Here is a 69,899-nt window from a genome sequence, read left to right on the forward strand (position 1 = left end):
TCCTGGTTGATGAAGTATTTGCCTTTTAAAAATGATTAATAGACTTTATACACCAGATTCAGTCCTATCCAAATTTCATCCAGTTCAACAAAAGTGTGATTTAAAGACTGTGATCTGAAAGATCGTTTTGACATTTTTTTTTATCCTTACTGTAAGTCTTGGCAAAATCAAAGCCAACTCTCTCTTTTTGTTGGGGATAGGGTTAAGTCTGGTTTCCATGGTTGGAAGCCTGCCCCAGGCTTGATACCGAATTAGCCTGCCACAATCAAGTCAAGCATTTTCAACCAATGACAACACTGCCAAATATTAAAGTTGCATAATTGCAGTGCCTTAAGGCAAGGGTTATAATTCCTAAGTTAAAGCCATAGCAATGTGACCTAATGAGTGAGTGAACACACAAAGTGCTTATAATAATGAATTTATCGTTGTAATTTATTTTCAACAATTCACTTTTTGTGATCACCTTTATATGTAAGCAACATACACACACACACACACACACACACACACACACACACACACACACACACAAATTCCTCTTATGTTACAAGCTTTGAAGAGGCAGACTCATCCCCATTTTCAACAGTACCCAATCAGACAGAAAGCTGAGGGGCAGATTAGGAGCAGGCTTGTGCTGCACAATGCTCCTATCAGGGACCACACTAGTTTTAAATTACCCCCTATCCCTCGCTCATTTTCAATCACTCACTGGCCCAATAAAGCTTGTTTCACCAATAAAAAAGACCAACAAAGGAACACTGAATCCCAGTTTTGTGCAACAACGGTCCTTTACAATCCTCCACACTGTGTGTTTCTGTCTGGAAAACTGTTTGCCAGTTTCATTGATGGGTTTTGCCCATCAAGAGCGGAAAAAGAAGACGATTCTATTTGGGGGGAAATTGACTTTATTAGAATGATGGAAAAATGGAAGGATTGAGATATTGAAGGCAGAATGACAGATGTGCATACAGAGGTGTGGTCATTGTCACGCATGTTGTCAGTTCCAGACAGCAGCTGGTTTCACTCAAAGAAAAGACATTCAGCAGAGAGAGGAAGATCAGACCCTCACCTCTGAATATTTATGATCCTGGTCCACACAGATTTCTCGCCTCATTTTTTGCGGTTTTCAAAAGGTGGGAAGGGGGGTAGGGGGGTAGCACTGGGTGACCCACACACACTCAGTGACTCATAAGAATGTTCACAGAGACATTCAGATATTCACACATCCACTGTCACTGAGGGGGGACTAGATGGGGGGATAAATGAAATTAAAAGGTGAATAAAGTCAGAGAGATTATTAGAATGGAAAGTTGTGAATGTGGCAAGAAATACAATAATAAAAAAAAAAAGAAGTACATTTGGAAAAAGAAGGGGTCACACACACACACACACACACACACAGACTATTACCCCATGCTGGAAAACGCTGTTGTTGAGCTTTGAAGCACAGTGGTAATGAGGCTCCATTTAAAGCCAATGAAGCCGCTTTGGCAGCTTATGAAAGCACAGTTGGTAAGCCCCCCTCGTCTGCCGCTGGGTGGTGTGTGTTTGTGTGGATGTGTGTGTGAGTGTTAGAAGGATAGGGAGGGGGAAGAATTGACAGTATTTGGCTGGTTCTGCTGTTTTTCTACACTTGAGCAGCAGATCTCTCCCAGACGAGTCACTCCCCAGAGCTCAGGTCTTCTTTGCAAACATTGAAGCTGTTTCCAAAACACACTTTGTCATTTGTCATTGTACACAGCTTTAGGAAATGAAAACCATTATCCATCAGGGCCATTATTGGCAAGGAGCTCATGATGCGATGTGTATCACGATACATGGGTAACGATACGTTTCACGGTACATGGATCATGATACGATACCTTTCCAATAGTATCACATTCACATAATGCAAGTACAGAAAAAGACACTAAACAAATAAGTCATCTGAAATACTGTTAACAGTAGGCAAGGCAGGTTGAGAAGGGAATAGACAAAATATTCCATCTAAATGATCACTAATAATCCAGTTGAAGTGTGGTTTAGTGTCTTTATCTGCACAGACGATGTTACTAGTGCATTTTCCCTAAACTGAAAAATTATTTCACAAATGTAAAGGTATTTGATGACCTTTGAATTTGAACGGTCTGACTGTGTTGTGGCTGTACAGCTGCTATACACGGGACACACATCCCAGCACAGCGTGCAGATAAAGAGCAGCATACAAACACGTTTATCAGTTATTTTTTAGTTCTTTAGAGTGTAACCGCTGTACAACTATCGTCAAATATTGTCTTCTTTCTTTCTCCACCAGATAAGTGTGCACCCGCTCCTGTACGGCATCGTGCTCCCTCATCCATCAACACTCACAGGCACAACACAGAACAACAACGCTGGACATCTGGAGCCCCAACACCAAGGAGCTCCTGAGGTAATCACACATGACAGCGCTAGATGATACAATGCATGTGGTATTAAACCGTATCAAACCCTTATAAACACAACATCAAACACACTTAAGGTCATTCGTCTTTGATTGAAAACTGAGTGTTTTTATTCTTAAAATAAACCGGATGTTTTAATGTTGTTTTGGTGTCTTTACTTTCTGTCCCTCACGATCTGCTCTGTGGTAAGATGAAACACTGTGCTCCGGCATCCAGCAGAAATAGAAGCCTTGTGTATCTGCTGCAGAGGGCTGCCAGAGCTGAGGGCGCAGCAGAGCCAGTGGAAGCACACATGTACATTGAAATTAAAACATGTCACTACCAAAAAGCATTACCAATAGATCCACAGATCCATGGAATATGTATCATCCTGGTGTGAGATCATTTGTACTGCCACTACATCCCTGTGTGGAGTCTGGGTGAACAAAATGTCAGCTGTGTTTAAGGATTACATGTATGTTCCCTGGAGATCAGCTGTACAAATAGGAAGACAATTCAGCCTCTTAAATATGTTTGTAAGAACGTTTTTTTGCAGATCTTCCCACAGAAACATTGCTGTGTTGATATTTAATTGTGTATGGTTACTTTGTTTCAAACAGTGCTTTGACTTTTCTCTGTTTCATCTCATCTCATCTGCATTTATTATGCAGGAATCCGCTTGTGGCTGTGTTGAGCATCAATCTGAAACTTAACATTCTGAATACTGCAGCCTGCTGTAGCTGTAAACTTAGTCAAACAAGATCTGTTACAGAACGTTGTTTGCTCTAAAAAATGAAGATATAGTCCTTAAACGCACAAGCCCCATTTGTTTGGTGAATCAACACAGCAGCCAGTGCACACACACACACACACACACACACACACACCTGCTAAATAAACAGTGTGTATGATGTGTTCAAGATGTCCAAAAGCTCATATGAGAAATAAAGATCCTATCTTATGAAGTAATTCCCCCCCCCACACTTACAGTCTGTGTTAGAGGCTCACATGGACTCAGCCCTTGTTTGACTGAGTCTACCTTTTGCAGAATCTCTCAGTAGACCACAAATCTGCATTTGTACTGTCCATGTGGCTGTTTGCCATTCATGCTGTTTTGGCATAATGGTCACTGAATGGGAATAGTTAGGTGATGGGAGGCTGGGAATGAGTGTGCTTGATGCAGAGACATGGCATGCCTGTGTGTGTGTGTGTGTGTGTGTGTGTGTGTGTGTGTGTGTGTGTGTGTGTGTGTGTGTGTGTGTGTGTGTGTGTGTGTGTGTGTGTGTGTGTGTGTGTGTGTGTGTGTGTGTGTGTGTGTGTGTGTGTGTGTGTGTGTGTGTGTGTGTGTGTGTGTGTGTAGACTATCTTAGCTACCTATCCTCTCAAAGGCTGAATGGCCATGCCTGGGGAGAGAAATGATAAATGGTCGCTTTCCTGTAATTTACCTTCAGGAGAATGGATGGAGCTGGCTGTTTGGTTAGAGGGTGGGGAGATAAGGAGAGGAGACTGTAGGTGAGAGAGGAGTGGGGGGGTGCCAGGGGGGAGAAGGAAGAAGAGAAAAAGAATAGTGAGTTTCCTGCTTTGGAGCTGACTCTGGAGTTGGGTTTCCTCAGAGGTGAGGTACACAGTCAAGTGTGTGTGCCTCTGCCTCACTGTTTATTTACAGAGCTTTAGGTCTTGCTCTGTTCGTAGTGGAGGGGAGCCGCTCTACCCCGTCTGCTCCTCCTCAAACCTCGATCCAGCCCCTTTGAGTGGAAACACTAGTGCACTGCCCACTGTATATGAGCATACTTTCCAATAGAGATCACACACATATCAATTAATTAAAAAGACAAATGACCAACACAACACACAGCTCATTAACTAATAATTTATTTTTTTGTCATTTAGATTAAAAAGTCAGTGGTTCATTGCCTCGGAGGAAAATGTACAAGGAAAACGTTGATATAACAGAAATGAAGGGCTGGGCTGAAATGAGGGAAGAATCCCTTTGTTCCAAAAGGAAGGCTGGATGACTATTTCTGTGAAAGTAAGTGAAAGATAATTCTCAGGACATTCAAAGAAAAATTGGTGGGTGGGATTTTTGTGTTGGTTCCTCCTGTTGGAAAGGGTCCTGTCACATTTTTCACTCGATTCTCCTCAGTCATTTGTAATTGGGCGGTAGTTTTCTGGAAACAACATAAATCCTAAAAGGACTACATTCTGTGTAATATTTGAACCACATCTTCTTGTGGTGATCACAAAAGCATATGTTTCTGGTTTCTACATCCATACAACATCATCTGGTTTGTACATCCATACACGTGACTCATCCAGGGCCAAGTCATGATTGGCAGAGGCAGTTCAGTACATATTTACAACAATAAAAAAATGGGTCAAGACTTAATGAACAGGATGCAAAGACGGCATGATGAAAGTGAAACATACAAAAAAATAAACAGGCCAGGATGGTGTGGATGGCAGTTCTTTATCTTTCGTAATACAAACCATAAAGAGTGGCAAGAAAAAAAAGGCTGCCTTCAAATAGGAGTGATCTCCCCTCTCTGCATGCTGAGTTCATGTGCATATCACTTGTTTACTTGGGTAGGGTTAATTAGACAAACACACACACACACACACACACACACACACACACACACACACACACACACCTGTGAATGCTATAAATTCTACAAAAGGAGGTGGCTGGGCAAAGCAAGGTAAAACAACAGGGCGGCTCTCCCTATGAGGCTCACTAAAGAGCTTTCACAAGACTACACCTCCACCCCCAGAACAACATCTGGCTCACTTCTTATCTTCATTCAAACATTCAGGGTGGGCACCAAAGGAAAACCAAGCCAATAGTAAGAAAAGAGGAAGTTTGTGCGTTCCATGAAAGTCCAGATTCAAGGACACTGCAGTGACACCCTAAAGAGTGTTGAGCACCGATGAGGCCTCAGACTTATCTATCATAATGTGGCACACTATACATACCATGACAAGGACACTGGTGCTACTGTCACACCACCTGTCTGACAGGCCGGATAATACAGCCAACGCACAAATGATTGACTATTTGGTTCTGCATTTTTGTGGTATTCCAACCGTGGGAATTTTGACGTATCAAAAAAGGTTGTGTTCACACCAGAAATCACAGTGGGTGATAACTCATTTTGGTTACATGGTTGTTTTTGGATTAGATTATAAAAGTGTCAATATTGGACAAAAAAACATGAATATCATCAGTCTGTCAACAACATCTAAACCTGTTCATAGTTTATAACATCAGCAGATGTCATGATGTCCACATTCTTAAGCTTGGTGACAGTATTTTACAAAAACATTCAGACCATACACCTGCATGAGTGTGTTCTTCACAGTTTGACATACATTCTGGGAAGATGGGAAAACAAGAAGTACAGTGCAGTACAGTACACCACTGAAGAGTTCTGGCAGCCTCGTTCTGAGCTGCCACTTATCTAAAACACTGAATACACAACATGCACAAAGGGTTAAAGAGAACGTTTGAGGAGGTGGCTGACAGAGAAGAGTGCAGAAGAGAGACATTTTTGGATGGATGACAAACCAAACATACCACCGCAGCCAGAGGAGCATAACCACAAACTAGCTTGACATGCCTGCCGGCACACTCACTTCTACGCTGGCTTGATACGCCCCTCAAAACTCTGTGTTTATCTTGTACTCTATTTAAATAAATTGTAATGTGCTTTACAAAATGAAATAACAGCAACAGGCAGATAAAAAGGTTGAGAGCAACCAGACGGGTCTCTCTGTGGTTTCAGTTGGTCTTGACTTCCATAGTGTCTTAATTGAATTCAAAAACTGACTATGCTTATTTGGCAAAGGATGACAAGGACTGTGTTAGGGTAGGCAAGTGGGGGGAAGATGATTTGGGAGGTTTTCCTTTGGATCTCAATGCTCATATTGGTTTTAAGGTCTTAGTCTGCTCACTGTCAGGTTTTGATGGACCAGTAAAAACCCACAAACATGCAAACATAACAAAGCACATGAGGAATGTTATATGATCCTCTCATGTCAGAATACAATCAGTGAGCACTAAAAACTTTCCAGCCTCATTCATTTTGTCAAAATATGCTCGAGAAAAACACAACTATGTTGTTTATCCGCCTTGGTTTTCTTTTTACTGCATGAAAAGGAACTCTTGTTTCAGTTTCTTATTTTGGCAAACAAAAGCCTGCCAGTCACTGGACACATCAGGAAAATGTTCAGACATTTAAATACAAAGTCACGACATTGGCCACACAGCAACATCTAGAGGGCGGAGACATTATCCATAAAGCGAAATGTCTCCTTGGAAATATTGGTATTGTTCTGAAGTTCCAGCCATTTGTCCACAACGCTTAATCTGTCTTCCATAAAATGTGACAAGCAAAGAGTCATGATGGTGATGCATGACTTTACAAACCACTGGTGAGAGGGACTGGTGGTGAAGAGGCACAACCCCGGAGGGCTGGAATGTGACTCATGATGCTAACAGGGTTTATCCTGCTTAAGATAAAACAAGATATATCTCAAATAAGGATATGGATGGATGTGATAAAACACTTGACGAATACAAACTGTAATATGAGCAGTGGCATCAAAACGTTGCAGATATAACGGCCTACATGAGCAGTTTATTCTGTGAGGGATGTTTGGTGGCAGCAGCAGTGGTGGTGAGACTGAGGTTTGCTGTGGAAAATGTCCCTGCAAAGGGAGCCCTTGGTTCCACACGGGACAACAGTTTTAAAGTAACAGTCTGTAGAAGTTACTGCAGAGACCTGGAACAAGTAGGCCCATTTGTGAACAGCACAGAACATTTTAACAGCAAATGTTGAAAGCTTGTCAGGTGATTCTGATCCAAGCTGTGTTTGTTTCAAAAGTGAAACGCGATGAGGCCTAGCTGAGGAGATGCAGCTTGTCTTTTGTTGAAACCAGCCAGTCTCCGAAGTTGCAAACACTGTCGAATAAAATCCTCAGAGATGCATGTGAAGTGTGAGCGCTTACATTATGTGTCAAACAAAGTGGCAGGAGACAGTCAGTATGACAGGAGGAAGAGGAAGCGGAGGGTCAGGGGATTGGAGATGGTGGACGAGTGGACATTTCCGCTGTCGTCGCAGAGGGAATGGCGTTTGCTTTTACACTTCATACCCTTTTTAATGGTCCCTTTTTAAGGCAAACCAATTGTCAAAAAAGACATTACAAAGTCAATACTTGAAAAATAAGAAGGAAAATAATTATACAATATACACAAAACGTGGTCCTTAAATCAGGTAGGGTACATGCAGTCTTTCTAATGTGCAGAGTTCCCATGATGGTGGAAACAGAGGATTCAAATGGGAAAAGAAGGGGTTCGGGGGGTGGTAAAGGTTTATGATGGAGGGAGAGGTAGGGATCAACTGCTTTCCCATCACGCTTTGCTGCACTTTCCCTTCTTCTCTTTGCGCTGGAACTTCCTCAAGCGTCTCGTCCAAACGTCCCTCCACTGGATCACCAGGCTGTTCTTATCAGCCACAAGGCCCACACGCTCTGCACCTGGACTGGCTGCACCAGCGCCAGGTCCAACACCTGGACCCACTCCTGGGCCTGTTCCGCCGTCACTGCCGCCCATCACCAAGAAGCGTTTGCTCATCTGGATTTTGGGACATTTGCAGGCGAGGTCTTTCATGTGCACCCACAGGATGTTGTCTCCTCGCTTTAAGGGCTCGCCACGACTCTTGTACACCGACACCACATTCACTGAGAATTTGGCCCAGTCCCCCACGGTCTCCATGTCGAGCACATTCACTTGGACAGCTGAGGAAACATTCATAAAAATACACTCAGTTCAATACTCCCAACACATTGTTTTTATTTAAAAAATCACACTTGATAATTATTTCTTCCTTTACCATAATCCTTCTTGCAATATTTCTTCATGTTGATCTTCAGATTGCCCTTCACTGGTTTACAATAGGTCTCACAGTCTGTAAAATAACAACAGCAAACGAAGAGAAAACATGAACTCATCTGTTACTTCATGGATGTTCTTGACAACCCTCAAATGACACACATAATGGGACACTTACACACTTGAAATCAGAATTGTTTCCTTTTAAGGCTCATTCTGCACCATTTCATTTTACACCGTTTTATTTTACACCGTTTCATTTTACACCATTTCATTGTGCATTATGGGTTGCTGTAGTAAGATGTAGTTAGCAAGCAGTAAAGACTGTGTGACAGATCAATGGAAATTGTCAGATACTTTGAAACCACCAACAAACACTCAACAGCTTCAAAAATAAAACACATTGTTCTTAATTTTGAAACACACAGTTCCTCTAAGGCATGTGTCCCTTGAATATGTTTTAGATTATATGTGTTCTTTTTCCATAACTTTATAGCAGTTACTTATTCAAAATTGTCCTCACATCTACTTATCCACAAATAAAACCAAAGGCTACGAGGAGCTGAAACAGATCGTGAAGTGCTCTAAGCTTGTTTGGTTTTTATGTGCTAAAATATAACTTCTGACAAATCACACAACAAACCGTTGCAACAGCCGGTTCTGGGAGGCGAGTGAAACATACCAGAGTAGTAAAAGTGTTCAGTTTGACATGTTTTCTGGGATTCTGAAGAAAGACAGAGCATGCTGGAAGCGGGTCATGGTTGGATGTATGTGAGTAGACCTTGGCTGCCAGCGTGAAGACTGGGACCACACATTGGATAGATGACCTCTGTTGACCACTCATAGGTGGAGCCACCAGTGATGAGGTGTTAGAATTCACATTGTGACAGTTTAAGTTGAGTGACCCATCTGAGAGTTCCTCTTGACTAACATGGATTGGTGAAGATGTCAATTATCTACGAGTTTTCAAAGATTTACCTTTTTAAATAAAAAATAACACAATTATTTGGGACATTAATGCTTAAAAAATACAGTGTACTGTTCTTTTTTATAAGCACCAACAAAGTGTAACATTTATTCACATAGAGCAGAAGCATGTGATAATTCCCCATGATTTGTTGCTCACGATACTGGAATATTATTTTTCTCCATTAAAAGCTTTGCCTCTCTGTGATTATGAAACATGTTTCTATGATCTTAGAGCAGAATAAACTGGGAACAAAGAAAGGCAAAATTAAGAAACTTCATAAAATAAAATAATATCTTCAGGTTTGGCATCAAATTCAATTAAATTATAAAAACTGTGCTGTTACTCTTGGAATATTCCTGATATCTAATGCTACTGGAGCCGTATCAAAAAAGAAAAAGGCGTTGATCATTAGCACGGCTCTACTGTACTTGATGCCACTGGATTTTATGGTGCGTGGAATTTTGGATATACTTAATTCAATTTCAAAACTAATAGAAGGACACAAGGTTAAGGAAAAATAAAAATGATTGACTGAAATGTAAGAGAAGGCCAAGACGGCCATTTCTTGAACATGTTTCTAGTTGGTTTTAGTGAGGGGACATGAAAAGCTGACCATGCTTGGAATGTCAGGGCATGAAACTGAAAAACCACATGCTGCTCACTGGACTGGTATCTGTGGTAAGACTTCTCTCATTGCCTTCAAAAGGAAAACGGTTCAGTTGTGTTGCTTCCTGAAGAAAACCGAATAAATATGCTGGATATGAAACGCCCCAATTAGAAGAAAAAAAATCATGTGAGCGAGAAATTTTGCTTTTGGGGTTGCATGAGAGTGGGAGTGTTGTATCATTCATTTTTTGGGGGAAGGAAATGGAAGGAGGGCAATAGGAGAGAGAAACAGGGGACCAAGAAGCCCATAAAAATGTCCAGGAGGCTTGGCTGTATATCAGAGCGCTAGAGATTTTATTAGCCTGAGAGTGGAGGGAAGAGGAACGAAAGGGAGAGCAGATGGCAGCTTCCAATAACCTGGGTGACTTTAAAAGGAAAACTATGAGCCGAGGTGTAGATGTTGACAGATGTTGAGGTGAACGTGTGGATGGATTTGTGTGTATTACCCATTACTGAAAACTATCAGAAATGATGCTAGGTCTCACAACTTGCTATCTTTTGTATTTTAAGTGAGCATGTGGTTTCATGTGCAGATTATTATCATGCAAGTGTGCAAGCAACTGTGACAGGCATGCATTAGCATGAGATGTGCATGGGTTTCATTACTGCCTCAGTGTGCTTGTGTGTGGTATACAGTGGCTGGCCTGAAGGTATCTCTGAGGAACTGCTGGTGAGGAGACTGTTTGTGTGTGTGTGTGTGTGTGTGTGTGTGTGTGTGTGTGTGTGTGTGTGTGTGTGTGTGTGTGTGTGTGTGTGTGTGTGTGTGTGTGTGTGTGTGTGTGTGTGTGTGTGTGTGTGTGTGTGTGTGTGTGTGTGTGTGTGTTTCCCATGAAAACTCACTCACTGCTGGCTGTTCACCTGGAAAAGCTCTCGGTCAATCGCCCACTGACCCAGAAGACCAGCCCAATGAAAACATTCACAATTGTCAAACCCTCTCACTGTGCTACGACAAGGACAAATTGCATCCACCACCCCTTTCACAAAACATTTTGGGGATCTGGGTTGCTAATGGCATTGCCCATTCTTTGGTAGTTTAGGAAGAAGAAGGATGGGGGAAATGCACTTGAGTCTGAGGTGAATTGGCGATCAACAACTCTTGTTTTCTAGGACCCTGCAACATTTTCCCATGGAGGTAGGAAACAAGAAAAGACTAGAATGTGATTTTACATAAATATATATATATATATATATATATCTTTTTTTTTTTTTAAAGCCTGAGTGGCCAAAGTAATCAGTGGAAACAGACTAAGAGAAATGCAAAAAGAAACAACTGAATAAAGTAGATTTTTTTTTTTAAAGTGACAGCTTTATGAAAACAGAAAAACTATGCATTGCAAAGTGCACTAAAGTGTCATTGGCAAATTTGGGAGTTACAGCATTAAGTTATGTTATAAACTCACTAATGAATCAACATTTCCAAATACTCACCAGTATCTAAATCAAAGAGACGCAGAATGAAAAATAAGGATAGGGTATTTGACTGGAGCCTAAATTGGACGATAAGAAGGAGAGAATTTTCCCTGTCACTTGCCAGCAACTCTTTTCACACCTCAAAACTCTCCCTTCCACTCTATCTCCCAGCTGAACTTATCACCTCTGCCGTCTGTCTGCTGGCCTTGTCTTTAAGTTTTACTTTGAGCACAGTGAGCCTCCACTGACTTGAGGTTTGCAGCTGGGGAAACTGCGCCAAGGACGCAGGTTTGTTAGACAATGGAAATTCTGCAGGCCCCAGTGCCCTCGTTCTCCTAGCAGAACTTCAAAAGGAGGGACCCACCCTTCATTAATATTTATTCCACACCTCAAACTCCAGTCCAAAAATATGAAAAAATTTGTTTTTGTTCCTCTCATAAAGCCGTGTTGCTAATGGGCGAGGTGCAGAAAGCGTTTACTAACCTGCTGGTTCCTCTGTGCTGCTCACCACAGCTGTAGGGTTGACCACGGGGATTTCTGGAAAAAAACACAAAAAATACCAAGTTATTTCTGTGGTCAAATGTGAATCCATACCTTCAAATATGATGTAACTAATTGACCATATTCCTGCCAAAAATGCATGTGTAGAGAGGCCGACAGTTGCATACACTCGGAAATAGCCGAAAGGACATGAAGAAAAATGTGCAGCATATTTAGAAACTACGTACAGTAAATTAGGAAGCACCGGCAAAAGTTTGACTTTGCTTGCATACGTGTCGTCAAGAATGGAAGTATGTCAAAAGCCATTGAGAGAGCGGGTATGGGAATGTTTTATGAATACATTTATACAGCCACAAAAGAGGCTCAAGCTAAGTGTGAGAAAAGTTTCTTAGCTCACCAAGGCCAGTAAGAGGGAATGCCAGGCTTGTCATACAGTGGGCCTGGACTGTGACATGTGTCAATTATGCATGTTAAACACATGGTACAACACAGACAGATATACTAGATAAACACTGACAGACTGACAGTTAAGCTTATTGGTGGTTAGAGGGAAGACAGGCTCATATAAACCATGCATTCCTTAGACTAATTTGGTGGTTTCACCGTTGTTTCTAAGAAATACATTGAGAGATCATACATTGAAGACCAGACCCTCAAAGATCAGAGGACCACATTTAAGTTTTTAGTCAAACTCAGTAAATAAACCACAAATTCACCACACAATTTGGTTAGGTCAACTGATTCAAAGAGGGCACATCTGAGTCAGAGAAAGACTCTTTGAGGCACACACATTAAAATGAAAAAAAGAGGCTGCACTAGATTAGTCTTGTCCTCCCCAAACAGATGCCGGGTTAACTCTGCTGTGTAATCTCCATACAGGGATGCATAGACAGATGGACAGATGGCAAAAGGGCAATTTTGGTTGGATCATCTTGAGACAGATGCAGCCCTCCCTCGCTGTGCCCGCTGGCTACTCTAAAAAGTGCCTTGTGGAATTCCTCCAGGACATCTCTTCTAATCGTATGCAACTCTCCAATACAAATGCTAATGCCAACGACGGCTCCTCTGCTTTACCGTAAAAAGACTTGCTGGAACTCCGGCTTAGCATCCACCCAAAGGATCTGCTTTTGATTGGATTTGGAGGTTGAAGGTTTGAAACAAGTGAGTGGGAGTGTGTGTGTGTGTGTGTGTGTGTGTGTGTGGGGGGGGGGGGGTTGGAAAGCTGTTTTTAGGCATAAGCAGCAGTTGTCTCTCTGAAATTATGGACACCCCGCCAACAAAAACAAACAAGGGCTTGGAGCTTTCTGGAGGCAGGCACAGCTGCTAGAAGCCACTTTGAGTCAGTGTGTCATCATGGCCACATCTGTGGAGATCAACAGATGATGAAAGAATCTCTCAGATGAGGGTTGCTGACGTGATGCTAATTGGCTGCTTAATGGGCTTATCTTCTGTTACGGTCCAGGAGACCCAAGAGGATATGGGAAGTCCACCATGATGCCATATTGACACACACAGTTTATATTAATACAATTTGTCATGGATCCAGATTTGCACATGTACTTGAATGCATATTCACAACCCGTCCTACTCTCACCGGATGCTTCAGTGGGACTCAAAGGAGTTGGGGTTTGCCATCCATGACCACAGATGATTTCTCCTTTTCGCCCGTCCACCATCTGGTCTGGGAGCCTCATGTGTGTGTGAAACAACATGGCAGCATGTGGCACAGTATGGCACAGCTCAGTATAGCATTGGGCCACACGGTTTGCTTTGGTGGAGGTTGTCCTGTGAGTTTGAGCAATGTGTGCCCGCATTTTGCCCGGCACACAGCGTAGTGGAAAGTAGCCCTCATTTACACATGCCTGCATATGCTTGGGCCACTGGGAAGTTTCATAATCAACATAAACTACACACATCCGCTTCCCAGGAAATTAAAAACCTGATGTAGAAGATATGCTACAACAGCAACTAATGAACACACTTATTTAACAGCATTGACGGGTTGAAGAACAATAAGCACGTTCACCCATTTCCAGCTCTAGAATGACTTGCAGTTTAAATCAATCAATGAATCCATTTCTACTTTTATATTGTCAATTAATCACAAATGTTATCTCAAGGCACTACAAAAAGAGAAGGTCTAGACAGTAAACATCACTTTACAGTTAAGCCTGACCTTACATACAAGCCCACATGTTTCCCCTCTGAAATGATCATTTCATTTTCAGTGGAGATTTAAAGAACATGTGTATATGCAGAGCAGAGATTGGTAAATGGTAATGCCTGTCTAAATCCCAAATTGACTTTAGGCAACAGCGACGTGTGCTTCCAATTTTGCTCCGTAGATTGTATGATTCTAGTGTAGATCAAAACTTTTTTCAGTTCAGTAATCCCAAATGGAAGAACGTTGACTTACTCGCACACTATTACAATGATCTGGTTGAAGACAGTTTAAGGTAACATATCAAATGAGTGGTAGTTGTGTTTGCATGTCTTTGTAAGTCACTCACTGATGCACGGAGCCACAGGTGAGCGGCTCTGCTGGTAGCCCTTAGCACAGCGGTTGCAGGTGATGCCGGTGACACCGTCCTTGCAGGGGCACTGGCCCGTGGTCTGGTTGCACGTCTTGCCAGCGGCACCCACAGGGTGGCAGTCACAGGCTGGTGTGGGGGGGTAGGAGACAGGTGTGGAAGGGGTAGGGGTTGTGATGCAAGAAAGAGGAGGAAGAAATTGTTAGATATGATTATCTCATCATTTCCTTTTTCCAAAAGTGCACTCAAGACATCGGCTCATTCTTTAGATATGACTGTTTCTGCGGGCTATTGGGTTAAACTTTGTAATCTTCTGTTTTATGATGGCAAACAGATACAAATGATGTCTGAGCGATTGTTTTCCTGCCTGCTGCTTTGCTTAGAACACTGAACGAAGAAAATCTGTATTTGATTATCTGTGTGTGGGAAAGACAAAAAGAGTGATTTAGTGGATGAGAGACAAATAATGTTGGAAAAATACAAAATGGTAAGTGAAGGGCAGAATGACATGAAGAAAAAGGAGACACAGTTCAGCATCTTGTCTCCATGTTTTCCTCTACTCTCTTTACTACTGTGCCGGCCTGGGGACACATGCTCTGCTGGTTTCTAACTGACTGAAAGTTCTATCCATGCCCAACAAATGCCAACATTAACAAGTCTACACTCCGCTCACTTGGAAAATCTTTTGACTTTTTCTTTTGATACTGCATGTCATTTATTTAAGTCCTCTGAAGCAACATGAGGATTTGTTTTGTTTTAAAAGCTGTTAAATACATGAGCTGGCGTGTTGGTGCAAAGCCTTCTAAGAGTTTTACAAGATGTTGAAGAGGATGACGGGGAGAGGGTGAAGCAACGCATCTGAGAGTGAGAAAGGGGGAGAGAGCGAGAGACAGTGCGTTGGTATAGACCAAACAGAGCCTCCAGAATAAATAACAATAAATCAAACCAAACTGCGGTTTCTCTGACTCGGCTATTAAAACAGACATTTGTACTTTTAAGTAATAAACACATACTTAACATTTTAAAGCATTCTAGCTAAACAATCACATAAGTGACATATGAAAACAAATCGAAGACGTTTGTATTGTCTTGTGCAGTGTTATTGATTGGTTCCATTTCACTTTCCACATTTTCTGTCCAGACTAAAACAAGTTAGAGTACAAAAAGGATCCTTTCGTCTCGCATGCCACCGAAATAATTAAATGCAGGGTTAACATCCAACCATTTTGTCTTGTTTTGAAAAAGGGAAAACAGGCAAAGACAACACCACATTTTCAAAAGAAAACTCAAAGTGACTTGACTGTTACATGATAGCTGTAACTGCCAAGATTATCAAGAAAAGACAAGAACGCCCAAAATTACACTTTGGGGAAAAACCCTGTAACCCAACAGTTTGTAACTTGCCAGAGAAAGGCAGCTGCTAACATGTCATGGTTCCTTCCAGCCACTTGACGGAACTGTGAATGTGTTTATTTGCACCGGGCATTTTTTAGCTCTTACAACAGAGGGGAGCCTGAGGACCCTGCCACCTGTTGACGGGGCAAAGGGAGGCTTTAAACGGCTGAAACTGACCCAACAGTGATCGTGTGTGTCTGGCGGCAGGGTGGGAAGGGGATTAACTGCAGCTCAGATCTTCAGAAATAGGTTTTGGCTTTTCCGGCAAGGCCAACCAGTCTACAGGTGTCAAAGTGGCTGCGCTCTGTTTGAAGCTGAGATGTAAATCTGATGCTTCAGCGTCCGTGCAAAATCCCCACCACTTGAGTCACGCAAGCCCAACTAGGAAACTTTAGCTTTGAGGGCACTTTTTAAGAGTTTCTGACTAACCTAAATCAAAAACACATCTGCATATGACAGGGTAAGAAGCAGGACTGAGATCTATATCCTACCTTTCATATGACCAGAGAACTACGTTTCTAATGGATCAAGGATGTCTTCAGTTCCTGGAGTTTTGTTCCTTTAGAACAGCTGATTTATGCATGAACACACTTGTATTATAATACATATAACATCTATATTAATTTTAAACTTAAAGATGATGAAATGAACAAGCTTGTTATCAAAATAAAATAAGCCTTAGCTGATGGTGAGGTTTATTTCTGCCTGTGGAAGGATGGTTCCCAAGCTAAACCCCCTATTACCTGATCTGTCTAATACCAGTCTGGAGTTGGTCTGTCATGCCTGCAGAGACATGTGGCCACTGTTTCCAGGCTGATCACTGAGTTGCACAAGTTATCAACTCAACCGTTCAATAAGAACAAGATGAAATTCCCTTCTTAACCATCACGGGAGTTTACTGCCAATGTTCATGTTGTTCAGTAAACAACCAACAACTGCCAGATCTGAAAGGCCTGTAGGCTGCGTGATGGGGACGGGGGGACGGGGGGTGGTGGTGTCAATCTCCACCCCTAGCCTTCCTCAGAGAACTGCTTTTCTGAAGTTTTATGTGCAGGGGCTCTGGCCGGTTAAGAAGTAGTAAAAACGTCCTCAGAGGTTGATGACTTTTCAAGCCTTTACGCCTGCAGACCTGACAGGCAGAGTGTTGGGATTTGTAGTCCTTAGACAGACGTTTATTCACTTAAAACTGATTTGTGTTGTTCTTTGCATGTGTGAGTGTGAAGCGGTCTAAAGTACTTAAGAGGACTGCTCTGTCTGCATTTATTTGCTAGTGACACATATTTGGATAGGTTAGTTTGTTTTGATCCCGTTGTTGGAGAAAGCTTTTTAACATTCACTTTAATCCTGCACTCTCAACGCTGAAGGAGTCATCGGTGGGAACAGCATTTAAAGCACACCTTGAGGTTTTTAACATAATCAAAGTAATCAAAGAAGAAGTCTGATCATCCTGTCAGACAGAGCAGCATACGTGTTTCTCTACAATCTGGAGTTTGAGTTTATTTTTGGACTGACCCCAAGCTTGTCTTCATGCATGCACTCTCTAATACTCACATTAACACATCTCGACCCGCTGCACATAAGTAGAAGCTAGATTTTTTTTTTTTTTTTAGATGATCGTCAAACATAACCAAGTACCACGAACCATCAAGCCCACATATATTTTACAGACTGTCCAGTATCCGTTACACACGCTGTCAGAAAATGTAGCCTTGTAGTAAGAAGATCAACTTTATTAACTTAGTTTAAATTGAGACCTAAATTTTGGTCTAAATTGTTTAAAAAGTTTATCTTACTTCAAGTGTTGCTGGAGCATTTTGACCTCTTCTAAGCCTTTCACTCTTCATGCACCTTGTCAATTGGTGAGGTTTGTGCCAGAAAATCATCTTTTTCTCCAGAAAATGTAGCCTTGTAATCAAGTAGCAAACTATAAGTAGATAAATATTTACAGCCTACCTATCTGATTTTAAACACATATTTAATATTGATATATTTAAATATATATTTAATATATTTAAAACGCACAGCCAGTTTGGTGTGATTTGGCCAGCTCTACTTCACATGGACCATGGCCTCACTTTTAATGTCAGCTGTGCAACTTTGGATAAAAAAAACCCAACCAAAACATTAATTTGAAAGCCTAATATTCTGCAGTCAGGCTGTGTGATGATCGCCATGTTTCTTTAATTCTACTGTTGTTGTTGTTAAAGCTCCCCCCCCACCCCCTGATCCTGTCTTTAGAAACACCTGTATTTTATTGTTGTAAACTTATTTCAGACCTGACACTCAAGCCCCCTCTGCAGCCATACCACACCTGTGACCTCCATCTTGACCCCGACACGTGGAGATAAAACAGCGAGCAGATCAAAACTCAAGAAGAAGACAAGAAGACGAGAGGTTTAGAGGCTCATAGCCACGGAGAAAGAAACCAGACATTGAGGAGGAAGAGGAGATGGTGGTTATAAACAATCATGGGAGATGGAGAAGTTGGAGAAGAAAAACAGTGAGCAAAGGTTGAGTCAAAGGAGGATGACGGCTCCTGGGTGGCTGTGGAATTGCTCTGATCAATCACAGAGCCAGCAGCTCAGCGGAGGCTTTTTGGATGTTAACTTTCATTTCCGTCACATCTGGGGCCTTTTGTGAAGGAGGAGATAAACTGTTTACCACTTGATCTCCAGTCTTTGATAAGGACAAATTGCAGTGTCAGAGCCATGTGTTTGTGTGAAAGCATCACACACACACAGATTAAGCAGGAAATGGAAGATGAGGGAACAAATTTGCGCATGAGAACACACATCTCAGAACGGATCTCCAGTGGAGGCTATCTTTCAGTGTTGTGCAGTAACGGGTCAAATGACTTAACTTTTAAAGTATGCGACCAAGTCACTGTAGAGTGTGTGCTGTTACATGATGAATTGATTTTTTTCTCCGTGCAACTAATATCGTGCCGGTTCTAACCTCCCGGTGTTCTGTTACAACTTGGGTCGGCTGCAGAAGGAAAACTGAGCGGAAGCCAGTGGGAGATTCTCGCCATGAAATCTCAACCAAAAGATCTTCACGGCTGTCAGCCCTGGCAGCTCTCGCTATAGTGCCCTTTTTTTTCATGTTCTGGATGTGATTCTTTACCTTCATCAGGAGCAACAGTAGACTGTTGATTTGAATACAGGATACTTGTGTTGTTTTTGCAATGAGTCCAGCAAGAGAAGATAAATGTTCTCAGCATAACATCAGGCTGAAAGATATTCACCGCAAATGTGAAAAAAAAGTCAAGAGTGGAAATATATTTTTTCAGGAGAAATGCCTTGGACAAGTGATATGATGTGGTGTGTGGTATTGGGGGGAAACATGCGACGGGATGGGCATAGTGACAGTTAATTTCTCTAATGGTAGGGCATGTTCTTTATTGGAAGTAACCATGATCATGCATGTTTCCAATCATAACTCATCACTTTTAAAAGACTCTTGGAAATGACACGGTTGCACAAGAATTACTCGGGTTAAAATATCTCACTTGGGTTTTGTTTGAAAAAAGTGTAAACATTTAGGGGAAACGAAACGTCAACCGAGCGTGAAGTCAAAATCCATGACATTTTCATACAAACAAATGTTAATACTACTAATCTATTACTGACTGATATTAAACAAAAGCATGATTTTAAACAGAGTGGTCGGTAATTAATTCCTAGAAAAATACTTTCAACACAACGTAATGAATAGAAATAGAAATGACCTCATCACCCTTGAAGTTTATTTTAAGAAAAGGTAAAAAAAAGTAGAAAACAACTATTACATAAAGTTATATAAATAGTGCACTTTACAGCATCATTTTGGATTCTTACCCTTGCAGGCTCGTCGGTGAGTGATAGGTCTGGCCAAGTCTCTGTAAAAGCCCTCCTTGCAGTAATGGCAGTGGCGGCCTGCGGTGTTATGGCGGCAGTTCATGCAGACCCCTCCACTCTTCCTCCCTGACAGCTTATACAACTCCATGTTGAATCGACAGCGGCGGGCGTGGAGGTTACAGTTGCATGCTGCAGAGGGAAGTTGAAAGTTTACAGTGTTAGTTATGTGATTGCATAAGTAATGCTAAAGTTTACAGTATCTTTCACAGTATTCATCCTTTTAGAGGTGAACATAAGTTAGCTTGGATGGAGTGTGCGTTGCAGTAAAACATATGCTTACTTCCATGTAAAGCACAGAGAGCTGGGGGAGATTTCTTTTTTCCAGTAAGGCAGTAGTGAGTGGTTTATAATCTACACTGCGGCTCTGTGCTTGGCTGCTATTCCAGAACTCATCTATCAAAAGTGATATTTGCAGAGCTAATTTTCTCCATTTCATAATTAATGAATTTGGCTTCTCTCGGCCCCATTAGTTATTAATCACTGGAAAAAGGGACATTAATTTCATGAATCACTGATGAGTAAAGCTCCCTAAGATCTATTAAAAGCAAGAGCGATTTATATAAAGGAATCGGCTCGAGCTAGCTGTCTACTAAATGAGGCGAGCCCATATATATGGGACATGTGAAGTGAGGTTATATCTCCTCACAGACTCTCTCAGTTCCACTTCAAATCCAGCTGATTCCTTAATGTCTCCTCCCCTCACTAGTCTTTCCATTGATTCCTCCATATTAGACCACATCCACTGGCTTCAACATTTTTCATCAACTCTGTCCACTGTTCGACATGTGGGGTTTGAAAAGCCTAATAAGAAACCTGCCCTTCATGTTTGTGTAAGACTGAGTTCAATCCAGATCCTCTGCTGTTTAAATCAGAGTCAGACACTGGACCTGAAGACTTGGCCCTGGCTTCAAAGACGACTTCTGCGAGGCTTAGTCCTACTTCAAAGTTATCCACGGATAAATTAGAAAATGATAAACAACAGCAGGGCTGTTTGAGCAAAAACATCAACAGTTATGGCAAAGTGGGATTATTAAGGGATCACAATAGAAGGTGATAATAATTAACTTAAACTCCGTGGGAGTGTGTTTGAAAAAATACCCTAACAATGGATGTTTACCAGAGGATAATATACAACAATGAAGGAATGTCTATATGTATGTATATATGCAACACAGTGACTGATGAGTAGGAAGCTGACTGTTGATTGAGACATTTATTTTCTAGCTTCAGTTGGAGCATTTTCTGTCTTTTCTTTCTCAGTGATGTTTTCAGTGTGTGTGAGAGCATGTGTAACAGTTTAAGTAGCCTGTATACTGTGTACAATTTGCTTGTCAGGAGGACTAATAGTTTTACCAGCGCTCAAGATATTTCTGAAGTCAGATTGTTGTTCTTTCAATCTTGAACATTTTATCTGTTTGATTTGAAACAATTCAATGCCTCTATTGGCATTTTTTAACATGAAAAAGTTCTCAAAATAACAAATTTATTTTTTGTCCTCACAGTTAAATGGGAACTTTGAAACCTCTCTAATGCTGGTTTTACAAAAATAAATCCAGAGCTGATCTGCCTGGCACAATGACTAGCTGTGCTCTTTCCAAAGGTCAATTAATGATCTAACTTCAAGCACCTCTAAAGCTCTTTAACGAACAAAACACGTTGTGTCTTAAAACCATACAAATACAAAAGTGTAAAACAAACAAGCTGTGGAAATCTGGAGTTAATATGTGGGACTATTTCTTTTCCCTTCCATTAGTTTATTTTACAGTTTGCTATGCAACCAGCATAGACTCCAGAAAGTTATTAAGTAGTCTAGGTCATGAAACCCTGACCATTTGTTTATTTGTTGATTTGTTAGGATCCCCATTAGCTGTAGCGTGGAGCTAAACTATTCTTCCTTGGGTACACATCGAAACCAGTACAGTGTCAAACTTCAGTTTTTTCATTCAGATGCTGTACTAACAGTTTTTAAGTTTTGAGATGATAGCTGATTTAGTGTTGTTAAGATGGAGCCAGGATAGTTGTTTTCCCTTTTTATTTATGCTAAGCTAAGCTAACTGATAGCCGACTGTGCCCTTACAAAAACCAGAACATTATTTTGGAGGTAATAATCTTTCTGGGGAAAGTGAATAAGCTTGTTTTGCAAAATGTCAAACTATCAGTTCAAAAGCAATACTACAATACTGCTTGAATCTTGGTGTTGTTGATTTTGTTTTATCTATTTATCTTTATTTAGGTAACAAAGACATTCTTTCATGTACTGCCAATTAATTGATCACAAAAAAAGGGATCTTTCTTTTTCTATAATCACTAGCTGACACGGGCATTTCTGCTGCAACCAAGGTCAGTTCAGCAGTTCCATTGAGCTCAATGATCGGTACAATGTTAGATGAGCTCCTTGCAGATTATCATAAATGGTTCTTAATGACGCTGGAGGAGAATCACCTGAATACAAATGTGAAGTAATGAGTGTGAGCAGTGAACAACATGTGCGTCTCCATCCACACTGAAAAGGAAGCCTGGCACCAGGTTGGGAAAGAGGCCCAGTTTTCCCTGGTTTCAGACCCTGGAAAAAAGGGGGAGCACATTCCCAGACTGTTTCCCAATTCCATCTGGTTATTATGCGGCCTGATTTGTTTGGAATTCTTTAGTTAATGAAATGCTGTTTTATACATGGATTCATATTGAGGCAGCATGTTTTTTTGTTGCCATGCTCTTATTGGCTAGTTAACTGAAGATGAGGTTTGACCATGCCTGAAGAGAGGTGCAGGCAGTGTGGAGATGGCATGGCAAAGCTGGAGGAAGCTTGCAAACTGAGCTTGTTCAAGACTCTTTTTCCTAAGTGATATTTTCCAGGTTTTAATTGGTTCCTTGTATCTGTGCATGCGTTTATGTTTTTTTGGATATCGTGTGTGTGAACAACTGACAACTTCTTCTAAAGGGTGATGTGACAGAGAACACACCAGCTCCGGTGAGAAGCTGGGGCTGCCGGGGAGAGGGGGGAGAACGAGGTGGGAGTCTGTGATTATGATCAAGCGTCTCAAACACACACACAGCTGTGAGCACTTGTGTCCATTAACACCTTGTAGCAGGACATGAAAGCCATGGATCACATTTTCTCCTTTGCTGAAGTACCAAACGGCCCTCTTATGGCATCTTCTCCGTTTACAGCTGTGCAATAAGATCGGCCGACAAAGTCTGAAGTCAGAGAGGATATGTTCAAGTGTGGAGAATGTAAGGAAAGCTCCAGAATTTAACCTTTTGAAATGCTTTAGCATGTGGAACAGTGCTTCCCAGAAATGGCTCAAACTGCAGCCAGATTTTTGTGACACTGAAAATAAGCAAGTTTCTGACTGAAAAAAAAACATGCATGAAAACTGGATCTAAAGGTATCATGAATAAGTAGGTGTTTTTATTTGTATTTGTTTTTATTTTCTACAGTTCACATGCTGTGCGCAGTTAACTTCAACTCTGAGCTGCAGCTGCCCAAGGATCCTGGAATGTTTATGGGTTTGTTTTGAAGTGCTTGCACACACACTTTACAAACCTGCAACCCCTCCACCACCACAGCAGCAGCCCCACCCTGCCCCCTTTCCCACCAACCCACCCAAATTAAGCTCAGCGGGGATAACTGAACACTGTTGAAGGCCATTTTTCAATTCATTAACACATCAAAGCCTCACTGGTGCTCTGCAGAAACACTCGCTAATTCTTGTCTGTTGGAGGGGAAAAGATGGAGTTCTGTGGATGGTGGAAAGTCAGGAAAGGAGCAGTGATCCTCAAGTGAATGCGGCTCCTTTATGGGTCAGTGTCCAATTCAAGGATGAGTAAATCTGGTTCCTGGTGTTGTCGTGGAAATCAAACAACAAACATAGACTAAAGGCTTGGCAAATGTGGAGACAATGAAGGGATGAAGGGAGAGGAGCAAGAAACCCCTTGGAAAGTATGACATAAGAGAATAATCGTGCCATGAATACATCTAAATGCCTATATTTCTGAAATAACTGCTTGATATACTCAGCCTTTACTTCGAGTATTTTAGGCAGGTTAGACTGACAGGAGACGACATTCTTTGCCTCCAGCTTTCATTACAGGTGCATCAACAACTAAATGTGCTCTGAACACACTCACACACTGGCCTGTAAAGACTGCACTCAACAAATAGAATGCGTGTGTGTTTGTGGAGTGCACCTCCTCTCTGTTCCCCTCCATATGTCAGGGAGAAATCTAACCTCATTTTTCCTTCAGCTCAACCAAAGCCAAGCCAGTAAGCACAGCCAATTGATTTTGGATGCCTGTGCAAAACCCAAATCCCATGGCTAAAATTGGTCCTCCAAATATGGAGTGCCGCTCTCCCACCAACACCACCTCTACCCTCTTAGCCCAGGTTGGCCCAAGCTCTGGATCCCCCCCCCCCAATCCCCTGGGTACCTTACCCGCTTGCCCAAGCAGGCTCTGCTATATGGGCTCCTGCCATCGTGTGTGTGTGTGTGTGTGTGTGTGTGTGTGTGTGTGTGTGTGTGTGTGTGTGTGTGTGTGTGTGTGTGTGTGTGTGTGTGTGTGTGTGTGTGTGTGTGTGTCTGTATGTTTGGGCTGAGTTCCGCCTGGCTGCTCCAGCCACCTGCTCAGGGCACCGGGGGTAACACCCGGTTAATTAGCTCCTCATTAGAGCCAAGGCTGTGAATGCAGTGTGGAGATACATATACACACAAAGAGCTTTAAGCTCTACTTGCTCTTACTCTATCTTCCAGATATATCTTTCTCTTTTAGCTGTGACACCACTTCTCAGCCCTCCCCCCCCCCCCCCCCCCCTCCTTTGCTTAAATGGTTTCTGCGGTTCGCCTCACGTCGTGGGCTTAAGAGCTGGCTCTTGGGAGCCCTTTTGAACTAAGAGTCTCCTTAATTCCTCTCCCTGCCCTCCCTGCAGCCCCCTCTCGTTCTCTTTTACTCTCTCCTCGTACTTTCATGAGAACCCATCTTAAATACTCTCACTGCTTTCCTCTCCCCTGTTTTCTGCTTGTTTCCTCTCCCAACCCTTGCATCCTTTCCTCCATCTCCCCCTCTCTCCCTGGATGGCATCAGGCAGGGAGAGATTTTAACGAGATTAGGCTGGCGGGTTGCCAGGTTGGGGGGCCTGGTGTCAGTGGAGAGTTGAGTCCTTAGTTCTGTTCCTTCTCTCTGGTCCACTTCACGTCCCCACATCTAAACATTGTTATCTCTGTCCAGCCATTGCCTTCGCTCTCTGTCTGTCTCCATCGCCCTTTTTTCTCGACAGTCAACATCCTGCAGTCCTGATCTCAAGGGCAGAAGTAGACGACTGTTACGATGTACAATGAAATCATCATGGCCAATCAGTGAAACCCAAGGTAAAAATACTTCCCCATACAGTAGGTTTTGGCATATACAACTATCCCTGTGTTGGTTTAGAAATAGGAATTGATGGATGGAACCTAAATGTTAAGGTGAGGAACAAAATAGTTAGATAAGAAAAAGTCTCAAAATCCTTGACGTCATCCATTGCAACCATTTGTTCCATCTATTTGTTGGTGCCTCGTCTTGTTTTATCACTCTTGCTGATGTCTAACAATAGTCCATCATAGCTTAAATTTGGACCTTTAAAAGCAGCGTTATATTGTCAACAATACATGTAATGGGCTGACAACATGTTTGCTTATAAAGTAAAATTGTTCTCATATGTTAAACCTCATAAAAAGCTACACCAAGGCCACTTAAGAGCAGTTTAGTTTAACCTTTGGATTGAAAAGCAGAACTGCTCCCAGCAGAGCTAGACCATATGGATCTGATACTCCAGCAAAATATTTGTTAACTTTAGTCACACCAGACCTGTCTGTTCATATACAATGACAGACAACATCCATTCCATACGCATGAATGTGTGCAGAAACACAACTATAACTTAAATCGGATTTAAAACACAGTGACAGTCGTATCAGTTAGACAGCCTGTGGCAGCCAAAAACCCAGGCTAAAGGGAGCAATGCCATTGTTATGCACTCATAACAAACTGACATGTATTTCCTCTTAACAGCCTCTGAATCTCACTGCCACCAGCAACACCGCCTTGAGGCCAAAAAACACTTCTTTTTTTTCAATTTAAAAGAGGCCTGCAACAGCATAGAAAGCTGTTAGCAAAACACTGCAGATTCTCAGAGAAGGAAAAAGGCTGATTTGAGCAGAAAGAAAAATATATAAATGAAATAAAAGAAGAGATCGCAGACAGGACAACATCCAGGCAGAGAGTTAATCTCTGACAAGAGTCAGTTACACAAGGAAAGAGAGGAAGAGAGCGCTGGCGGCGATGGGCACCTCGGGAGGTAATTGCTACCATCTGTGGGGGAGAGTAGATGTGGGCCGTGGAGAGCAGGGTGGGCACACTGTAGCTCAACCAGTTTGTTTTGGCACGAGGATGAAACGCTCATTGGACTACTAGATTACATGTAGCTCAAACACATATACATGTAGACTCACACGCACACACACACACACACACACAGCCTGAGGCAGAGAAAAGCGTTTCCTAAGGATCTAGCATTTTTACCCAGCTGACATTAACTCTGTTACTTGACACTTTGCTGTCTAACATTTGTTTTACCATGTTCCCTTCTTGCCAGGAGCCTTTATGGGTGGCTCTGTGAAATGAGAAAAGCATCAATCCTTTGTGGGTTGGCCCTGGCTCAAGGTTGCAATACTGACAATAAGAATAAAGGCAAAGGGTAAATTATGGCACAAACCAATTGTAAGATGACTAAACCCCGTTATCTCAGCAAGATGAAGGAAGTTCCTTTAATACTAGACCCCCAAACTCGTACAACAAACCAAAACAAATCTAACACCTTATGTTTGTTGGCCTCGTAGCTCCTGCATCTAACGCTAACCTCCTTAAAGGCATCGTTTCATAGGGTTGTTGATTTTAGAACAACATTCCTTACTGGTGTAATTATTGGAAAACACAGAAGGTTTTCTTTTTTCAAAATCATTTTCTTTTGCTCAGCAGCCCCCCTTCACATGAACAAACATCTCCTGCTCATTTGTGTGAGTAATTGAAGTGTTGGTTCCCCATTAGCCTCCAGCGGCAGGCAGCAGAGGTGGAAGGAGTGGGAGTGTCTTTAAGTCAATTAGTGTAAGTAGAAACATGGCACATATATGCAGTAATGTTACAGCAGCCCTGGCTTTTTTCATCCCCACCACTCTATATTTGGCATCTCGCTGAGCTTCACATCATGTTGCCCTCTAGGGACAGACAGCTTCATTTCAGCTGACCAGAGGACTAAACTTCTGTCTTCAATATGTATATTCAAAACAATATAGTGAGGTGAGCTTTGTAACCAAACAGCAAACAATATTGTTTTGCAAAAACAAAACACTCAAAATCCTGTTCCACTTGTGACAATTTAGAAACTCAATCAAAAATTACAAATGACATGCGCCATATTGTCCTCCGTGGTGTGAAGTCTTTTCTCAAAACCAGGCCTAAAAGTGCCTCCACTAATCTGCTCTAGCTCTGAAACATGGGCCTGACCTCTACTTGCTCTTGCAAGGGGATGTGGAGGGGTGGGGGGAGCTGGTGTGAAAGGATGGAGGCCTATTTTTAAATTCTAATTAGCAAAAACATACAACCATCTGCCACTTGTTGGAAAGAAAAATGATTAAAGAGAGAATGAGATATAAAAAGAGCTTGTGTTCCTGGCTGCCACACACATAAACACATTCAACTCATCTAGATCATGTTGCTCTCCCCCATTTGTCAAATACCCCAATTTTTCTGCCAATAATTTGCCCTAAATGCAGGAAAAGCACCAAATAACCACAAGCCCCAACAATACGTTTTATTTAGATTGTGACAAGGACAAATGTCTGTGACTTTCCTTCAGGTGGCTAATGAACAATGAGAGTAAAAAATGAAGGTTGATTGATATGATTTAAAAGGAAACTCCTTCTTATGCAAATTATGCATGCGATTAACACCATACCCCTCATTAGCCACTATATACAACACCACACCCAAAGAACAGGAACACCCACATCTTCCAACCACAGCTCAATGGAATTCTGGCAAATCAGTTAAAATGGCTAACGGCCTTCAAGTGACCTCTGTATTTAATGCAATGAATGCATACCACTGTGCTTGGCAAACTCGGGGAACAGACTTGGCTCGGCTGGTCCATTAGGGATGGATGGTGTCTAGCCCTGGGCTCGTAGCCTCCCAGAGCAGTACTCTGGACTTCCTGCAGGCCCCGTCCAAATGAGGGGCTGAAGAATCAAATAGCTTGGTGACACAACCAAACAAGGCCAAGATGGCTGCAGACCAGAGAGCTCAAATACTACCATAAGTTATCATCTACTAAGCATTTCACATTGTAGTTGATTCTACAAGAAGCCTCTTTGTCTAATAAAGTGACTTTGGCAGACACAATTATGGCATGATATACTGTCTCACATTTTTAAGTGAGAATGAAGTATATACATTATTGCATGGACCATGCCAGCAGAAAGGCCAATACTCCATCACAACCAGTAACTAAATACTTTTTATCCATATGTTTCCTCATTCTGTCCTGTGGCTTAAACTGAAGGCAGATAAATCACAGCTTTTTCCATCATGTCTCTCTCAATACAAACAGACATGCTAGGCTGCCCTCTCTGACTGTCAGAGCACAGATTTGTAAACTGATGTCTTGAGGCAGAATTCATGGAGAGGGAGGCGGCAGATGGACGTGGTTGGTCAAAGCTGTGTTTAGAGACAGTTCATGAGCTTGCCAAGAGTGCAGAGAGTAATCTTGGTGCGACGCATGGCAAACATTTAGAAAAGACAATCGAAAAATCAAACTTTTCAAGACAATAATATTCCTATGCTGATTTAAAGCCCCTTGAAATTTGTCTTGATCTAGTAAAAATGCATAAATATAATTTCATCATCAATCACCTTCAAAATACATTTTAACTTTTAGAAACCCCTGTTCACAGAACAATTCGCTGTTTAAACCATTAGCCCTATCCTTATCATTGTTAGCAGTTAGCATTCACATAAAATGTTAGCTGAGATGTTCTTTCTGTTCCAAAAGCTATGAGTGAAGGCGATTAATAATGGCAATCATTATGATATTTAATACAGAGCTTAACTACTGCTGCTGACAGTTGACATCAACTGCTTTCAACTTCAGACATTGCTGTTAAAAAGCATCGCAAATGATGCTAGTGCTAGGTTGTAACTGATGTGCTGTGTAACAGTGTAACAATTCCTATACTTGGTCCTGGAATCAATTTCAGAACTTTCATATTAAATATCCAAGCAAAAACGACCAATTCAAACAAAATGTCAGAAAGCTTTTAGAAGTTTTCATACCAATATTTCAAAATAAGGATTAAAACTAATTTTAAACATTTTAAGACATTTACTATTATGCTGATAAGACTTGAAATTCATAATTAGAAGTCAAGGGTTCATTTGGTTTTCCAGGTGCTTTAATTTAAGGCTGCTCAAAGTGCAGGGAAAACTCACAAAATCTTTCAAATCATCCCAACAATAATCTAACATGGTTAAATCTTCCATGCACATCATTTGTCTGACTGGCTCAGATGCTGGGTGTGAAACTGCTATTGATTTGGCTCTACATCTGCCCATGCTGAATTCCTCATTACCCACAAGCCATCTCCCTGTCAACTTAACCTTGTCACCACTTTACAAAGGATCATGACCTCAGCCCAGCCCCTCAGACCCTACATCCAACCCAAACACCCAGAGGGTCTCATGAAGGCTCTGGTGACGCCTAAGGGACTCCTTGGCTCTGCAGCTTGCCACTCTTGCACACAGTCCTAGTCTAAATACTAACTACTCTCTATCACAGCGGCGTGCCTCAGGGCTCGCAATGCAAGCCCGTCCCCATTTGTAAACTGTGTCAGAAAGAAAAGCAAATCAACAAGGGGTGGGAGTATTTTAAGAATGGGCTTAAATACACACTGGAGAGGATTTTAAAGCCCCTCTTGCTGCTTTGAGGATATTCTGGAACAAATTCTACTGGAATAAGCTCTAAGCAAGACTTTTGGAACAAGGAATTAGAGACATCTGGGACTGACATTTGGCATGTCCGGATGTGTGATCAGGTATAGCGTGCAACTTGCAATAGGCTTTGACTGCCGTGTATCAACACTGGGATTAGGTCATCAGAGTTGGCCAGAGTAGCGGGGCTGTTTAGTCCAGGAATCGTGGATAGAAGTGACATATCAGTCCCACTGAGAAGAGGTGTACGGGAAGCGGGTGTAACATTTCGGAAACAGCTACGGGACATTTGAAAGAGAGTTTGTGTTAAAGTATGATCGTGAACTCACTGAGGGATTAACAGGATATTGTTTTAGAAGGGGCTAGGTGCATATGTGTGTGCTTGTATGACTTGAGTAACTGAAGGTGTCAAGGACAGATTAGAAGCCAAAGTAAGGTAGTGCTGGCTTGGCAGGTATAGGAGTACAGAGAAACCTTGATTTGTTTGCCAGGCTAATGCTAAAATGGCCAAACTCCTCTGGCTCTGTCATTCTCATTCTCTGTCTCCTTAAAACAGATCTGGCACTGTTCTATACTAAATATGAACTCAGGCCAGCTCACTGGACAGTTATAGCATGTTTGAAAAATATACAATGATTTTTTTATGTTTTGCTCCTGTTTTTTTCTTCTGTGTAGTTTTGTTTCATTATGGAGAAAGGTTAAAACGGGGACAGTGGTTTCTAATATGAGATTATTTCCATACTCAAACCATTTTTTATTCTAAGCAAAATGACCTGAATTAAGTACCCCTTAATGCTAATAAAAATGTATGTCAAAATTACAACCAATATACACATAGGAGAGAAACACTTTCTGCCAAAAATCCATGGCATGTGTGGAAAACCTTAGTAATGTACAGCCATGGAATGACTAAATGTGCTGAATATCACATCAAAACCCCCGCTATCATATAAAAGCCTAATCCAATAAAAAGGTAATCCATTTATATCAACAAACACTGCTACAGAAATTGCTTTAATTTTTATTGGCAAGCTTTCAGAGCATGTCTGGATGACTTTCACAGAGCATGTCCTGAGGTAAAGGCAAACACTGCCAAATAACATTCTTGGATGACTTAGCAGTAGCAGTGTGCCAATGACTCGAGTCGTTGTCATCCACTGTTTAGACTTGCTTGTGAGAAGAGCATTTTCATAGATAAGTCCAGAAAACATGATTTTATGGAAAGAAGGCATGTTTCCCTGTAAAGGAATAATAAATAGAAAGAGCTGAAGGGAAATGCAAGGAAAGAATGTGCTTGTGTTTTAAGAGACACTGCCAAAGTTGCGGGCTAAACCACTATGTGCTACCAGAACTCCTCACCTGTATAAACACAAACCATTCCGGTGAGTTCTGGCTACATTCTTAATTACCCCAATGACAGTCAAACACAGGTCAACATGGTTATCTCCTTTTCCACTCCCCCCTCTATTTCCCAGAGTGAGTGTGTGTGTGTGTGTGTGTGTGTGTGTGTGTGTGTGTGTGTGTGTGTGTGTGTGTGTGTGTGTGTGTGTGTGTGTGTGTGTGTGTGTGTGTGTGTGTGTGTGTGTGTGTGTGTGTGTGTGTGTGTTTTAAGTTTGTTGGCCTGCATTTTAATTGCTGTCTTCATATCCTGGAAAAGGGTGGTGAAAAGGTCATGATTCTGTCCAAGAAAGAAAGAAACAACCAGGTTCTTAAAATATTTCTGAGTTCTAACATGCCAGCCACTTGAGTTAAAATGTCATGTTTGTATCAGATGACAAGATGAGATGTGAAATATGGTTTAATCCTCTGTCAAACCATTCACTTACTCCATTCCTCTTACCAAAGATGTACTGAGGAGATTTTGGGGGGAAACATACCTCCCTTATTCAAAGGAACTGGTGAGGAACTGAGAGGTTTGAAAAAACTGAGAATAAGAGTGATCAAAAATCTGTTGTCCTAAAAAATCATACAGTTATTCTATCAGCAGACGAGGTTAAACATATTAAATGCACATGAAAAATGACATATGAGGAAAAAACTTACGTAGACACTCATTGGCCTCGCGGGCGTTGGCCCTCTGCCATGGCCGGTCGTAGTGGAAGGGCTTACAGCGGTCGCATTCAGGTCCCTCTGTGTTGTGCTTGCAGTCACACACCAGTTTGCCTTCTTTATCTTTCACACAGCGTGAGCCGTGTCCATTGCATTTACACCTCCCGCCCACCTGGAAGTCTCCCACTGCATAGAAATAAGTTGGCAAAGTTGATGTCACTGCTGTTGGATCATCGTCCCTCCCTCCGCTGTTGCTTCCAGCCCCCAGTGCCAGCTCCCGGGGTAGCTGGGGCCGGCTGAAGACCACACGGATATCTGTGACAGTCACCCAGTCCTGGAGAACTGGGCTGTTGTCAAAGTCCTTGCCAGAGGGTCGTCCATCCAGAGTACTGAAGGCAATGAGTCCTCCAGAAAGCGGGTAGAGGTCAGTGTGTCCATCTGTGCACAGAGCCTCCTGCTCGTTCTGCTTGGTAATGGTCGCTTTGTTGGGCTTATTGTACATGCGTCGGCATTGTGAGGAGTAGAACTGGTAGGGCATCCAGGTCTTGCCGTAGTCCATGCTCTTGTAAATGGCCAAAGACTCAGGTCTTGGTGAACAAAACTGTAGGCTGACGTAAGTGATCTCAAACTTTTTGCCTAGTGAAAGTGTCAAAGTCACGTTGTACGGCGAGGTGTTCAGATTCTCCGACTGCCAGCACGTAAGGTTGTGGGCTGAGTTGAGGTCAGTGAGGTAGGAAGCAGGATGGGCACGGCGTGGGTCAGCTGCATCACAGATTTGGCAAGTGCGTACAGACGGTCTATCATCGCCCCGCTCCACCGCACTACAGGAGCGGGATGGCGGTCGACCGCAGACGCTCGACACCATCACCTCTTTGCCGAAGGCCGCGTTTATAAACTCGGGAATACAGCGGCGGGCTGCACCTGTGTCATCATAGCAAGGGTCTGGAGGGGTTTGCTGTCCTGCGAAGGGATTGATGGCACTGTGGGTGGAGGCTGAGCATGCCAGAAGGCACAGGCCCAGCAGGCACCTCCAGGGTTCCCCCATCCTGCTCAGAGGGCCTGCGTGTGAAGGTGTGTATGTGTTTATGCACAGATGACTGTGTGCGTACCCAAAAGTTTTTGGGTGAAATGTGAATGTGTGGTTGTGGAGATTCTTCTGTGTGTGTTTTGATAATCCCCTGTGAGTGTAGTTTTGGGTCAATAGAGGGAGAGTGTCTGAGCTCAGTGACCCCTCACTTCAGACTGGACCTTCCTGTAAGAGAGAGAACAAAAAAAGTCAATGCCAAAGACATATTTCTTTAACCATAAAATGATATTAATATACAAAACAAATGAATTCTATCATATAAAATATGTTTGTGCATCTGCCAAGACTAAATAAAAGTCTGCATTCGTCATCTGTTGAGCTGTACAATCATGAGTTAATGTTTTCATTGAGTAAAATCCTGTCAAAGAATAAGACAGTAAGACGGGGGGCCCCAAGTAAAAAGGATGTGACCATTTAAAGAGAGACATTAGTAGCTCTGAGTGACTGCTTCCTGAATTTCAATGCCTGCCTCCCATTCAGTACTTCCATTCAGGTCAAAACTGGCCAAGCCTCCTGGTCATGCTCGAGCAGCATGGCAGAAGTTACCCTATAATCCCTGGCGATGCTGCAGACCAGTGGACCGCGTGTGACCCTGGTCAAACCACTGCTTCAAGAGTGTGTCCTGCAAGAAAAGGAAACTATCTTGTATACAAGGACAAGGCTCTGCATTTGAGATCATACTGATTTCTGTGGGAATTCAAAGGGAAATTAACCGTTGCAACACTATTGTTACACATTGCTGACTCGAGAGAAAGCAGCCTTGTGTCCATTCACTGATCCAGAAAATTCCCCAGAAGTGATAGCTTTTTAGGATTATACTTTGTATGAGAAGAACTAAGGGTATAAGAGTCCTTTCAAGGCTTTTTAAATCTCTTTGTCAAGATAGGTACCTGGATGACATCATTCAAACGCAGTAAGGCAAGGGGGCCGCTTGGTCCTTAGGAGAGAAAGATTGAGGGGCACATGGAGAAAGCTTTAGAAAAATAAAAACTACAGAGAAAGAGGTATGCCTGAGGCTTTTCTTGCTAATCCCCTTTTTTACTTCACTGGGTGTCAAATCTTAAGAGCCCTATTCTAAGACAGCTGATGGGTTGAGAAGGCACCCCAACCCTCTTTCGGAGGTATTTATTAAATTACCATGAATCACACCCACACCCCCCCCCCCCCCCCCCCCCGCCATCTCTCTTATACTCCAGCATCCCTCTTCATCTTGGTAGAACAAAAGGGTGCCTCTGTATCCACTTCAGTCAAGCTGGAAAGGCAGACAGACAGATTTAAATGGTGTCGGAAAAACAAGACTTTGGTTCTTTTCTTATGTGAGAGGTCTAAAGCTAGCAGCCCCAAGTAAAGAGACCAGTGGCCTGGTAAATAGGACCACTCGTGTGTGTTCAAGTGCTTAAACCCGGCCATTTGGTCTCTCCTTAAGTAAGGATTGTGTGCTAAAGGAAAATAGGTTGAGGGAATTACACAGAGCAGGAAACCAGTGAAGAAATATGGCCGATGTGGGAGTACAACTGCAACTTATGTCAATCATATAAATAGCAAGTAAACTACACCAAATTCACTTCTTTTGAGTCCATTTCCAACAACACTTGGAATAAAGAGACATTTGTGTACCCTGAAATATAGAGGTCGAAGACACCACTTTAAGAAATGTGAAGACCTTATTAAATACCCTGCTTTTGCAATTTCCATCATAAAATAAATTGCAGAGAACAGGTTGGCTCATGATTGGAGGTAGGGTGGACCTTGCCAGGACAGATAGGGACATTGATCATGTGTCTGAGGACGATGAGGTTAAAGTGTGCACACAGGCAGGAGTTCATCAGCCAAGGCACTCCATCAAAAGGCTGGCCCTGGTAAAGCTGGCAGGCCTGACACCCACTGGGGAGGGCATGGACAGGCGACTGATAGAATTAGCAACTCATTAGCATCCAGGATAAGCTTCCATCAGCAGCATGTTTAACCGAGAAAAAAGACAGCAGGGAGGCTTTGAGAGAAACCAAGTGGTAAGGAAGAGAGGGGCTGGAAATTGAAAGGTGAGGGAACATGAAAAAAAGATGGAAAGAGGGGATTACTGTGAGTTGATTGGCATGCTGTTGAGGGACTGAAAGCAAGTTAGAAAAGTTATACAAATGAAAACCAAGCTGAAAAATATGTGATATGCTGTAGAGAATAGAAATGAGGATGAACAGGCACAGAGAAAGTTGATTTACAGTATAAGAAGGGGAAAGGGACATGTGAGGGGGAGAGGAACAGAGGGGGGCTCGACAGTGATAAAGCAGAAATGACTTGAGGGAGAACGATCGAGGACAGATATGAATGGAAGCAATGGGAGAGAGTGACAGAGATGGAAAGAGGGAGTGGAAGGAAGGACATTATAAATGAGAGGGATGGAGAGAGAAACAGAGGGGAGACAGATTAAGGTGGAGGACTGCATTGGTCTGTGTCTGGACTTTGGATGACTAAATATGGTGCGGTCCGTGTGCTACCAGGCCTGCTGGGAGATTTTTCCAGGGTCTGGTGCTGTCAGGCGAGTCTGTCAGATGAGCCTTTAGCTTAAACAGAGAGAGAACAGTGACACGACTTTTTAATTCTACTCTATGCCCTCTGAAATTGATGCTAGCCTTGGAGCAACTGTGAACAGTTCTATGAAAAAGCCCTGAAAAGCTAGGATCTTGTAAATAGCTGGTCTTTATTAAATACCTGTGACTTATTCCTTATTGCTATGAAAACTACAAAATGCGAGTTCCACATAATCCTTTTGGATCAGTAATCATTGCCAGGATGTCAGCGCTGTGATGTAGCTGGCTGACCTTTAAAAATATTACAATCTGTTTAAGCGAGAAAGTCCTCTGCCTTCAGCACTGACACTGTGCTTAACAAGCCACAAGTTCTCCTCGGTGGAGGAAGACATTGTCTTTCATTAAATGTGGTTGAAGTAGCAACAGCTGTAGGCCAATGTCTGAGTCTCATGGGAAGAAGACAATGAACGCTACACTGAAATTCTGCTTTCTGAAGTTTCATATAAAGCATACAGATAGAGTTGTGTCCGTGGTATTTGCTACACTATTGTTATTATTTTCACAGAGTGCAGATCCAAAGTTGAACCTGACCCCCCAGCACACACACCTACCACCATCTGGTGTGTTAGAAGACAAACGGCTCCTGTGGCAGCAAAGCCATTTCCAAGTGAATTGTTGCTTGGAGTGCAGAGACAAATACTAACTGCATAGCCGATTCATCACGGCAACATTCCTCCTTGGATTAATGGCAAGGAAAATTTACTTGTGCTGTCGTGCAACAATCCCTGGTGGCCTTGCTACTGCAGTGTTAAATAAATTGTCCATTAGTGTTATGGGCACAGTAAGAATAAAATGATGAGGCTTTCAGAGTGGGAGCACCCTGTATAAAAAGTTGGGATTACTCAGGCCAATCGGAAAGGATTTAATGATTTGAATAAAACGGTGACAGTCCAATTAGAGAAGGTGGATGATGGAGGTGAAGAGAAATTAAACGAAAAAGAAAGATAAGCAACAGAGGGAAAGACAAAGAGAGAAAGAAAGAGAAGGAGACAGAAACAGGAAGACAACAGGGTGGTCTTGGTTCAGCAACGTTTTTTCAGCTTCTCCCTGTCACCGGGAGATCATCCCATGTTGAGTTGTCTCTCTTTCAAGCGTGGGCGCCTCTGTCAGAGTTCACAGATTAGGAAAACAGAAGTTGCTGAGAGGCTTTATTTGGTTTTGGTGCAGAGGAGGGCGCGGTGGGAGGTGGAGCTAGTAGAGGGACAGCTGAGCCACTTTGTGGGAGCCTTTCACGCTGCTCTAGAGAGCTGGCGCTGTGGCCCCTCTAAGATTGGGAGTGAATGGTGGTCTACTGGGTTACTGCTCTGGGATGACAGCAAGCTGAGGCCCAAACGGGTGTCCTGCTGTCCCTGCAGCCTGCTGTACTGTAATCCCTGGTGGGGTTATTAGTGGCTGCCCAGAACCGTAGAGGACTTTTTAATTGGCTAACAACAGGGCCACCTCCACTCTCATTATCATTATGGAGAAATGAAGTGTGTGAATATAAAAGAACAGCGTGAGCAGCAACAAAGTCACAGATCCTCCTGTACACAGATTGCAGAGTTTGAGAAAGTGAAATAAACCGATATGACATGTTTGTCAAATACATGACTTTAAAATGTAAAACAACAAATCTATTTTTTGTGAAAACTGAATTTCAATAGACTGAATCAATTGATTATGTAATTGCCTCTTTGGAATTAATAACCTTACAATCTTTCACATATTTATTGAATAGGTTAACAAACATGTCCAGATGAATCAACATGACTGACAGGCCTCAGGTAACAGGGGTCACATTGGTGAATTCTACTTGATGATAGCTGTCTCTGCACTGGTGATGACGATCCTGCTGTTTATGCAAGCATGCACGTGAGGGTGTGTGTTTGTGTGCGAGGGGGTGTAGGCTACTCTTCAGTTTCTTGCTGGCATTCATTAGAGATTGAGAAGGAGGGGAGGGGGAGCAGGGAGGGCCGAGGGCAGGAGGGGGTCAACTCTCACAGCTGAGAGCGTCATTAGTAAGGGGGATCACTGACAAATTTTTAAAGCTTGCCTATGTCTGCTCAGAGGCTTCCTGTGAGTCAGAAAGGTTGTGTCTATAAAGTTTCCATGGTTTCAAATTTTTTTTAATCTAAGTACAACAAAACTGTACACATTCACCTGTGTATAATTACAAGAACAAACTGCTGCACCTGAACTAGTTACTGGGTTACTAATGGTAGAATCTGACGTGCAGGCTCTCAGTTGTTTGTAAGGTGAAACAAATAGTAAATGGACTTGAGCTTATAAAGCACTTTTGTAGTCTTCCGACTACTCAAAGGGCTTTTACACTGCAGGTCACACCTACACATTCACACACTGATGGTAGTGAGCACTATGTAGTATCATCCATCAGAAGTAACAAATCCCATTCATACACCACCACTGAAGCAGCGGGAGCAATTCAGAGTGTCACAAGTGTCTTGCCCAAGGACACATCGGACATGTTGCTCAACTAGGGATCGAACCCTCGACCTTCCGGTTGAGAGGCGACAACTCTACCAACTGAGCCACAGCCACAAGAGCCTGAAAAGTGCACCATAAAACACATTTGTGAATGAATCACTACCTTTCCATCTTTGCATCTGGCAGAAAGAGACACTGGCGGGAGAAAGACAGAACGCCCAGTGGAGGAATGCAGCAGCTTCTGTTGCCCAGCCCACACGGCTGGCCCTGAGTCCTACAGCGGTTCTTTAAATCAACCGAACCTGATCCAGAACCGACCAGGAGGAGAGAAGACAGACAGCGCGAGGTGGAATATGAGGTCAGGCCGGTTCTCACAGATTCACAGGCAGGAAGTTGTGCTAAGCTACTTGCACTCCATGTTAATGCACTTGTAGACAAAAGCAAGAGAGAAATGCTGATGGGACAAATTGTGGGGTGTTTTTCTGTTAATGAAGTCTTCTGTGAGGTCAGTGTGTTTGGTGAGAAAATGAGAAGGCGTAGGGAGGGGAAGGACATGAGCAGGCAGAAAGTTAAGGGCAAAAGTGACTCACATAGACTTAGGGTTAAACAGGGTTCATCTGCGAGGGGCAAGAGACACACACATAAAGATTCGAAGAAGAAGTGATTTGTTTGAACTTATTTAGCTAAAATGTAAAGTTAAAGTTTAGAGATAACATTTCTTCAAAAATTATGAAACAGCAATGGTTCAATAATAATTCTGAAAAAGATAATCTTGAAACAAAAGAAGCCCCCAAGAATATTTTCCATTTGAAAGTCATTTTAGGATAAAGGGATTGTTTTGTGGTGTCACTGAAAATAACAAGAAGCAGCTACTTTGGGGCTCCTAAAAGCTTGGTCCACAGTAACTTATCCACAAATGAACTGTAGAAGGAGGGAGGATAAAGTTGTGCTCTGTCTGAGATTTTTTACTGACATAGAGATGGACTTAAGAGGGAAGGGATTAGAGTTCAACAATTTATAGCTTCCTATGTCAAACTGTGATCTGCTTTCAAATACAAGAATGATTCCCCTACATGTGCTGTCAAGATGAGCCTGAGAAAAAGGGAAGACACCCCGACCCTGGGATGGGTGAGCGGATTCCCTCTCAAAGTCTGTCACTGGATGATGACCATGCAGCAGCATTAGGCAGAAGATAAAGACAAAGATAAAAAGCTGAGGTTAAGGTTGCCAAAGTGGACTGCAGGCTTCTTGATTGAACATTCCCATGGACTCCAGCGTAACCCTGATGCATGCCTAGCAGCTGTGTGGTTGGACAGCAGTGGTCAGGGAGAGGCAGGTGAGGCGTACCTGGATGTGAGAGGAAGTAGCTTGTTTGGAGAGATGGAAAGGATTTAAGGAGAGGTGAGGTGAGCACTCTTTTAAAACCCTTTGAAGGCTGGCTGCGGTAGGCAGAGTTGCGGTTTTCCCAACAAAAAAAAAGCCCCCCTAACAGGAAAACAGTCACTTTTTTTTCCATTGCACAAGAGCAACCTCTACCCCACAGCTGAAAGCAACGACCCACTTTGAACTCAGAAGGAAAAAAAACACAAATCATTTTATTAAGTGCTCTGAATACTCGCAGGGTTCTGTACACTATACTTAAAAACACACACGTTGTTGATGGACAAACATTCTGCTCTCTGGAAGAGGAACAGTTTAATCACACATGAATGTAAAGGATGCCAAAGATTCTGAGTCATCAGACAACTCCCTTTTCTCCCTATCACTTACCAATTCTCCCTCCACCATAATGTGCCTAAAGATCAACAGTCTCAGAGTTAAACAGAGAAGAAACCTTCATGTCTTAAATGTTGTTTAAACAACTTCAAAAGAGTCCAAGTTAAGGACTAATTAGGGTTGGATAGTGACGTCTGTCAATCACTGGCCACATGGCCCTCGACCATCTTAACATCTTGATTGAAAGAACCCTTCCTGACTGCAGTCTACCATCTTTGTTGTGTCTATACGTACATCAGATTTCATCACAACCGGAGAGAGAGCTCAATTTAGTTATACAGTCCCTGCACATACGAGCTGCTGGTGTGCTAACAGATCAGTCAGCTGCAGAGTTAATCACAATAGACTTTTTTAACGTTGTGAAAGCCTCAAACTGTCAGGTTGTACCGTCATTTAGCTGATTTCACTGACAGCTATCACAGGGAGCAGCAGAGCAATCATCAGATCTAAAGTAAAGCTTCTCAGGGTGAAGCACTTCTCAACCATCTTCACGGCTAAATGTGTCATTTAGAGAGTCAGTTAGCAAAGTTTACACTCCGCTTCTGCACTGCTCTGTGCACAAAGACGCAGCTAAACAAAACCATGTCCTTCCATTCATTTCATATTAAAATGTGAGAATGTAGCTAAAATGAATGAGAACTCAACAGCATATCCCATCGTGCCCTTTTGGGTGCTGCATCCAAAAAGCCTCAGTCTAGTGTAAAGAAAAATCTGTGACTTTGGTTTAAATAAGTTCTTTTTTTGGGGCGCTGGTGGCGCAGTGGTTAGTGCATGCGCCCCATGTATGGAGGCTGTCGTCTGAAGCGGGCGGCCTGGGCTCACATCCCACCTGTGGCCTCTTTCCCGCTTAACCCTGTCATTCCCCACTCTCTCTCTCTCCCTGATTTCCGACTCGATCCACTGTCCTATCTATCCATTAAAGGCATAAAAAGCCCAAAAATAAAAAAAAGTGGGTTTTTTTACTGTAGGAAACAAAACTTGTGATTTAGATCAAAAAGAATACTTTGTCAAGGTTTAGGGAACTTCATGGACTCTGACACATTTATAATTCTTACATATTGATATAACTGACGTGTTGATGATTGTATTACTTTTCACATTTTGCTCATATGTTCTTTCACCTTGAACAGAACTGAGCGAGCCGATAATACATCAACTCATTGTCTGTCTATTGATAAATGATCACAGATACTGTAGATAGTAAATGGATGATTTTGGTTACAATTTTGTCTGATAACTCCGAGTTCAACATGAATATGACGGATGTCTCCTTTTTGTATTGAAGAAATAAAAGCATAGCGATAGGTATTCATTGGGCATGGACACATACGTGGACCTCACATACACACACACACACACACACACACACACACACACACACACACACACACACACACACACACACACACACACACACATCCCTTTGCATCTGGAGGAAATGTGTGGCTGACACATGCGAGCCTGGCAGGGTGCAGGGAGTGGCAGGATGAAGCATGTGAGCCCCTGGATGAGCTTCCCACAGTGAGAGACATCTTGGGTGTCATGCAGGTATTTTAACAGGAAAGGTAAACACACACACAAAAAGAAAACACACGGCTGCTTAAGTGAGTGGTCAGACAACACTTTGTCTTCACTCTCTGCTCTGAAGTGAGGAGAGGGGATGTCATCTAATTACATTTATAACCATTCATAAAATAGGAAGTCATTTTAGGTGTGAAGTTAGGTGCAAGAGCCCAATGTTACAGCTTTGACAAACAGCTGTAATATGAAAGGCAATTAGTCGGTTCTCTGACTTCAGGGTTGAGCTTCTTTTTCTTTTCTTTTTTAAATCTACTTAACATCATTTGTTCAAAATAACAAAAGATTAAGAAATGATAACAAAAGATTGACCCAAAGAGGGAATGGATGGTTACACCCAGTAAAAACAGAAAACTTTACGTATTCAGATTGACAAAGCCAGGAGATGTGAGGAATGCTGTTTAAAGCAGAAGAAGAACATTCTTCCACAGCTTTCTCCATCTCAATCCTTTTCTGCTTTTCACTACAAGTGAGCACGCTCTCCAGAGAGTGACTACAATCTGCACTATGTTGCTTTGGATTAGCTTCCACATCATGTGCCTTCAGCCCCTGGCTGTACCTCCCTCACTCTGTTATTGATGGAAGCGGGGTGTGATGCAATTAAATAATGGTGATTAATTTGCAAAAACAGGGAAACTGTGTCCCCGCTCCAGATGAACACCACCACACTTCAGCAGATTCCTTAAACTCAAACGTGTCTTCAGTTCACTCTCCTTAGATTCTCTCTGACCTCAGTGAACGCAGAGGATTCAGAGGCCTTCTTCATGGACTGTTTCCAGTCATTGGTGGTGAGAGTGAGAAGAAGGTCAAGTGGCTGACAGTGACACTGTTTCAGGGTGCGATAGGGGCATACTTTAAGTCTATTGGAGCAGTTAAGATAAGCAACCTGTATGGGACTCTTACTTTCGCTTCCAGGCTTGTTGCTGCTTGTGAGCAGGGAGAGGATGAGCTGAAAGAGGGAGGAGCTCGTCTTATTGTTTCCTGTCACACCTTAGCAACAATGAGCAACAGTGTCACATTAAGCTTCTCACTTTAATCCTCAATAACGCACACAGACGTAACGTGGAAAGGACTGACAGTGTTCTCATTATTCCTCTAAAGAATCCATTAACATCAAACTTCAGAGATGAAACAAATATTTTGTTTTACACTCGTATGCGCACGTGGTGACAGGGCACAGGAAAAGGAAAATGTTAGAAGTGACAAACGCATTGGGAGACTTGGCGAGTTCAGTGGCGAGGAAGACGAGAACCGAGCAGCGCGCTGCTTGCTTTGGCATCCGCGCTTGGCTGTGGCTCTCAAGTCGCGTTTAAAAGCTCACTGGCTTCATAGCTCACCTCTTGTACCCTGTATTAAATCCTCAGTGCGGGTTGTTTTTCTTTCTCTTTTAGCCAGTTGTAAACCGAGGAGGGTGACACCTGCCTGTGGTGTCCGCCTCTCTGATCCCCCCTGACATCGCGACCACAGCCTATAATCAAGTAATGACAGTCATTGTCTTGATTTAAAACAAATGGCAGGTAATGAACACCCCCTGAGTCACTCGCTCTTTTAAGAGAAGTGGTGCGTAAAATGGAAATCTGCCATCCACTCAAAAAACACTGAATTAAAAACTCAACGGCCACAGTGGTCCACAAGTTTCAAACTTACCCCGTGTTAAGTCGCGATTGTTGCGTCTGCGAATCTGATAGGACGACCCCTGACATCCACACAAATCAGCTTTTAGATTCTCTTTAGTCAGAAATTGTCCTTTAAAAACGCCGAGAAGTGTCTCGTGTCTAGCACTCGTCTCGTTGAGATGTTTAAGGGAAAGAAAAACGCTTTGAGACAAAAGTGAGGCAACAGCAAGAGGAGATGGACTCCTGCACCCATCCGCGCCCGCAGCTCACACCAACTGAGAACCGTCCAGTACATCCAAAGGTTGTAAAGCGTGCCCCGGGTAGGCTACTCCCCATTAAAATCAAACCCAGATTTCCCCAACCGTGAATGCGCGAGAGGGAAAGAGAGACAGAGCTAGAGCGAGAGGCAGGGAGAGAGAGAGATTCTATCCAAAAGCTCACTGTGCCTTTTGTCAACTTGAGCTCATATTTTAATGTCATTTGGTGATGCGCAAAGTGAAGTTGCTCAGCCAAAAAGCGCAAAGGAAAATAAATACTTACGCAAACTACCACTTGGTTCAAGGCATTTCCCCTCAAACAACACAACTGGTTTCACTTTTACAACAAATACCTCCGCCGCTTTACGGACTGATTCTCACTGTGCTGCCTGCTCTAAATGCCCCATGGCTCGCTGTGTTCACAGGCAGCCATATGGAGGTCGTAATGAGAACACAACGTTGAACCTGTTGGAACAGAGTAGAGCTGGCTGGGCTCCGGGGCCCGCAGAAACAAGAGGCAGATGCTGAATCTTATAATTTATTAATCCTAATAATAGTCCGGCACATGTTGGATTTATTAGCGTGTGCCTGTGCGTCAACTAAGGCTGCAGAAATAATGGATTTAGATGTTTTCATGAATATGTAATGATAACACTAATATGAAATTATATAAATCATAGTTATGATTCAGGGTTTTGCATTCTGTCCGTGTTTGTGGGTGTGTGGATGGATGGAGAGGATCGTTTTGTGACAGAAAACGTGGCCCTGCGCCCCCTGCCATGACACAAATATATTAACCCATTAACTACATTCATATGGCTATACCCCTTTATGTTCTGTGTGGTGTTAAATGTTTGTAATGTTGTATAGATGCCGGGGGTTGTGTGCGTAAAAGCGCACCGGAGAGGTCAGTGCTCTCAGTGCCACAGAGAATTTTGAATAAAAAACAGTTATATATAAACAACTTTATTCAGACTTCCATTAATATTGAAATCCATCATGGCAAAGTAGTTTGAAAAATAACAAGGGATTTAACTTTATTGAGGCTCTAATTGTTTTAGTTTTGGAAAAGGTCTTGATCGAGCACATCTAAGCCCCAGAAGTATAAATGTTGTAAATGCTCATAGAAAAACACATGTTCTATATGTTAAACAAGAGCAGCAGAACCGAGAGGACGGCCTCAATTCGCTTTTCATTATCCCTTCATTTTTAGGTGCCCGCGCCGTGTTGCTTCGTGTTATTGCAGGTGCAGCCTAACTTCCGGTCCGCTGGCTCATAATACAAGCATCACGGCCGATCAAACTCCGAGTACCTCTGTAAGCTGATCAACATTCCTCCTGTATTTACTGTACCATCCACTGGGGTGAACAGCCCGGCCCAGCCCGGCTCGGCTCGGCCCGGGATCGAGCTGCGCTTTGGTCCTTTTATTCCAGTAATTCGTATCAAACAAAGACCGTTTAAATCGTGTTCAAACCCGTGGATCATTTTTAAATAATTAGCTTTAACCTCATTCCTGCTCGTGTTTGAGAGCACACCTGCAGCCAGTCAGCGGAGCACTGGGGCACAAACAATGAATACGATAGTGCCAATTAATTGCTTTAAACACCAGAGGGAAAAGTGGTGCCAGCTTCATCAAAAATGGGCTAAATTCATAAAATTAATCAATTAAATTAAATTAAACTCGAGCCAGGGTAAATGACGAGTTATTGTTCAGTGTATAGAGGATTAACACGAGGAACACTGACACAGTTTCTCCTCAAATACTTTTAATACATCTACCTGCCATTAGCCTCTTTTTCTTGTTATTACTCATTTTTTGTCTCTTCTACAATTACTTTAACTTTTTAATTCTCTGACAGACTCTGAATGGTAATCTCTCTCTTCTGTGTTAAAGATTTTCTCAGGTTAATCAGACCATAAAATAATGTGTTCCTAGGGTTAACATGAATCTAAATTAGTTTTATAACTGATCATTTGTTCTTGTAATTTCTCAGTATTTTCCTGTTAATTTTTTTTCTCGTTTAGGATGAACTAAAACCCCTCTGGAAAAGGCTCTTTGGACACACTTTTATTATTAACTTTCCTGTGTTCTCTATTCAAATGCTCGTGTTTACACAGAGACGTTTGAGAAAGAAGAATTATAACAATAACAGCAGGCATTCAGTATTTTGATCCAAATATTTTTTTTCTTGAATGCAATGCACAGAAGAGTTTTAAGTTCAGTGTAGGCCTAACACGACAGGAAACTAAGTTATTGTTCAGTCAGCCATGCGTTTATGAAACACATACAGTATTGAATCGTTTTAACACAGAGACAATATCGCCCATGTTCACGCACTTTGGCACAAAGGGGCCAATCTAGACGCATTTGTGTGAAATAAAGGAACCCCGCAAGCCAGCCACTGATCTATGTCGATCATCTCTCCAATTACCACTGGGAGAGACTGGACTGCGTTAAAGACAGGATGAAAGAAAGCAGCACCAACAACCGGCAACACACTCACTTGCTGTCAGATGGGATTCAGGCGGGGAGCTCTCCTCGGTCCTTTAGAGTTGTTGCACTTTGATAAGTCTGCTGATTTTGTCTGCATAACAAGCCTCTGTGGTCCCTGTGTTGAAAGCCCGGGGCTCCCGGCGCTGGGTTCCCTGCGGCGGACACCCTGGAGAAAATGTCAGACTACGGCTTTTTTCCTCGCTTCATTTTTGGCACGCCTGCTGGTGGTGCGCCCCTGCAGTTCAGAGCATTGAGGGGATGCTTACCTTGTCTGGAGGGAAACCCCCCCGCCTGGTTTTCAGTGGAGGAATGGCGCCCTCTTGTTTTCATCCTTTTTTTGTCCTCATAATACTAGAGGTAGTATCAGAAGTAACTAATGACCCCCTGTCCCATGTAGAGGTCTGTTTGAGTCCTGAGAGGCAGCATGATGTACACTATAAAGCACTGACTGAGGAATGGAATGCAGCCATCATTAATGCGATCAGTCAATGTACACCTCTGTCTGATAAGTTAACTGTTAAGTCTGTGCATAAAAAATGTCTTTAGTCTTGTAATCTTAAAGATTGAATTTAAGATACCAACCTTTATCCGACACAAAATGTATTTTAGTACATAGGCCTGTGGGTACATAGTTATGTTTTAAACAGTACAAAAGCTGACATAACTTCACCTTGTTATGTACACATTTCAATTCATTTTACCCTAACGTCATTAAACAGGCCTGTCTCTTTTAGTTGCTTTAAAAAACACACTAAACAACTGAAGTATTTGCTTGTTTCTATATTACACAGGCCTTCATTTGATTGAATGTTAAAATATGATTTAATGTTAAAAGTGTTAGATCAGCTGTGTGATGAATCCTTCTGTAAACATTTTTTTAATCAAGGCTGACCAAACTTGTACTGAGCAGACTTACAAACATTACCTTAGTGTTGTCCAACCACTGCAGCATGTCACCACTACACTATGTGTTATGGAGCAATGTCCATTTGGAGAGGACTGAACAACTAAAGACATGCCTGATAATGATGAGTTTTCATATTTGGAGGAAATCTACAATATTGTAGAGTGGAATAAGTTAGTCATTTTTTTTGTGTTTCTTTTTTTGTGGTTTCCTGATCTTAATTTTGCCTTGTTTAACATGAATTGTTTGATTGCTTTAATTTGTGAAGCACTTTGTAACAGTGTTTTAAAAGTGCTATATAAATACATTTTCACTTACTTATAGAGGGGAGCACAGAGAATAAGTGACTGCTGGAGGCAGGCTGTGGCTCAGTTGGTAGGATCGGTCGTATCTCAACCAGAAGGTCAGGTTCGATCCCCAGCTCCTGAAGCCACATGTCCTGCTGCTTTGTCTGTGGAGTGTGAATGTTACTTCTGATGGACACTTTACACAGCAGCCTCTGCCAGCAGTGTATGCGTGGTTAGCGATATACAAGCTCAAGTCCTTTTACCCTTACTGCTCCACATCTCTAAACTGAGCTGGATGCAGATTCTATAAAAATGGTGGCAGAAACACAGATCTGTCTTCATTTGCAGAGCAGTTTTAGGTTCCTGTGAATCAGAAACACAAAGAACCTTCCCTGTCATCTTTGAAAGCTCAGACACAGCTGTAGAAGAATCCTTTGCGAAAGACAACAGAGCAGCTGTCTGCTCTACTATACAACTCAACATGGTGTATAGTTGGAGAACATTGTATTATGAAATGAAAATTAAATCAACATTAAACCGTGATTATTGGGACTGTGGCGCAGCTAGATTTTCTTGACCAGGTAGGCCAAACTGGTTTTATGTGGACACCTACCTGCACTGATTATATTTATCTTACATAAGCATCTAAAATATATTACATTTCTGCATACAAATTAAATGACTTTGAAAAGTAACTCAACAGAGTGGCAACAAATACATTTTCTGAGCTTAATTTTTAAGGGCTCAGAAAGAAGTTGTATTTCTAAAATATCAATTGGAAGTACTGACAAAAGGAAAATGTAAAGAAAGCTACGAGCAGCCTCTAACACAACCCAAATATCTTTAGTCCTGCCTCTGACAAGGCAAATAGCCAATCACTGTTAAGGATTTTGGAATGGCCACCTTCAGATTCTTCACCCTGTAATTGGACAAACAAAGAACTAACAATGTTGTCACAAGAGTTGGTCTAACTAATATCACCTAAAATGCTATTTTATTAGCGAAAAGTCAACTTGTTTTGCTTCCTCTTCTCTGCTCCAATCAGGACAGCAGCTCACACGGCATGATGTTTCCACTATGACTTTTGCTACCATAGACCAGTACATTTTTGTATTAGTGAAGAAGAACTGTCTGTAGAGTTGGCTTCAATGTTAGGGGGTTTCTGTCTTTCCATGTAGGTCTACTGCTGTTAAATAATGACTTGACTTTTGGAATGTACTGGAAATTAATTGATATTTGGTATATTTATTTGATACACAAGTTCTGGCATTGGCATCAGTATTGGGAATGAAGAAACTTTATTTATGATGGCACTTTACAATAAGCTACTAATTCAGTACTGAGTAACAACCCAGTATGATGCCTCACTTCGTTCTCTATGAAGTAATCATGAGTTAGTTCCTCATTCGTTCCTCAGTAACTCTGTACAGTTTGTGAACCTTATTGTAAGTGTTACTGAAACCTCTAGTGCTAACTCATCAATATTGCCTCATTTTTTTTAAGTTTCAAAGTATTGGATCAGATTGTAAATGTTCATGTTATTTTGCTTTTAGAAGGCCTGATTAGCTACTTTGATCAGCAATGTCATGAGCCAACAAAAAAGTCAAGATCAGACTATAAGTATTTCCCTCCCTCAAACATATATCAGACATTTCACTTACTGTAAGAGTGGTCGTGCTTGAGCGCTACCTTTACCTTGCTGCTGAGATGAGGGCAGGGGCACAGTGGAACCCAACTGACTGATAATTAGTGAGCTGTAGGCGACAGCTCCGTAGAGGATGGATGTGTGATTGTAGTAGTGTGTTTAGGTGGAAGGCAAAAGCAGGGTTTGGGGGAAAAGGAGGTCAAAGCACAGAGGGCACTTCAAACGACATCGAGGTCTTGTGTAAAAATAAACAGCTTGAGCCTCTCTTAGCACAGCCGCCTGGTCAAAACGACGGCCTCTTGGGGAACCCCACCTGTTTACTTTCCCTCTGCCGACTCATCTTGAGCGAGGATGGTATGCTGGCGTTATTATATACATCCTCTCACACACTCACTCGCTCAGGCCTCAGCTGCCACTCCACTTCAAAGACTCTGCGAAACGGACGAGATATTAATGGATTTAATGCCGGCATGTCCTTTTTGCAATGCATGTGTGTGTGTCCATTGCTTGGAGTGTGGGGTATCCACAGAGAGCTATCAATAGCCCTTCTGCTAGTATTATTATCCCATCCATCATTTTGACATTACACCACTGAAGGTGGTCTCTCCCTGGCTCACACTGATGACTCAGCCACAGTTTTCAATGAGTTTCAAATGAGTTTTCAAAGTTTTCAAATGAGGATACCTTGAGGCTGCAGTGAAGAATCTGCAGTAACCCAATCTGCAATCCTGAAAACTCAGAGGATGTGCACTGCTCAGTGCGTGGGATTAATTTTAGGTTGCATTTGACAGCAGGGACCATCCAGGATGATGCTGGGAAATTGGCTCTCCGCATTTTGTCCAGTGCAAGGAAGCATATGTGTGTTTTTTAACATACATGCATGCATGTCAGGGTAATGCATTGGGGGGGGGGGGGGGGTAGGGTGTTCAGGTACCTCTCTGGTGGTATTTAGACCCTTCATTTGTGTGGAATCCAGCATCATTATCCCAAAGTGTTGCCAGCTGGAAGCGCTTGGGAGTTCCCATTTGAACTCTTTGTGTGTTCTGAAGATGTAGAAAGAGCAAGAGAGCCAAAGCGCTCTAATGAAAGCTCACGTTCTGGTTCTCATTCCGCCTTGATATTCATGAGCGGTGGTATCTGGCACTGTCTTGTCGATTAGCTAATAAATTGTACGACCAAAACAGTGCCACCCAAGGCTACAGAGCTGCTCTGCGATTAGATTTAATCCAGTGAGCTGGAAATGGATGATGGTGGGGGTTCAGTTCAAGCATGCTGATAGTAAATAATAGCTAAATCAATCTGCTTTCAATTAGAAGGAAACTCTAAATGTTTCAGTATTTCCCCCCTGCCGGAATTCATCAGCATCAAAAATTATAATCTTTTCCAGTTTTGATTGGTGGGTGATCATTCAGTGAATTCATTTCAGGAGCCTGAACTTATCAAAGTAACTGAGATTCCTCCAGGATGATAGTTTGTCTTTTGTCCTGTATTCAAACAATTAATCAAAAGGCCACCAGAACAATGCTCATCCTCTTTGTGTTGTTATTGATCATGTTTTGTATCCACAATTCTTGAAAAGCACTCAGCCAATGACTCCACTTCTTTGGTCCAGACAGAAAAACACCAACATGAAGTGGATAAACAGTAATGACTTCTGTGATCACCTGATTTTTGTTTTTGTTGCTTTATATCTACCAGTAAGTTCTTTCTTTCCCTGAGATATATTTGAAGTACTTACTGGATGGATTATTTTACAATTTGATACAGTAATCAGTCTTTGGTAATCCCCTCATTTCCCCCCTCTGTGCCACATGAAGTGGCCATTAATAGTTGAAAGGCCTCCAGAATATTTCTAGCGTGATCAAATTTAGTACAGAAAGTCATATCCCCAGAAGAAGTAGAAATGAAACTACTTCCCTTAATTTTCCCATACAAGGAAAAAATATATATATCAATTACTTTTGTCAATACTTTGAAAACTTACAGCCAAACATGCATTTTGCAAAAACGAATGGAGGAAAGATTAGCCTAAACTGTTGCAAATGTTAGCATGCTAACATACTAAATTAAGCTGATGACCATGGTGCATATTACACACTACTTAACAGCAGCATGTCTACAGTGTCATTGTGGACATTGGTGCACCCATGTACAACCTGACATAGCTGCTAGCACCGCTGCAAACTCAAGCTTGAGTTGAAGAAGAACACGTTCGTCATAATTTTGGATTATTCTGATTTTCATGAACATTACAGTAAAGTTATCTAGTCCATCAAACCTGAATGAAAAACTGTGACAACTGTGCCAAGCAGGATGCATTTATTTGAAGTTGGAAATGAGTGAGATAACTATCGGTTAATCCCTTGAGCAACAACTTGTGATTCCTCACAGACCAATTATCCAGAAGCAAACAATTGGTTAAAATAACCCTCAAAAGACAAGCTTTTTGTGTCGTATCTGTCATCAAATATATACTAAAAAAAGTCTAGTTTTACAGCTTTACAAGCTTACCCACATTTACTGTAGAGATAGTCCTGTAATTTGACCACTAGAAGGCAGTGTTGGCTTAGTTTTAAATATTCCTCCACCTGTTGCAGGGTTTGCTTAGCACTTTATTGACTCGAGTCATATCAAAAATGTGAAGTCTGTCAAGTATAACACCAGGTCATAGAGACATAGTGGCAGACTGATCCCTGGAACATCAAGCGTTTCCATAGTGATTATCAACATCTAGCATCAATGTAGCACCCTACAATTGAAAACCCTTGAAGAGTCGTACTGGTTTCTTTGACCAGGGAGAATCTCATTTACATTTAAGTCTTTATTTGTGCGAAGAGACCTAATCAAATAATGTCAAACAGATTCCTAAGTGAGTTTTTTTTATGTTAGCAGGTTTATTGATATTTTCTAAATCAATAGCCTTAGATGTAGCCTTCTCTTCATGTGCTATTATTGTTTTCTGTATGGTTTAAGTCTCGAGTATCGATGGAGAAGAAGTATTCTTTGTCAGACAGAGTGGTCAGCTTTCCTTAGTCATTTCCGTTCACAAAGAGGTATTTACCTTCAATATGGTTATAAGCTTTAAGACGGCTCAGGGTGGCTCAGTAATTGCAATGTAACTCTAAATCAGACCTCCTTTTACTGACAGCATGTTTCTTCTCACCAGTTGTGCAATATTAAATAATTGACATAACGGACAGTATGACTCAAACTTAAACATTATCTCTCTGTCTCGCTGTCTCTCTCTCTCTCTCTCTCTCTGTCTCTCTCTCTCTCTCTGTCTCTCTGTCTCTCTCTCCCTCTCGCTTTCTTTCTCTCTCTCTCTCTCTCTCTCTCTCTTGCCCTCTCTCTCTCATTCTCTCTATCTCTCTCTTTCCCTCTCTCTCTCTCTCTCTCTCTCTCTTGCCCTCTCTCTCTCATTCTCTCTATCTCTCTCTTTCCCTCTCTCTCTCTCTCTCTCTCTCTCTCTCTTTCTCTCTCTCTTTCTCTCTCTCTCTTAGGTTTTATGTTGACATTTTTTGTTTGTTGCTGATTTGTTTGATGGATTAAAGTAAAATTCTTCACTATCTTCTTTCCATTGGACTCAAAAAGTGAGTGTGACCCATGTCTTTGGGTAACACTATGGGAAACTCACTTGACAATTGTCCAGCCAATTACCAGAGTATTACATTGTCTTGTTCATCGTGGTCTCTTTCAGCGAAACATGAACCCTGTCCTAAATGAGACTAAATGCCCTCTGATTCAAACAAGTTCATAGTAGTGTTCCCATGGGGTCAGCCCATGTGCAATCTGAGCTGCTCTCCCTTTACATGCAGATCCTATTGACAAGTGCATGCAGAGAGACATGCAATAACACACACGCTCACACAGACTCCGGCCCCCTCTATAGTCGTACATGTCTATTCCCTAATTGGTGGTTCTTCTTTCAAAGGACTGATTATGTGTGTATGTGTTTAGAGGCGTCCTCTCTGTGCAAGGCGTCTCGATTCAGTCCATCTCCATCGCCAGAGGGGACAAAAGAGGCACCCGTTCCTCCTCTCAGGGCGTTGACACCAATAAATCCCCCCCACACGCACACACCCCCCGGTCCACTTCCTCCCCGGTGTGTTGGGGTTATGTCAGGAATGTCCTGAGTCCTATTGTCCCCTGGTGCTCTGTTTTTGGTAACCCATCACCAAGCATTTTCTGCTACTCACGGTGCCTCCTCCCTCCCCCTCACACACACACACACACACACACACACACACACACACACACGTCCACACACCCCCTGGGCTGTGTGTCCCCTGGTCCCTTGCTCTGAATAGACCACCTCGCCTGAATACGACAGACAGGCAGGCGTCAGGACATCAGGTTCAGTTGCTTGAGCCATGCACGGAGGTCCGGTGGGGAAAACACAGCCAGTTATTTTCACCTGTTTGTCTCTTTGTCTTATGAGAGAAAGAATATAAGACAAAGGCTGGAGTGTTTTATCCTTTCAGAGATATTGAGTACACAGCCCTCCTCACCTCTTTCATACTGACCCATGTAAAAGAAAATACCAATTTGATCCGGCCTGTCCAATGTAGTTATGTTAGTTAAATGACTACATGTCCCACAATGCCTGTTGATGGAGGCTAGAGTTGAACATTGTGCATTTAGCTTTAGAGCTATGTGTGTAGAAAAAGAGGCAGCAGATAGATAAGCAAAGTGTTTCAAGTCCCATTTCAAAATGTCTACTTTGAAATCAACACAGAGAAGTAATAATGAGGGATGCTTATGTTTTGTGGCTTCAAAGAAGCATATGTTTAAAAAGAAATAAAGATTCATGTTTTTTTGGCAACAAAAAATGTTGGTCATTGCAGAACAGTGATGATATAGCTTCATCTACATTAGATTACGGTTTATTGACACCACTGATTAAATGCTAAAGAAAATATTTCCACATGACAACACATTGTTTTCAGACAGTTTCCTGCAACATTTAACAAAATGGACAAAGTGCAAGTTTTGCAGGTTTGGCCTTTTCTTCTGAGAATTCACATCCATGCTGTGTTTGCATGTACTGACATTAAATGTATTTTGACCTTTTTTTCTGGTTCAACATCACTTCTCTCATCTTACAAAGGTCCATATAAACTAGGTAAAGATGGAAAGTTCAGATGGTAAAGAAACAGATGATAGAAACACTAAGTGGGACTTGAAACAATAACATAAAACTGCACTTAATGCAATTAAAATATATAACATCGAGCAGTGTGATGGAAACCATTTTTCCACTGTGTAAGCATTTCTGTCTTCATTTTAAAAGTTTCATTTTGATCTGAAGTCTTCACCCTGCTCCACTATTAACATTTAATCATCTTAACACACACATGAAAGTGTGACCTTTAAACCTCTATGCACCAGGAGTGGCACTCTTACTCTCGTATGTTGTACAATGACAATAAAAGTTTTCAATCAATTTCAATCAATCATCATTTGATATCACTGACATTATCTCAATTTTCATGCAACTTTCAAAAAGATCAGTTTCTTCTCACTATCATGCCTTCCCGTGTCATGAAAAAGTTTTACTGAGATGTCACTAAGGCTGCAACATTGGCATCATCCATTAACTCCAATCACACTCTATCCTACTCCTCCTTCTCTCTCTCTCTCTCTCTCTCTTACTCACACACACTCGCTCACATATTCTGTTCGTGTACACACATTCACAAATCTCTTCGTTTGCCACATGTCACGCATAACCATTCAAGACATCATGTGTCCATTCATTGCCAGCTCTTTCATTCAAACTCAACCAGCACACACACACACACACACACACACACACACTTTGATCACTGTCAAGGTAACATGCTGATGTTGTTGTCACCTGGCTGTGTTTGAGCTTACACTAATGCCAAACCCCAAATACCAGAGGTTTGATTTGTTGTTTGGTGGGTGCGATGTGTGTTTTCTCTGTGTGTGTGTGTGTGTGTGTGTGTGTGTGTGTGTGTGTGTGTGTGTGTGTGTGTGTGTGTGTGTGTGTGTGTGTGTGTGTGTGTGTGTGTGTGTGTGTGTGTGTGTGTGAGTGAGAGAGGGAGTAGGTTGGTTGTACACATGTTACGAAGTGAGGCGCCATTGCGGCCTAAAAAACTATTAAGCTCAGTAAATACACACTGTGGCGAAAGTAAACATTCTCAGCATGCCATCTCAGCGCACAGAGGGGTACTGGGAGACAGCCGCCGGACAGACTACAAGGTGGGGGCGGTTGTGTATGTGGCTGTGTGTGTGTACAGCAGCAATCAATGAGCACAGACGACATGGATATAGAAAATAAATTTAATTTTTGTGAGAACTTAAGTGTATGTCTATAATCATGATAAAGAAGTAAACAACACACAGGCAGTGTGTGTGTGTGTGTGTTGTTACAGCAGTGTGTAGTGTGTGTGTGGGCTGCTGATGAGTCTCACTCTAATGTCTATGCTGAGGCTACGTGTGTGTATGTATGTGTGTGTGTGTGTGATAAAGATGTAGATGTTTGTGGTTTGTCCTTTTTGTGCTCACTCTGCAGAGGTGTCTGAACAGTCCTGATTCTGTGTCCAGTTTGACAGATGAGCCACATTTCTGATTTTAGCTTGATGAGGTAAAGATGGTGAAGTCAGTAGTGGTCTGGCCTATATATATATTTGTGTCCATACATTTTTAGCTCCAGTGCATAACGCTCTCACAATCCTAAGTCTGTGACACTGGCATGTACTGATCACGGTTCACAAACTTTAACACACACATCCTGATGGCTGAGCATAAAAAACATGATAAAAGTAAAATTATCCTGTTACTTAAAGGGGTTACAAACAAAACAGCAGCCACTGATGCAAAGGGACTTTTTTTTCTGAATTTGAGACCCATGCTGCCAATGGGGGAAAGCACAAGTAACCATGGAAACAGAGCTCAGAATATGCACTATTCCCAGCCCTGCGAGCGCCACGCCACCCACAGCTCTATTTTTAGGCTTTACTTTGGGCTTACAATATCTGTTACAGCTAACAAGAGTTAAACTGAGTAATCAACAAGCATGACTACAGAAATGTGACTCTGACACTATGTGTCTGATTAAAAGGGTAGCAGCATATGAGCGTATAGACCAGAAGCACACTGATGTGTGTTTAAAAGAAGAAATGAGACACAAATGTAAAAATAAAAAAGACATTTGAACTGGTTTTTGATAATTAAATGCTTGCATAATAAAGATATGAAGTGTGTAAAAAGAATTGGCAGGAAGTTTTGATGTTAAGATTCAGTGTATTCAGCCAACCACAGCACCTCTTTCTGCAGTTTTTGCCAATCTCTGCAACTTTTCTGTAACTCTATGTTTTCCACATGTCAACATATGCATCACCCTATTCACATCTTTGATATTCAAAATATCGATCCCCTTAGTTCTACAATGTTGTGTAAATGTTCAAAACAAGTCATTACCAATCAAAGGGTGTTTCCCAAACTTTTCACCAACCGGAGGCTCTGTTTCAAATGTGAGTCAGTTTGTAGAGCATTAGTACAGTGAGATAGTCAGCACCCTGTCTCCAAGTAATGGCACCCCAAGAAATGAGTAGAACCATGTTAGTCTGCTAAATGATGTGTAGTTTAGTGTTTGTGCAGTTGTATAGCATTACAAATGGAGACATGCAGAACAAGACTAGTTTCTTTTAAAGGTTTTTCAGTTTTACACATTTCCTTTCGCAGATTGACACAAAAACTGACATCAAACAAACAGACCATTAAGGCCACAATAATCACAGAAAGAGAAAGTGAACTCCAGGAGGGAATGAAGTTTAAGAGGATCAGAGCCATGAAAGTTTTCAGTTTTGTAGTAAATTACAGTTGAAGGCCATATTTAACCACTTGAAACTCCTAACGCCTTAAACAAACCACCAATCTGTGTAGGGCACGTGAAATTGAAGTAATACAGCCGTGTGATGGATGAGTGAACTTGTGCCTTCTGTGGCATTGCATGCATCTGCATTACCAGTCTGCTTAATTGTCATAAGCGCCGCTTGTTGGCGATGGCTGGAGTTTGATTACAGTCACCTGTTGTTTGTCGGTAAAGATGGCCGCCGTGTTGATGTAATGGCATGCTATGAATTCTGGGCTCGCCGTGGCTGATGGATGGATGACATCAGGATGTGCGACTGAACTAGGATCAGTCTGGAAGTTTTGAAGAGGAACATGTGAAGATGCATTAAACACAAACACACACACACACACACACACACACATTAAATCAAAGACAGGCATTTCAGGCTCAACCTCTGTGAGAAAGTTAGCCAATCAGAGAGCTTGTGGTGGTACATAAAGTGACCCATCATCTGAAGACCACCAGGAAGATTGTAAAGGATCTGTGAAAACACACCATGTTCATAGACACATCTACAGCTTCTCACACACACACACACACACACACCTCCAGACACCACGGGTCGGGGTTGGTGGTCTGACGGAATGCTGGGTATCATCTGCGGTGACTCCATTTGTGTGTGTGTGTGAAGGTATCTGTGTGTGTGTGTGTGTGTGTGTGTGTGTGTGTGTGTGTGTGTGTGTGTGTGTGTGTGTGTGTGTGTGTGTGTGTGTGTGTGTGTGTGTGTGTGTGTGCGTCCTCCCTCCCCTCAGTGCTCCATCTAATACCCTGTCATCATCAATAACCTCAGCACTGCTGACTCACTGGCTTTTACAACCACGGGGTTTGGGCCTTACTTACAGCCACAGACCCTTGTCTCCGTCTCTGTCTGTGTGTGTCAGCCTGCTGCACACACACACACACACACACACACAGATGCGTGTGTGTGTGCAGTCTTCTGATCTGCATACACAGTTGTGTCTGTGCAGGTATGGATTAGTGTTTCCCATGTTTAACACGCTGATCACAATCCATCATAATAATTGACTCTCATCACCAGACGGACCCTCATCAGCTTTACCACAGAAACTTGCCAGCCCTCCTCCTAAATTCCTCCCCCATCATCCCCCATCCTAATTGTCTCCAGGCCTTTATTTGACTCTTCTAACAGGCAACATAAATGTGTGCTTTATGACGTATTTGAATTCACATGATTTAAAAAAATACACTGAAAAGTCTGAATATTTTTGGGGTCTGTGTGAGAGTATAACCATGAGGGTCTTACAGGCTAAAGGCCATTATGTCTTGACATTTATTTGAACAATATGTGAATGCAGGCGCTGCTTTGATGTGTCAACACTTCACATGTGGCACTTGGATGGTGTTTATGGGAAGACATGTTCTCCCTTTCTTCAGAATGACGTGTCACTCAAAGATCCGTCCGTAGCAATAAGTAGATTTTATGATTCAATTCGGTGATATATTCAGATTGATTTTATGAATGTGTGAAGCTGTGATGTAGTCGACATGTATGAGTGAGGACAAGTCTTTCTCGTTTGAGGATTTGCAGATTTGGAAGAAAAAGCATTGCATGCTCTGTATTTAACCTACAGCCGGATGAGTTAGCTTCTATTTTAATATTCAAAGGTTTGTATTTGTAGATGGAGTTCATTTAGTGGATTTGAAGCTGCAGGGGCTGGATTTGAGGGAAAACCCTGAAGAAAGTTAAAGCTGTCACACTTAGTACAGTTACACAGTAAAGTGTTATGTTTATAAATAATGACCTTTTTAAAAATGCATTATTTCAAAAGTCCTGATCAAAACACTAGAATGTTCAGTCTGAAGATAATTAGATTGAAAAAGTAATACTTTATATACAAGGTGCTTATATCTTATGAATTAAGTACTCTGCGATTTCTCTGTTAATAGTTTTGCTGAGGACCCCCAATTTTTCCTTCAAGGACCACCTGTAGGTCCAAAGACTCCGCTTTGAGCACCCCTGATCTGACTGGCTGGCAGGGTCTGTTTCTAAAAGGTGCGCACCTAACTGGCTGAAGCTAGGGCGGCGTATTGCCTTTCACACGCTTCTAAAATACTCTCCGGGCAGAGCCTGAAAGGGTTACTGTTTCCCAAAGTGCCTCATTCTGCGCAGTCGAGAGGGGGCGGCTGAGTGGCGCCGTCGAGTCAGAGACGCAGTTTCTAAAAACCCCGAGACATCATCAAGAAAGAAGCTGACAGTAAGGAAAGCAGCCCCCCCTCCCCCTCCCCCTCCTCCTCCTATTCCTCCTCCTCCTGCTCCGCTGGCAGGCTGCCGTTCTTCTCTGCTTACCAAATCCCCTCAGTGGTTCTGTCACAATAACCGGGCGGCAAGTGTCAAATCCAACTCTGCCCGAAGAAACACAAATCACTGTAACGCACACAAGATGCGCTCAGTGGAAATACTACACAAGCTGCTTTCAGACATTCAGTCATAGCTCTGTTAGAGTCGTTGGTTGTGTTTAAAGAATAATATAAACACTATAAAACTCCTCCTTACAGAAAACGACTCTTTGATTTCATAGGACTTCATTTCCCTGCGCCTTTAATTGGCCATATCTCTTTAACGGGCAGACAGCAGCTCTCCAATTAATAGTCTGCTAACGTGAAAAACAGTTGACCATTGTTTAATGGGCTTTGTGTTCTCTCTCTCTCTCTCTCTCTCTCTCTCTCTCTCTCTCCTTCTCTCTCTTCAGGGCGGTCAGACTTGAATAGGCGCCGGTCTGCTCCAGTCCACCTCTATACAAATACCTCAGTGGAACTTGTGTGGAGCTTCCAGAGTAAAAAGGACAGACCCCAGACGCCCCTGGCTCGCGCGTAAACGCTCCCCATTTCATCATGTGACACTGTTTGAAATGTCTGAATCATATTTTACGCATTATGTTAACACCTCGGAGCCCCTGAGACGAGCCTGTGCGTAGAGACATGGCAGATGGATGTGTGTGCCCCCTCCCTCTTTCTCTCTCTCTCTCTCTCTCTCTCTCTCTCTCGGAGACAAATGAATACAAGTTCTGTGAAGGCGCTGAAGGTATGTGTTGCGTATTACGCAGCGTAGTAAATCAGCCCTTTCTCAAATCACTGTGAAGGCGTGCATGGACCGTCGGATAGTCCACACAGAATCACTGAAGCTTGGACTTAACTGTGCAGTTTGTAGCTCCACTCCACTCAAGAGCCCGGCTGAGTACACTGTAAAAAATATCTGTCCGCCTGAAACAACATTTTTCTAAATTGTAGCTCAGATTTACTCATTTTCAATTCAAGAAAACTCATTTTTCTTAAAGAAACTGTATTTTCATGACACACAGGTATAGCAATATTCCAAATTAAACTTTTTTTTGCCAACAAGAAAACATGTTATGAGCCATCAGCAGACTTTCTCTTACCAGGATATTTGTGAAGACTAAATGAGAAAGCATTGTCAGATGAAACTGTTCTGTGTACACGCCCCCCGGATACAGACACTCGTAGTAAGCAACATGGCTTGACACTAAAACACGTTGAAAACAGTCTTTATTGCTAAAATGTGTAAACATAACATGTACACTGATATGTTTTACTTTTTTATTTATTTTATTGAATTTTTTTTCAGTTTTTAGAAATATTCAAGTAAACATCTCCCATATTTATTTCTGGTATACTCTGCTATTCTCTTTCTTTATGCTCTATACTCACAATCGTTAAAATAATAAATAAAACGTACAGATTTGTTTATTTCTACAATACTATGTATTCCAAAAAAGCTGAGTTCACGCCTTTATATATATTTTTAACCTCAACTTTCTTTTTTTTTTACAATTTAATTATTATTGATATTAATATTATACAAAAACTCTAGGCAGCATTGCAGTGAAATAACAGTCAGCATCAATGTTCTGTTGAAAAAAAAGGTCACCTCTTGGAGAGGTGTAGCATATGCATTCCATCTTCAATGTCTCATAAAAATATCAAAAAAGCTCTTCCTTCTGAAGTGCTCGTGTTCCCCCCAAAACACGTTTCAGGGTTGAGAATAAAATATGGTCCTGGTTCAATTAGAAAAAATAGCTGCATTTTCTTAAATATGTACAATGTTGGTATTTCACTTAAAATGCTATATAAAAAAATAGATTTGCTATGGTGCCCACCTCTGTAGAGAGTTAACAGTGCAATAGAAACCGTATTTCCAGTCCACTCCCCCCGCGACGACCACCACTCATTCCTTAGAGAGAATCAGCACGAGCACTTGCACTCTGAGATGATTGGGTATTGCACCTGTATCCACGTACAGTATTTCTGTTTTAGAAACCCTTGACAATACCACCGCAGAAAAATCTTGTTGATTGACTTGACGGGTTTGCAAGACATCCCCTCGGGAAAGGAGCACGAGCGCTCAGAGAAACAGTTCCCCTCCTTGATGTAGCGCGGCCAGAACCTCACGCCCAAATCCTTCCAGGTGTACACCACAGGACAGTGCGTGTAGGTCCACAGCCACTGCAGAAATTTCCTGCGGGCCTTCTTGCCCACTTTAACCCGCTTCCCATAGGGGGTCTCAGTCAGGTCCAGCTTTTTAATCTCGTTGGGCATGGGCCCCTGCAGCTTCACCTGGTTGTCTGCTGCGGAGAGGTTCACCAGCATAGGCGAGCTGATGGACATGAAGTTTGGGTCAAAGTTGCTGCCAAGTTTTCTCCTCAGAGTCCTCTCGGCCAAGTCCTGCTCACGGGGGTCGTACTCCGGGTCGGGGTCCTCCTTGAGGTCGGGCACGGGGAGGTGATCACTGGGCGATGGACGGAGGCGAAGGTAATGCTGGGAAACTCCAAGGTGGACGCACAGCAGCAGGTAGAAGAGAAGCGTTTGTGAGAGGCCCATTATTCCTCCCTTTTTTACGCACGGGCTCTTCTCGCGTAAATTAAATCAAGTTCTTTTCCCGGTTTCTGTTTTCTCTGCAATCACTTGCCCGGGGCTTCATATATAGTAGAAGTTCAGTCACCAGCAAGGCAATACTTTTAATAGACCGCGCCGGGTTTGAATGACATTGGGCGCACTCCTTCAACTTTCCAATCCTGCAGCGCGGAGCAGAGCCTCTGCTTTGCAAAAAAAGTGTGTAGTCTAAACACACACAAAAACACCAAACAAAATGGGGAAAAGTCTATTCACGCTCTCTCCGGCCTCACCCGCTCCCTTGGATTCACTTTGGGTTTCTTTCGGTTGTCATGGTTACCCCGGGGACTCGAAGCCACGACGAACTGTCTACACTGGATGACAGCGGCCGAAGCGAGAGCTGCATGGAATGAAGTGTTTTCTAAAAAGACAGAATAGATCCGGAGCGTCCACACACAGAGAGAAGGGCGCACAAAAGAGCACTTCACCAAGTTTGATATGTCACGCGCCCGGCAATGAGGGCTGCCTTGGCCAATGTTATTTTTACGCACGGATTTTATAAACGTGGCTTCACCTAACGTCGCCTGACGTTCTCAGGTTTGACAAGGTCCCAGGGCTGCACAATCCATGGACTGAGAAATCGTCTCTGCAGCCAGTCTCGTGGGGTACCACCGCCGTCGATTTGTGCAACTCTCTGAAAAAGTCCAAAAACTTCGAGAAAATGCGCCGCAGTGGGATGCAATCTCAATTTATGAAATAACAGCCATTTATCTTTTCCAGGTGATGTTCCAAATCGCACAGCAGTTCTTTACAAAAGGTATCTGGCTGTAACATTCCCACAAAACTCTTGGTTGTGCATGAAGTAAAAACAAGGCTGGAAAAAGCGCGCAGTGTCAGTGCATATCAAATGCAAACTGCAGAAAGTCAGTTAACGCTGTTGGTTCAGAGTTCCTTCCACTTTGGCATTTCAGAATCCTGTCAGAAAAGCTCTGAATCCCTCTGTTGCTGCATAACGAGACTGTCCAAAACGTGGAGCCTTTTTGCTCGGCCGATGCAAGCGGTCAATCCCTGAGGGAGCGTCTCTCCTCCTTTGATACAGAAGCTTCTACTGAGTCGCTCCTACTTCAGGAGTCTGAGAGACTTGGCGCTGGAGCGTTTCTTTGCTTAGGCACACTGTGTGTGAGTGTGTCTGTAGCGAGTGCTGCTCAGTCCCAAGTTAAATATCCCCCTCCGACGGTACAAAGTGTCAGAGGGGCCTGCCCACCCCGGCCACTTTCACTATGATTGACAGCCCCCCCTCCGTGCCACCCCCTCCCCGCACAACGTGGAAAATATCAGCCTCAATCACAAAGATCAACTGGGTCCTAAAGCACCAGTTTTATTCCGTATTTCAGTCAAGTATTCCAGCACACAAACAAAGCTGTGAATATTTCTGAATGTCTTACACACTTTAGATGTTACAGGAACTCTTTTCTCCTTCGCTCTTCATCAGCAGAGTGTCTGTGATGCCCTAATAGCTTCAACACGCTGTCAATACCCAGCTCAAGCCTTTAAGAGTTTCCTCGGTTTGAACTTTCCCATGAAATTGATGGGAAACGTTTAGTAGCTTGTCCACGGAAAAGGGGCATCACATTCCACCTTTGTTCGTCAGAATTTGGGTCTACACAGGAATTGGTCCGTTGAACTTTGGGGTCACAAAATAGGCGCGTAATTAAGGGCTATAAATGGCCACGGATAACTAAGCGCTACCTTTCCCATGCCAAGCAGTCATTAAGGCCAAGCTAGACTTTCTTCTTTGAACAATGTCGGTCCTCCTTAAATGCCACTTAAAACGATTTAGAAAAGGTTCCAATACCTGTCAAGTGAATCTATTGGAGACATTTTCTGCAGCAATAATGATACTAACCTCTTTATTATTAGAAGTTGAATTTTAAGAAGCGTAACAAAATAACTACCAATGTGAACTAACATGAAAATGATATAGAAAACCTGTATTTACTTTACAAATTCAACTTAATTTCACTCTTTGTTTTATTAAAAGCAGTCATACAATGTTTTCAGACTTCAGGTTGATCCCAGCTGTAGTTTAAAGTGTTCACAGTTTGGACAGGCTGACCAGGCTCTGAGGTATTTCTTCTTGTCATTGTGCTCCTCCTTTGTAGTGGTCACTAGAGGGCGTTGATCCAGCATGGTGTAGACCTACAGCCGGGGGCTCCCCAGACTCTCACCCTCACTCTTTGACTGCTCATGTTTGAGTGCATGGGGAAGGAATGTTAGTTCACAGTAATGGTGCAGCTCACCAGCTTTGTGATCAAAGATGTGAAAAACCAATGGTGGAGCCAGTAGGCCAAGAATGAATTAATCAACCTGAAATATAAGTAAGATAAAGAAACACGCTCCCTTTTTGAGGTAAGGAATAACTTTTAACACAAGCGCTCTAATTTTACTCCGTCACCAGTTCTTAAAGGCTTTATGGGCATTAAAGGAGTAGCCAGCTTTCTTTTGCATCCAAAGAGTAAATTCCACTTGAAGAGACGATGCAGACACAAAGTCATAATCTGGTTAATGATTAGGGTGCCAGTGTAGACGGAGCTCAGTGGGCAGCGGGGACAGTAAGGCTGAGCTGGCTACTGTAGAACTAGCCCTTCTTTTGTCTTCCTCTGCAGGTCTTAGGGGCATGCAGAGAAAGACCCTTCCCTTTTCTAAGTCTTAGTGTCAAGCACTAATACTGTCGAGGAACCCAGCAATGAGTCCACCCCCATCCCCTGGCTAATTACTGGAGATAAAGACAAGAAGAGGAGAGAGAGGAGGGGATCGCTGAGCACAGTGGGGAGGGGTGGTGGTGTTGATAAGGATGATGGTGGTTTTAACAAACAGAAGAGGATGGAGGGGGGGGGGAGTGGTGGTGCCGGATAGCAGTTTACTGTGGAATGGCTAATTAAATAATGCCATAAAAGGAACCCAGCTCGCTTTAACGAAGCCCGTCAACCTCTGACGAATTGGGCTGAGGTGCTGGGATGGGGGTGCGGGGGGGAGACACTCCATGGAGGAGAGAGGTGGGGTTGGTGCTGAAAATTGGGCTTGTATAACAAGAGGACATAGCTCTTTGGTTTTGCAGTGATTGTTCACGCTCCCTTAGGTCTCAATAGGGCGCACGGTGAGGGTGTGTTGGGGGACAGCCCTTAGGCACAGATAGGACCCCCTTCTCCCCTTGTGTTGTGAATGCTATACACACATACACACTAACACATACACAAACACACACACACCCACGGCTCCATACAAAGGCCTCTACCTAATGTCCAGGCAGGAGCTTATCCAGTGCAGGGGCACAGCAAGGGGCAGGCCTGGCCAGACTGGCTGACTGTGCCCACTGGGGACTGGTAGAATGGCACAGGGGGGGTGGATGGAGACAGACAGCTTGGGGGGGTCGTAAACAGGAGAGACTCAGAGACCAAGGCAAAAAAAAAAGCATCACAGAACAAAACGAACATTGTTTTTGCATTTCACATCTTCTTGCAGCATTACATGAGCTCATTTCTGAAGATAAGGAAAGTGAAGGAGTTTGGTAATTTTCTGTGGCCATTTGGAAATAGTCCTAGGGTGGTGGATATAGTGTAACTCGGAAATCCCAGAGCCCCCCCCCCTCCTTTTATATGAACAGATATGCCTGGAGCATGTCTCCTAATTAGTTTTGTGTCGTGGCGTCTCCAGCAGAACTCTCTCTGTTGGAGCTTTGGCCGGCTGACAGAACCACACAGATTCTTTGGATTGGCAAAACTGCAAAAATCCTTCAGCAAAAGCAAAGATTGGATCCATAGCATGTTTGTTTTTCTTTTAAAGTATGGCATGATAGCTGCCTCAATATTTTTATGTGGAATATACACCACATGCAGCATCATTTCAGAATAAAAAGGATTAGAATGGAAATGAATAGTTGTCCACCACCGCCTGTCAATATTGCATTCCCTCTATTCCCTGCTGCCCTCGCCATCTTCCCCAGTCTCCCCTCTTCTCTCTCCTCCATATTCCACTCTGTCTCCAAGCCTTAACCCAAAGCAGATGGCTTGGGAAGCATGTCAAAAATCTGTCTCCCGTTAACGCTACTTTTGAAGCCCCTTCTACATTTTTTTCTCTCCCTTAAAATTCATCATAAAGTTATTTTTGCAAATACCCAGTAAACAGCTTCAAAGTGATATTTCTGCCCTTTCCTCAGACGACAGGAGAAGAAAAGATTATAGCTCTAAGTGTATAACATGCACCAAACTGATGTGCAATCTGAAATTAATCTGGGTTGGGCCTTGCCTCCTTTGTGTCTACTATGGAATTCCAGTCATGATGGAGAAAATGCTGCTTGATGCTTGATCAAAAGCTGTGATTTAATGCTGATCATATATTAAACAGCTTAGTGGCTTTGTGATGTGATGGAGCAGCCTGCTTTGAACTCAGGGGTTGATGAACTCAAGCAAAGCCAGAAAAACATCATTCACTCAATATAAATGTTTTGCTTTAGATTTAGTTTGTGTGGGGGGGGGGTGTAGTGAAATAGAGTAAGGTAGAAAATCCTTCTTCTGGACTTCTAGGATTATATTTTCTACTTCAACTTGATACTTACTCTGGTAGTTTTGAAAACAAATGCCACAGGTTATTATAAAACTGCGCTCAATAAATTAACTGCTGACCGAATTTCCCCCTGGGATTAATAAAGTATTTCTGATTCAGATTCTGAGATCAGAGATTGCATAGACACTGATGATAGTCAAAAAGAGCAGTCCAAACCCAGTCTCAAGGATACTTGATTTTATGTAATCATATCAACCATTTTTTGAATTTTCCATTGTTCAAAGACTCCCTGGCTCAACTGACCTTATTGACCTCCCCAACCCCACCCATAATGCATTTAAGCTTAAAGGAGCATACAAAAAAGGTGTGAACTTTCTGATGCTCAGTAGCTGAGCAACTTTGTACGTTTAGTTAGCTTATTAGCACATAACACAAGTATTGTTGATGCTTAGAAAAATGTCAGTTGTATTCAAACTAATTCAGTAATACACCAAAATCTTTGGAGGTTGAAGTTTTTACTGATGTCTCTGAATGGAAAGTCAAGGGAACACCAAAGATATTAGCGTTCATTATCCGGGAATCATGAATTTTGTGCAAATGTCTCTGCTTTGTGTTGGCATATTTCACAGGAAAAGTGAACACTTTGATCTACCGCCAGCACTGAAGTCAAAGTCAGTAATCATTTTCTTGGGGCCATAAAAGCCTTTATGAAATTTCATGGCTATCCAGTAGCTGTTTTAAAGTTGAGCCTAAGTGGTGGGCTGATCAATTGGCCAACAAACTGACCAACATTACCATACTCGGCTCCATGCTGCCAGCTCTGCTTTAATAAATCATTATCTTTTGAATATTAGGAGGTAAAAGTAACAGTGATATTGATACAACGCTCTTAAGTATAATGTAATGTATGTGTCTATGTTATAAGTCATGTCTTGGTTTGGATGGCTGTCTCGGAGTTTGGGACTGTAAGTTTTGGTAAGCCATTTCCCCTTTTTCTTCATGAATCACTTCTTTTCTTCAGTAACGATGCCCAGCAACTTTTAATTGGGGAGGTTTGTGTGACCTCACAGCATTCCAAGCTGATTACCCTCATTCACATCTTTTAAAGTAAAAAAAAAAAGGATCTAAACACATTGGACCATCCTGTGCTCTTCAACTTTTCGTTTCCTTTCGTCTCATTCGTTGCAACCCATTTTGGAAGTGCAAGAGAGCGCCCCATTCTTATTCTATTCTCTGCATCTCCTCCTCCCCTTCCCTCCCTCCCTCCTTTGCTCCCCCTGAGCAGGGAATGATGAGGATGGAATTAAATTGATCACCGCTTTCGGAAAACAACAGGGAAAAATAGTGCATTCCCAACGCCAGGAGGGCGTTCCTCCTGGTCTTCCCTATGGCAGGATGACATCATTGGCTTGCTGCCCAATTCCCACCATTCACAATAGGGTCACTGTTGCCTTCTCCATGGTGGCACAACAGCCAAGAAAAAAAGAAAGACAGAGAGAGAGATAGGGGGAATTCAAAAGGGTGCCAGCAATGTTGAGACCTAAAGGGCTTTACACAAATGTCTGACCAGTTGTCCACATTCCCTTTAACACTCTGCATGGTTAAAGACATAAAAATTTGAATGGATGATTCAGCAGATACATGAAAGTTTAGATAATGGAACACAAATAGTATCAACGTTTATTTGGAAAGTAAAGGGATGTGTTTTCAGAACTTGCAATCCTCCAACATTCTGTCATTTGAATCTACTTTCTCATCTGTGAAATCAACGCTGGCATGCTATATCGTTTTCAATCCACATGCTTTTTTTTGTGAAATAACTTGCACACTTGGTTTACACAAGATGACAAATGGAAAAGTAACTACATTGGAAATGAAGAGTTCAGGCAAAGCATCATTTGGATTGAATAGATTATTTCAACTCCACAGTTTCTTGAGAAAACATCAACATTTTAGTGCAGTTGTGTCAAGACAATGTGTTGACTATTTGTTGTATCAGTAACTAAAGATTTTTTTTATGTACAACATGACCACATGTCTGACAGAAGCTTCATCCAACTTAGGTAAACCCTGACCACAAATACTGGCAACTCGGTCATTCTCCCAACCACTAAGCCATTGTGTTGCCACAGGCCATCTTGTTGGAATGAAACGGTTTGCCCACAGCCACTGACCACAACAGATGTTCCCTCGCCTGACACTCTCCTCAGCATGTGTGTTCTGTTGAGTCTAGAGCCAAGATACTTTCATTGACTAGCACTGCGTAACAAAAGCAAAGGCAGGGAAATTCTACGATGCCGTCTCCATCCGCCTGTGACAGGATTCACATCCAAGGTAGTCCTGTTTAAACCTGGCGGCCAGTAAAACCACGTTAAGAACTCCTGTGTCCTGGATGGAATGCAGTCAAATATCAGCACAAGTTGCACACACATGATGGACCGCATCAGTGTCGCGACCTGAACAAGAACCATCGCCCCTAATCCCAATCAAGCATGTCGACAAACGGGCAGTGCCGCCCCCTGCTGCCCTTTGGCCCTCTGGTATGTTTGTGGAACACGCAGGAGAGTAAGAAGGTGACAGCCTGCCGGGATGCCAGGATGGCTGGGAAGGCTTTGGGAAATGTCTCGCCGCTGTGTGACCGTGCACTGCCGCCCAGGGGGTGCCTGCCTGCTTGGGAACCGGACGGAAAGAAACAGGGGTTTGACAACAGGCTAAGTGTGCGCTCAGAGAGATAGTTTGTCTAAGGGATGTACCAGATGTTGACTCACACTGTTTTGCTAATCGTGAGCCACAAGCCCCTGGAGCCATGAGTAAACATGAACGTCTGCCTTTCTCTGTCACCACAGAGGAATGGACGGGACTGGGGAAGGTTTACAAATGAAGACTGAAGGAAAGAAAAGAAGTGACAAAGTTATGAGTAACAGCAGAACAGACCTTATCTCTCAATCAAGGTTTAAGGTGGGTTTTTTTCAAACTTGGAACTCGGAAAGACAGAAAAATCCTTTCCCACTTGTCATTGGGAATAAGAATCTCTTCTTGATTGGCCGCCTATCCTAGCAAGGGAGCAGCTACAGACTGTTTGATTAAAATAACTGACAGGGTTCTACAAAACTAAAACAGAAAATTATTATACATTTAAAGGTCCCATATTATACTTTTTCTGGTTTTCTATGCCCTTTAGTGTGTTTTCCAAGTGTCCTGTGCATGTTTAGGCACATCTTTGTGCAAAAATTCAAAGTGCGGAAACGTGGCTTCCCCTAAGTCCTCCTGTTAGCTGTAGCATTAGCTGCATGTAACGCTCGGTTCTAGCCCCTCTCGATAAAAAATTGTCAGTGCGGCGTCATTGTCAGTGTGAGATCACTGATCTAAGCCCATTGGCTCGCTGTGGCAAGCCCAGCAGCTCATGTTGAAATTTCCGAGACGCGTGCTGAGCAACTGACCAATAACAACAGAGCGGATCGGCAGACCAATCAGAGCAGACTTGGCCCACGTGGGGCTCTGCAGTGGGGGCTCAGCAGAGCGTAGCTGACGGACTCAGAGCGGAGAGGGAGCAAGGAGGAGCAGTACATGAAAACAGACACATTTTCGGACTTTAGCTATTGTGAACGTACAAAAGTAGGTACATAGATTAAATATACGAACCCCAAAAAGGGCATAATATGGGCTCTTTAAAAAATGAGGTATATCTTCAATAATAAAACTCTGATTGGAAGAATAATCCATGTAAAAATTGGTAGAGTGTTAGATCTATAAAGTCATTGAAACTACTATACTTAAAGTTTGTTTAAGTATTTTATTCCTTCAGATTCATCAGATAAGTATAGTTCAACCAGCCCAATCCCAGGTGAACGGTTCCCAAACTTAAATGGAAGCACTCAACCACTGGCACATATAGGTAGGAAGAAGGACGCAGGCAACAGATAGCACTCGCCATACGCAGTGCAGCAGACAGAGGCTGTTAAATACATTTACACTCCAATAACTTTCACAAGTCAGAGGGCCCAAAGAGAGAGAGGGAGGGAGGTAGCGAGAGACCCAGACCGCCTAGCCAAGTAGATCAACAAGGAGCTATTGATTCCAGAGATCTGGGCTGGTGTCAGTCTGAGAGCCAGACAGATTCACAATTGTGGTTTGTGCCAATAACCTTGTTGACCTTATTTAACCTTGGATTTGTGCAGTCGAGAGCTCAGACTTCAAGTGTGCATTCA

At 42.5% G+C, this 69,899-nt stretch overlaps 2 protein-coding genes across 4 annotated transcripts; both read right to left on the reverse strand.

Annotated features, from left to right (window-relative positions):
* Positions 1-4,258: 4,258 nt before the first annotated feature.
* Positions 4,259-45,740, reverse strand: ntn2 (netrin 2). Of its 3 annotated transcripts, none has more exons than XM_020637537.3 (7): positions 45,552-45,740; positions 31,719-32,976; positions 19,602-19,790; positions 14,350-14,499; positions 11,822-11,875; positions 8,294-8,368; positions 4,259-8,198 (listed from the first exon to the last, which is right to left on the reverse strand). In XM_020637537.3, exons 2-7 carry the CDS (start codon positions 32,767-32,769, stop codon positions 7,813-7,815), a joined length of 1,905 nt encoding a protein of 634 aa, XP_020493193.1. In that variant the 5' UTR covers positions 32,770-32,976; positions 45,552-45,740; the 3' UTR covers positions 4,259-7,812. The 3 variants fall into 3 exon arrangements, with proteins under 3 accessions (XP_020493193.1, XP_065805814.1, XP_020493192.1); XM_065949742.1 differs by lacking the exon at positions 45,552-45,740 and adding an exon at positions 43,331-43,430; XM_020637536.3 differs by lacking the exon at positions 45,552-45,740 and adding an exon at positions 42,822-43,160.
* Positions 45,741-59,767: 14,027 nt separating this feature from the next.
* nog2 (noggin 2) lies at positions 59,768-62,346 on the reverse strand. The gene has a single exon (XM_020637552.3). It carries the CDS (start codon positions 61,114-61,116, stop codon positions 60,481-60,483), a length of 636 nt encoding a protein of 211 aa, XP_020493208.1. The 5' UTR covers positions 61,117-62,346; the 3' UTR covers positions 59,768-60,480.
* Positions 62,347-69,899: the final 7,553 nt, after the last annotated feature.

The sequence above is a fragment of the Labrus bergylta genome, chromosome 21 (assembly GCF_963930695.1).
Source record: "Labrus bergylta chromosome 21, fLabBer1.1, whole genome shotgun sequence".
NCBI classification, from domain to species: domain Eukaryota; kingdom Metazoa; phylum Chordata; class Actinopteri; order Labriformes; family Labridae; genus Labrus; species Labrus bergylta.

What these genes read in the sequence shown, in the direction of transcription:
- nog2 (XM_020637552.3), bottom strand. Translation starts at nt 61,116, where the DNA reads ATGGGCCTCTCACAAACGCTTCTCTTCTACCTGCTGCTGTGCGTCCAC.
- ntn2 (XM_020637537.3), bottom strand. Translation starts at nt 32,769, where the DNA reads ATGGGGGAACCCTGGAGGTGCCTGCTGGGCCTGTGCCTTCTGGCATGC. An exon ending in ACCTGTGGCTCCGTGCATCA is followed by an intron (nt 11,876 to 14,349) that starts GTGAGTGACTTA and finishes GTTTTTTTCCAG; the next exon opens with AAATCCCCGTGGTCAACCCT. An exon ending in ATATTGCAAGAAGGATTATG is followed by an intron (nt 8,199 to 8,293) that starts GTAAAGGAAGAA and finishes ATGTTTCCTCAG; the next exon opens with CTGTCCAAGTGAATGTGCTC.